Below are 70,528 nucleotides of genomic sequence, written 5' to 3'. Positions count from 1 at the left end.
TCGTGATCTTTATGGAAGCTACAATACAAATTTTTATTCCTTACATTAGGGTCCCCTTTCATCCGGGGTGGCCACTTCGCATACGGGGCATCCTTGATTGCCATAAGGATCACGGTCCACTTTGCGTTCAAGGGCATGTAGTCTGTCCTCTCTGCTAGTGGAGATCGGAAAGGCTGACCTGACCTTGCCCCCTTGCTAGGTCTTTCTTCTTCTTGCTGTCCCCTTGGGCCGAGGGCTCGACCTCCCTTTTTCTTTTTTCAGGGACCTGCTCACCCTTCTGGTTGATTTCCTCCTCCGTCCCTATAAACTGGTCCACGAGCTTGAGGAATTTGGTTACCGTCTTGGGCCGATTGACAACCACGTGCCACTTGAAGTCTTTGTGCGTGATGCCTCTCTTGGCCACGGTAAGCCGAACTGCAGGGTCCAGGTCGGGTATCTGTAAACAAGCGTCGTTGAACCGCTTGATGTAACTTCGGATAGATTCCCCTTCCCTCTGGACTATGCCAAGGAGGCTCTCCTGGGTCCTCGGACACCGCTTGCTGGGGATGAAGTGAGAAGTGAAGATTTGCACGAATTGCGCCCAGCTTCTTATCGATCCAGGCATGAGGTTCTTGTACCATGTACGGGCCACTCCTTTGAAAGTGGTGGAGAAAGCCACGCACACGCAGGACTCACTGGCCCTTGCCAAGTGCATCTGTGATTGGAAGGCGTCAACATGGTCATTCGGGTCAAACGATCCGTCATATTTGTCCAAGGGAGGCAGTTTGAAGTCCTTGGGCATTGGGACGACCAAGAGTTCTGGAGACAGAGGGGATGGTACAGAGAGGAGTGGAGTAGCTTTTATTTCACCTGAGCTTACCTCTTCCTTACCCTTGAGCTTGGGAAGGTTGTGTGTTGCAGTTCGGCGAGCTCAGCGATGTCTCCGCTGCTTTTTTGCAGGCTCCACATTAGTGCTGCTGGCCTCAGTATTGTCGGGCACAATTTTCGCAGGGAGGGGGACGAACTGCTGGTGATGGCTGCGGATATAGGGGTCTTGCCTGGAGTCTACAGCCAAGACCTCAAACCGGTTCTCCACAAGCGGGGCCACGAACTCAGAAAGTTGCGGTGATGCGGGCCTGGTAGGCTGGGACCCTCCCGACCTGACTGCGCGCAGCGAGGCAGGGGTAACTGGCCTTTCCTTCCTCCCGTGGGATGAGACTTGACTCTTGAGAGGATTCTAGGTCTGAGAGGTCTCTCCCCGGTGAGGAGGACGCTCGTTCTGGCGGCGAGGCCTAACTTGTTGAGCGGCCGGATGTCAAGGAGAAAGCGGCTGCTGGGTCTGAGGCAGCGGAGGAAACTGTTGCTAGTAGTGATGCTGAGAAACTTGGTGCAATACTTGTTGCTGATATAGTTGGAACTGCTGGACCTGTTGCATCTGAGCTTGCATGGCTCGCATGCATTGCACTAGGTCTTCAAGCAGGTTTTGGGCTTTCACGGGGGGAACAAGGGAGGGTTCGGTGAAGGTTGTTCCAACCGTAAAAGGGAGTGGAGCATTCACGAGCACCATTGTCTGAGGCATGTTTAGAACTATCCAATACACACCGCTAGGACCTGGAGTTGCTCCCCGACGGTGTTCATTTCTGCACTACGTGCTGCGTTGCTGGAAGAAGCCATGAGAACTAAAGTTTATAAAGTTTTGGTTGAAGGCTTTTTTGAAGCGTTCCCACAGACGACGCCAAATGATGTAGCGCGATCTGGTCACTCCTAGCGGGAAGGGGCCTCGGTCCTATCTGGCAACAGACAACACCTGAGAATGAGAAGATGAAGGATTCCCGGGGAGCTCGCTCGGCAGGAACACTTTGATGCTTAAGTTAGAACTCTGAGAGAGAAGCTTCGAGAGTAATGATGAGCTAAGAGTGGGGATGCACACTACTCGATTACCAAAATTCAATTACCTTTTTCTTGGGGGTCAGAGCCCTTATATATTAATGCGCTGCAAATCGGGTGTAACCACCTTTGGTTCTCTGCTACAGCCGTTATTTGTCAGACTGATTTGATTGGCGTAGGTATCCGTCACAGGGTACGGTCTTGTCACCTGAGAGACGTTATGCAGAACTGGCGTGCACAACGCCACCTGACGTGAGACGTGGGCACAGTCCTCTGGAGTGGCAGGTGCTGCACTGTCGGACAAGAGACGTGGGAGCAGACTGAAAAGCACGGTCTTGTCGGATAAGACGTTACCCAAAGACTCCAGGTTACTCAATATCGAGCTCCTTTGTAGCGAGCTCCCTTGTAACGAACTCCTTCGTAGCGAGCTCCAATAGAGAACTGCCTTGCAACAAGCCATTATGTAGCGGGCTGTAGTGAGCAGTCTTGGGGCGAGCTATTCTACTGGGTTTTCAGTGAGCTCATTACGCCGAGTTGTGGCCAAACTGTCATACTGAGCTGTCACTTACGTCGAGTCATATCCATGTGTCCCTTAGTTAGGAGGTCGGGTCAATTCACCCTCCATCAGGTGTTATCCAGAAAATTGGACAATGTGAATATCCTTGCGACAAGTCTTGCCACAATCGTGTTTTCACGGATTAATGTTGATCTATAGCATGTAGTCGAGAGTTGCTATATACTGGTTGATCAGTAACTTTGTCATCACCACAAATGAATCAAGCTCTATTATGATGCTGGTGAAATAGTTATTAACATAATAAGTGGAGACCACAATACTAATTAACTCGGGGGCTTGGTGGTCTAGAGATCATGGAACCTGTTTTTTTTTTTATGATAATTACAGTCTTACTTTCTTGGCTGTGAACTTTTAAGGGTGCTCTAATTAGGCAACTTGTGGAATTATGTATAGAATCTCAATGTATAGATGTTTGCAAATAATTCTTTTTTATGAATAAAATACTTCACCTTTCAAAAAAAAAGTTGGTCTTATTGTTTTCATGGTATGCAATATTGTTGAGATTTGGCAATTTTTTTTCTAAACCTCTCATTTTGCTAGAATCAAGGTTTAAACTTTCGCAACGTATCAAGCTTAATACATTACATTCTAGCAAAGGCCCGATACATGGAACACATGGAAAACTTGTATTTTGTTCCTTTTCATCTATATGTAGTTGTTATAGACCCCCTAAAGTAGGAAGGTTTGAACCCTACCATATCTATGCATATCCAAAGCATATTTTGATACATGTTTCTTAAAATTGCTTTTCTGATACTTTGGACCTTGGTTAAGAGGTGATATGAAATTTTTCGGTGCTGTTTGGCAAGTCTTTTTTCAAAGATCTTATAGAAGCTCTGGCGGCCAAAAGATGATGTGAACTTTTGCATAAAGATATTGGTAGCCCACAAACCATTTGGTGGAGGCTTGTCTTTCCAGGCGTCTTTCCACATGAAGACAAGGCGGAAAAGAAAACCCCGAAAAGCTCCATTTGGAGCTTCCTGAAAATAACTCGAAATAGGTTCCCCACATCTTTTTTGGAGTTGTGTCCTCAGTTTCTTTTAAACCGTGTCCTAGATGATTCTGTTGGGCCTTCTTCTAGAGGAAAGGAACCTCACCTGGACCTACTTGCCAATCTAGAAATTGACCATTCTCTAGATCTTCCCACCTACGATAGACCTGAAACTTTGTTGATATCAGTGGAAGAGTGTATCATCCCTATTGATTTGTCAACTTTCAAAGCACCTGTTAGGGATTTAGAAGATAATGATTCGATGAGTTTTTTATTCCTTATTATTTCTATGTTCCTTTCTTTACTATGGGCGGAGGTGGCTGGCCCTTATCAGCCCCACTCCGATCAATGTTAGTTTTAAGTTGGAATTTTCGTGGGGCTGGACGTCCCAAGGCAGTTCACAGACTCAAGGATTTTGTCCATCAGTTCAACCCAGATTTTTTCTTCTTATGTAAGACAAAAATCCCTAACAACATGATGAACATGCAATTTATCTATAATTTATGAGGTCTTTGCATGGATTCTTATGCCGGTTTTATTCAATTTTGCCTTAATTTAATTTAATGACAAGAAAGATTTTAGGGGTAATCAATTCAAGAAAAAGAAGACAAAATGTAAGAAAAGAAGGCAAAAAAGTATCAAATTCAGCCCAGCTCAGCCATGGAAGCAAGAGAGCATAATTCGGCCCAAGTAGTGTTAGTTAATTCCTTGGGAAAACTTAAGGAAAGAAGCCTAGCAAAGAGAAAATTTTGGCCCAGCAAGAGGAGGCCCATTCTCAGCCCAAAGAACAACCTAGAGTATAGCTAACATGTGCTAAGAATGAGCTTAATTGCAGCCCAAATAGCAGCCCGAAAGAGCTAGGGGCGGCAACCCTTAGAAGGCTCTTAAAAGAGCACTCTAGAAAGTTTCTAGAGGCTTCAAGAAGGGGCAAGAGCCCCCTTGAAAATCTATATAATGAGGCCTCTAGAGGGGGGAGAGGTGTTTATTTGCTTGAGTTCAAGGCTCTCCCATCCCTTGGGGTTCGAACACCTTGAAGAGAAGGAGAGAGAAGAAGAGCTAGGCGCAAGAAGGAGAAGGAGAAGGGCTAAAAGAGTTCAAGCTAGCAAGAAGAGAAGAAGGCGAATTTGAATTTGGGGAATTTTGATTCAGAGATCTTATGTAATAATTCCTTTTAGTTTCATCTTTCTTTGGTTCGAATTCAACTTCTTTTTATGTAAATTTTTCTCTCTCCCTCTTCCTTTCTTTCTTGTTGAAATTAAGGCTATAAAATTTCAGATTAAGTAATCAATTTCTTCCTCATTCGAATGGATCTGATTTGTTCTTGATGCTTCTTGAATAGAGGGTGATTCTAAATCAGATTAGCCAATTTATCTTTCAAAACTCAAATCTGAAATCTTAGATCTGAGATTTGTAAGATCAGAATTGCTTGAAAGAGAATTCAGATCTTCAATTTTCAGGTTGGTCAATTTGATCTAATGCTTGGAATTCTTAGAGTGCTTGAGAAAGATTCTAGGAATTCAGATCTACTATTCCAGAAATGAATTGCATGCAAGGTTAGAGATAATTTGCACAATTCAGTTGGTGATCAATTCAGATTTGAATTGATGCCTTAGATGTGTTTGAAGAAATGCATGCATGAATGGTTATATTCTTGCTAGAGATAGAAGAACCGTCACTCTTGCATAGGATGAACATGCGCTTGAGAGAGGCTGTTCATGACTTTGGGGTTATAGCAAACCAAGGCTTAATCATGACCTATTCGAATGATTCAAGTTGATTGATTGCTGAATCATGAAATTTGGTTATATTACTTACTCTTCTAACTTGAATTGAAGGCATTTGAGCCAATATTTTAGATAGATTTTAGCTTAGGATTTTAGTTTTTGAATAAAGTTATACTCTTTTAACTTTAAATTTTCCTTATGAAATCATATCGTGATTTTAATTTGATAAGATTGTCAGTCATCCTCTTTGGGTTATATCTTTTCCGAGGTGCTCTCTCTCTCTCCCCCCCTCCCCATTATTAACCAGTAGGAGATCTCTATGAGGCGGGCTTATCTTTGCCAATGCCATTAACTAGTAATTAACTAGTAGGAAATCTCCATTGGACTCATACTTGGACTGTGATTCTATCTTTTCTCTCTGCTTGTATTCAGAACGAATCTTTATTTAATGAAATTGCCTAAACAGTTTTCAAAAAAAAAAAAAAAAAAAACAAGTATAACTAGAATCAGTTTAGAGGTTGTTAGACGAATACACGAGAATGTCCACTTGGACAAGTTAGTTATGTCATGCTATGATGGGTCTTCCTCTCACATCGCCTGATGCGAGTTTTCCTCTAGCAAATGCTAGTCTTCTTCCCACTTCTGTGGGTTTCTTTCCTCTAGCCAATGTGTCAGGGTAGGTTTCCGATGGGGATTGTGGAGTCTTTTGTGAGTGTCTTTCCTTTCAGTTGGTGGATGTATTTTTCCATTGGGTTGTCATCAATGCACGGATTGGGTACAGCGGTTCAGTCTTTGTTCTGAGCAGTGGTTCTTCCTCTGAGGTGATTTCGTTCAAGTTATAGGCTAAAGGGCAAAGTAAAGGCCATGAACGTTGGTTCATGCCTGGAGATGAAAAAAAACACTTTGCTGGAATAAACATCTAAGATATATATATTATCAGATTGAATCATATTTTATCTGATTAAATAATTAGATAATCTTTGAATTAGATAATATTTGAATTCAGATTTGAACTAGACAAGAATACGATTCATACTTGGCCAGAGTATGAATCACACTTGGTCTAGATTTCAAATGGGCGGAGGCGGAGCAAAGTACCCCATGTATTGTAGCAAGAGAAGCAAATCTGTAACTTATCAAAAAACAAAAAGAGACCATGGCTTAGAATATAGCAAACAATCTTTCAGGTAAGCCTTGTGCCTTTACATTATGCAATGGCAATATTGACAAATATATATTATGTATCTAAATTTTTTATTTATTCAAACAAAAAAAAAATACAATTTACAGCCCCGTATACATTGATAAGTATCTGTACATAAATCCCCAAGGTACTTAGTTTAAAAGGACCCAAAAAAGTTCTTAACAGCCATGCAAGAAAGTAAGGCTGGAATTTAAAACAAAAAAAAAAATGATCCGGACCACCAATCCTTAATTGAGTTTAGAATTGTGGTCTCTACTTATTCTAGTAATAACAAATTGAATAACTGACTTGATTCGCAGATCTGTGGTGATGATGATAGGTCACTAATAAAACCAAACCAGTATATAGGAAGTTTCGACTATATACTGCAGCTGCAGATGAACATTAATATTAATCGGTGAAAACACGGTTGTGGCAAGACTTGTCGCAAGGATATTCACATTGTTCAATCTTTTGGACGGTGCCCCTGTCAAAATACCAATCTCCCACTGCCTTGGAAATGCTCTGAAATTAAAACACAAAATGGGCATAATGAAAAGTTAATGAGAGTTCAATTCTATATAGAAAATATATATAATGGAATAAAAAAAAAAAGAATTGAAGAAAAGATGTAATAAAAATCAGGAATGAATTGATGAAAGAGAGATCTTGATGACCAACCATATTATCAAGAACAGGGGAGTCTTCCCTCAACCAAGTCTCCTGCATTCCTGATTGGCAATGGGAATAACAAGAATTTATGAACAATCCCTTTGTGGGAGAGCCCTCTACTCCTTTAATTGCATTTAGAAACTCCTTCCTAAAACCTGTGTGTCAAGTCACATGCACCCTCTCAGTTGCATCAATATATAATACAACAACCAACCCAAGTCCCAAAGGCAGTGTAGAATTTGAGTTTCTTGTTTTGTGATCAGCTTTTACAAATACCACCCACATAACTATAACCATGATTCCCATAATAGGTAGCTTATCTTGATTAATTGGAGGACCATATTTATACATGATAGTAGTCAAATTAGAAAAGAAGTACACAAGGAGGGGTTAAAGTGACCTTGTATGGCTTGAAGTTGAGTGTCTGAACACTTTGTTATATCAAGCTTGCAGTCATGCCAAGTCCCATGGGGATCAGCAATACCAGGTGCCAAAATGTTCTTTACCTATAATAAAAAATAAGCAGTAGAGATGAACACTTATATACCCACACTATATAAATTTACATCCCAATAATCAAGTGAAATGGGATTGATTAAAACCAGGAAATTGGCATGGGAATTGGGAAGCATATCAAACAATGATATATCAGATAATATTGAATGTAGTACATGTAATTAGGTAGACAACTGGGCCGGCCGGGATGGAGAACCTCACCTGATAAGAATCATAGGCTGCATTCAATATAAAGAGTGGTGTGGTGACCTGTGGTGCCACATTTTGGGGAAAAAAGCACTGTAGTTTTGTTCAGATGTATTAGAAAAATTGAAACTCGATGTAGCTAGTGAATATAAAGTTGGGAAAATAAGACATACTAATTAATAAAAATGAACAAGTGCAGTAAGAACAATTATAATTAAGTATATACTTACCAAAGTTGAATCGCCTTTGGAAGTGCAGGATGCAGGCAAGTTCTTCGCTGATTGCTATGAAAGAATAACAAGCATGCAGTAAGAATATACAAGTAAACATTAAAAGAGGAGGAACCCCATATATAGTTGATGGGCAATTATATATGTGTGGCATTTCATCAGTTAAACATTTGTTTCTTATCTTTCTTCTCTTGACTAGCTAGTAAAAATGTAAAATTAATATGGAATGAATGGTAGGTATATAGTCAATATAACAAGCAACGACATTGACAAGTGCAAAGTAATTAACCAATATATGTTAATTAATTAAGAATTTAAGATAAAGGAGAAGAAGAATACATGGGTTGTCACCACATCACTAAAGAATTCCTTTATGTATTCTGTCCCAGCAATTGTCTTCCTGTTATGAGGCATGCATGCATGCATGATCATTAATTAGTGTTAGTCTTATATATGCATATGGGTTTAATGAATTAATGGTAGTTTGTGGAATTAATGAGGTAATTAATTAGCTAGAGGGGTTAGTTAGGGTGAGCTGCTTACGCATTAATAAAAAATCCAGCATCAGCCATGCATTTTACTTTGGTACTCTGAGGTAGGAGTTCACGGAACTTATCGCAATGGAGAATGACAGATAAACCACCAGCCGAACAACCCGAAAGAAGAGCCTGTAAGCAGCAATAATATCTTCAACTTCAAGTCATTTTAATGGTACATACTGATGATGATGATGATGATGATGATAGGAAATGAAAGATGATCGATATGTATATATGGTGGATTTCAATCCAAATCAAATAAAAATTGTCATACATTTTGGGCATTTTTCATCCCTTTCTCTAGCAGGTCATCTACAACAGCATTAAAAATTCTTTGTCCTCTGTAGTAAAGGTTGGTTGCCTGGTCAGGTAAATAATTAACAAACTCATCATCAATTGATAATTGATCAATTCATATTTCTTTTTCTCATGAAATTAATGTCATAAATAAATGCAATCAATCAGAATCCAAGGATTGAAGGACCCAGTACTGGATCTACTGCCTCCACGTCTCCAGTGAATGATGATCCATCACAATATCGAACCTTGACCTTGTTCCAGTTAAAGAAATCTGGATTGTGAATAAATACAGAGACCAGAACAATACTCAGTGTGTTGGAGTTGGGATAGCAAATCACAAGAGATATTGAAAATTAATGAAGCAGAATGCGTGCATGGGATTAATAAATTGGAAATCCTGCCTGGGTTAAACTTTTCCTTGTCGCTCAGAAATCCAGAGAATGAAAGCTGCTTCACCATTTCTTTAGAAGAGCCTAGACGAGTGTTCTTGCGGGCTAGACAAGTTGTTGCATTGTTACACCATGCTCCTCCCTAACAATTAGGTAATTAAGAAAAGCATATTTTAAAAGTAAATAAATTCAAATCCATTAAAGCAATTAGTATCTATGTACGTGAATTAAACAGATGGTTTAATTCTGATCTAGTACACTACGTACTACGTATGTGTGTGTGTACACGCACAATGACACAAATTCTTGATCATCAGGTGGTTTACAAATTAAAGTTAAGTGCGTAATTAAGTCTCCTAAAAATGTACTAATAATAAATTAATTATACCTCCAACAAAATCAGCCAATTGTTAACCCCAGATCCAAATCCTGGAGCCATGTGATATGCTGGTGGGCTCCCATCTAAGCAAACTGCATGGCATTTGTAAAATAATTATTAATTCATTAATACGTTACGTACATACCAAATCCAGAATATTAATAATTTAATTTTTGTAATAATAAAATAATCTAATTACCAGCTCCCTTTGCTACAGCATTATCCACATAAGTAATGCCTACGAAGTATCCATTCGCTCCAACTATGACCAGCGTCCAGATCAGAAGAAATAGGGATACGCCTGAGTTTTTATAAACCATTCTGTGCAGGGAATTGAAAATTAATACTATAAATTAGAGTGTCTACAAATTCAAATTTTAGCTTGGAAGCAATCTAATCGATCATAGGTTCTCCATGCATTTTCAATCTATCTGAAAATCATGTCTAATATACATGGATGTTAATAAAGAGGTTCATTAATTTCCCTCAACCTTCATAGTTAGTTTCTGCCCCCATTATGAGTTGAGTTGCATAAAATTAAAACCCAATTCCATTCAACCCCCCAAACCCTCTGTATATATAATTTATAATTTGGCAGTCAACATGGAAACTCTTCTAACAAAACCAAAACCATATATTTAGATACATTTAAACTCTTTTGGATGACCAAACAGCTCATACATTCTAACAATTCTTTTTATTTATTTCTTTATTTTTCCCATGCATCCAGTAACTAATGAAATAAACCATGCATATACAAGCTTGCTTATCAAATATATCTCCATGATCAATGTATTTCATTTCCTCCAAAGAACCACTAAGGTCCGATGACCCATCTTATAAAGAAATTCAATTCCACCACTTTTTTTTTTTTTTTTTTACCACAGTCAAGAGATTATCTTACAACAAAGTTATTAGGCAATATATCTCAACAAAGACATCGAAACTGCATGAAAAAAGAAGAAACATAAAACAAAACATTATTTTACCTGAAATCACAGAATGGAGATGCTCAAGAAGCAAATTAAGCAACTGTCAATGAGGGAGAGAGGAAGAGAATCTGTGAAAAATGTTTAAGTGCTTTGTTTAATGTTTCCTTGTAGCTCTGATCGGAGAAACTTCTGTTCCTTTTATAATGAGGAAATCCTCCTTTCATGGTGAATAACAAAGGTATGCCTCTGATATTTTTGAAACTTTTGAATGAATATGTGGTCATTGATTGGCTTCATCATGAACTAGCCCGGATCTCCTACATGTGTGCCTTGTACACTAACCAATAAAATTCATCAAAATTCACAAGGTTGGGGGTTGTCTGGTTAATTGGTCAAATTCCCAAACGTGAGAGTGGATGAGGATGATGCTAGAAGAGCTTTGACTTTGACCAATTAAAAGTGCTGGAGATTCGGACTGCTCATGAAGCCTAGGTCTAAATGGCCAATTATGATTGATGAGATCATTTAATTTTAGGCTATGTTTGGTCCCGTGGGCAATTATTAATAAAACACCACCACATCAATGCCATTTATGTGTTGGCGTTTATTGTGCATGAAACCACTGTTTGATTTTAACACTTATCAAATAAACACTAAAAAACATAAATGTTTGGGTTTATGTGCATAAAGCATTTTGGGAAAACGTCAAATTCTTGTTTCCCCCAACGCCCCAACGTTTCTTGAAATGAAATACTTATGTGACATACTTTATGGGGTGTTAGTCTGAGGTCGAAAGTAAGAAACATTTAAAGTAATGACCAACTAAACAACAAAAGCAATAAATGTTTAAAGTAAAAAACATTTAAAATAAAGTCCTCCAAATAAACGTTTAAAGCAATAAACACCTCATCTATAAATGCCCACGGAACCAAACACATACTTAGATTTGAAGACTTCACATATACATCGTTATTTTTATTTTTATTATACAATATGCAAAAATGGCATTTCATGTTTTAAGAACATAAAAGAATAAGGAATTGTATTTTATAAAAGTAAAAGAATAAAAAACTTCAAACCAATGAAGAAATAAATAAATGGTTGAAAATATAAAAAATAGAATTCAAATAATTTTACAACATAAATCTATTTAATAATCGATATACTTTTCCAAGCTATACTGAGTTGTAGTGTTCATGAACTAATTTCACGTGGTTGTGAAAACTATATCAACAGAAAACTATAGTATTTGTTGATCATTCCCTTTTGATAGCCACGCTATGGCTACCCTCCAAATTCCCTTTCTTGGAGGAGGACTACATCTTGAACAACCATCATTGGAAAGTTGTACTTGATGAAGAAAGCTCAGGAGTAGTGGGAGATGACCAACAATTTCTAGATAATAATATACAGCTTAAAAGATCTACCCTGGTTTCTAGACCTCCAATTCGTTATGATTATGATTAAGAAAGTTACTTGATAGAAGATACAAACAGTGAGGAAGATCTCGTGACTTATACGGAAGTTATGTTGGACATAAACTCCTTGAAGTGGGTAGATGTCATGAAAGTCAAGATGGACTCGATGAAAACCAACAAAGTCTGAACTCTCGTTGACCCTCTCCCTAAGGTGAAAGCAATCGGTTGCAAGATCTACAAGAGGAAGAAGGGCCTTGATGGAAAAGTTGAGACCTTCTCGCCCAAGGCCATGCTTCTAAAAGCTGGAACATCCGATTTGACTCAACAGTCAAACAGTTTCATTTTGAACAAAATTCAAATGAACCCTATGTTTACAGAAAGATAGTAGGAGATAAGGTTACATTTTTTTATTTTGTAGGTAGGTGACATACTATACATCGGGAATGATGTAGGAAGGTTGACTACGGTGAAGATATGGCTTTTGTAGCAATTCTCCATGAAGGATCTTGGAGAATTCTCTTACGTCTTGGGACTTCGAATCTATAAAGATATAATAATCGATATCTATTTTCCAAGCTACACTGAGTTGTAGTATTCATGAACTAATTTCACGTGGTTGTGAAAACTATATCAACAAATAACTATAGTATTTGTTGATCATTCCCTTTCCAAAAGAATGTTACCTAAGACCCCTAAAGAATGTTACCTAAAGAGATTGACTATATCCAAATTACTCTTTTGATAGCCACATCATGGCTACCCATCAATCTCTAAGATCCAAGGCATATGGAGTTTTAGGTTGAAACACTAAACCCATACCATTTTCCAGTTATGCCTTGGATCTTAGAGATTGATGGGTAGCCATGATGTGGCTATCAAAAGAGTAATTTGGATATAGTCAATCTCTTTAGGTAACATTCTTTAGGGGTCTTAGGTAACATTCTTTTGGAAAGGGAATGATCAACAAATACTATAGTTATTTGTTGATATAGTTTTCACAACCACGTGAAATTAGTTCATGAATACTACAACTCAGTGTAGCTTGGAAAATAGATATCGATTATTATATCTTTATAGATTCGAAGTCCCAAGACGTAAGAGAATTCTCCAAGATCCTTCATGGAGAATTGCTACAAAAGCCATATCTTCACCGTAGTCAACCTTCCTACATCATTCCCGATGTATAGTATGTCACCTACCTACAAAATAAAAAAATGTAACCTTATCTCCTACTATCTTTCTGTAAACATAGGGTTCATTTGAATTTTGTTCAAAATGAAACTGTTTGACTGTTGAGTCAAATCGGATGTTCCAGCTTTTAGAAGCATGGCCTTGGGCGAGAAGGTCTCAACTTTTCCATCAAGGCCCTTCTTCCTCTTGTAGATCTTGCAACCGATTGCTTTCACCTTAGGGAGAGGGTCAACGAGAGTTCAGACTTTGTTGGTTTTCATCGAGTCCATCTTGACTTTCATGACATCTACCCACTTCAAGGAGTTTATGTCCAACATAACTTCCGTATAAGTCACGAGATCTTCCTCACTGTTTGTATCTTCTATCAAGTAACTTTCTTAATCATAATCATAACGAATTGGAGGTCTAGAAACCAGGGTAGATCTTTTAAGCTGTATATTATTATCTAGAAATTGTTGGTCATCTCCCACTACTCCTGAGCTTTCTTCATCAAGTACAACTTTCCAATGATGGTTGTTCAAGATGTAGTCCTCCTCCAAGAAAGGGAATTTGGAGGGTAGCCATAGCGTGGCTATCAAAAGGGAATGATCAACAAATACTATAGTTTTCTGTTGATATAGTTTTCACAACCACGTGAAATTAGTTCATGAACACTACAACTCAGTATAGCTTGGAAAAGTATATCGATTATTAAATAGATTTATGTTGTAAAATTATTTGAATTCTATTTTTTATATTTTCAACCATTTATTTATTTCTTCATTGGTTTGAAGTTTTTTATTCTTTTACTTTTATAAAATACAATTCCTTATTCTTTTATGTTCTTAAAACATGAAATGCCATTTTTGCATATTGTATAATAAAAATAAAAATAACGATGTATATGTGAAGTCTTCAAATCTAAGTATGTGTTTGGTTCCGTGGGCATTTATAGATGAGGTGTTTATTGCTTTAAACGTTTATTTGGAGGACTTTATTTTAAATGTTTTTTACTTTAAACATTTATTGCTTTTGTTGTTTAGTTGGTCATTACTTTAAATGTTTCTTACTTTCGACCTCAGACTAACACCCCATAAAGTATGTCACATAAGTATTTCATTTCAAGAAACGTTGGGGCGTTGGGGGAAACAAGAATTTGACGTTTTCCCAAAATGCTTTATGCACATAAACCCAAACATTTATGTTTTTTAGTGTTTATTTGATAAGTGTTAAAATCAAACAGTGGTTTCATGCACAATAAACGCCAACACATAAATGGCATTGATGTGGTGGTGTTTTATTAATAATTGCCCACGGGACCAAACATAGCCTAAAATTAAATGATCTCATCAATCATAATTGGCCATTTAGACCTAGGCTTCATGAGCAGTCCGAATCTCCAGCACTTTTAATTGGTCAAAGTCAAAGCTCTTCTAGCATCATCCTCATCCACTCTCACGTTTGGGAATTTGACCAATTAACCAGACAACCCCCAACCTTGTGAATTTTGATGAATTTTATTGGTTAGTGTACAAGGCACACATGTAGGAGATCCGGGCTAGTTCATGATGAAGCCAATCAATGACCACATATTCATTCAAAAGTTTCAAAAATATCAGAGGCATACCTTTGTTATTCACCATGAAAGGAGGATTTCCTCATTATAAAAGGAACAGAAGTTTCTCCGATCAGAGCTACAAGGAAACATTAAACAAAGCACTTAAACATTTTTCACAGATTCTCTTCCTCTCTCCCTCATTGACAGTTGCTTAATTTGCTTCTTGAGCATCTCCATTCTGTGATTTCAGGTAAAATAATGTTTTGTTTTATGTTTCTTCTTTTTTCATGCAGTTTCGATGTCTTTGTTGAGATATATTGCCTAATAACTTTGTTGTAAGATAATCTCTTGACTGTGGTAAAAAAAAAAAAAAAAAAGTGGTGGAATTGAATTTCTTTATAAGATGGGTCATCGGACCTTAGTGGTTCTTTGGAGGAAATGAAATACATTGATCATGGAGATATATTTGATAAGCAAGCTTGTATATGCATGGTTTATTTCATTAGTTACTGGATGCATGGGAAAAATAAAGAAATAAATAAAAAGAATTGTTAGAATGTATGAGCTGTTTGGTCATCCAAAAGAGTTTAAATGTATCTAAATATATGGTTTTGGTTTTGTTAGAAGAGTTTCCATGTTGACTGCCAAATTATAAATTATATATACAGAGGGTTTGGGGGGTTGAATGGAATTGGGTTTTAATTTTATGCAACTCAACTCATAATGGGGGCAGAAACTAACTATGAAGGTTGAGGGAAATTAATGAACCTCTTTATTAACATCCATGTATATTAGACATGATTTTCAGATAGATTGAAAATGCATGGAGAACCTATGATCGATTAGATTGCTTCCAAGCTAAAATTTGAATTTGTAGACACTCTAATTTATAGTATTAATTTTCAATTCCCTGCACAGAATGGTTTATAAAAACTCAGGCGTATCCCTATTTCTTCTGATCTGGACGCTGGTCATAGTTGGAGCGAATGGATACTTCGTAGGCATTACTTATGTGGATAATGCTGTAGCAAAGGGAGCTGGTAATTAGATTATTTTATTATTACAAAAATTAAATTATTAATATTCTGGATTTGGTATGTACGTAACGTATTAATGAATTAATAATTATTTTACAAATGCCATGCAGTTTGCTTAGATGGGAGCCCACCAGCATATCACATGGCTCCAGGATTTGGATCTGGGGTTAACAATTGGCTGATTTTGTTGGAGGTATAATTAATTTATTATTAGTACATTTTTAGGAGACTTAATTACGCACTTAACTTTAATTTGTAAACCACCTGATGATCAAGAATTTGTGTCATTGTGCGTGTACACACACACATACGTAGTACGTAGTGTACTAGATCAGAATTAAACCATCTGTTTAATTCACGTACATAGATACTAATTGCTTTAATGGATTTGAATTTATTTACTTTTAAAATATGCTTTTCTTAATTACCTAATTGTTAGGGAGGAGCATGGTGTAACAATGCAACAACTTGTCTAGCCCGCAAGAACACTCGTCTAGGCTCTTCTAAAGAAATGGTGAAGCAGCTTTCATTCTCTGGATTTCTGAGCGACAAGGAAAAGTTTAACCCAGGCAGGATTTCCAATTTATTAATCCCATGCACGCATTCTGCTTCATTAATTTTCAATATCTCTTGTGATTTGCTATCCCAACTCCAACACACTGAGTATTGTTCTGGTCTCTGTATTTATTCACAATCCAGATTTCTTTAACTGGAACAAGGTCAAGGTTCGATATTGTGATGGATCATCATTCACTGGAGACGTGGAGGCAGTAGATCCAGTACTGGGTCCTTCAATCCTTGGATTCTGATTGATTGCATTTATTTATGACATTAATTTCATGAGAAAAAGAAATATGAATTGATCAATTATCAATTGATGATGAGTTTGTTAATTATTTACCTGACCAGGCAACCAACCTTTACTACAGAGGACAAAGAATTTTTAATGCTGTTGTAGATGACCTGCTAGAGAAAGGGATGAAAAATGCCCAAAATGTATGACAATTTTTATTTGATTTGGATTGAAATCCACCATATATACATATCGATCATCTTTCATTTCCTATCATCATCATCATCATCATCATCAGTATGTACCATTAAAATGACTTGAAGTTGAAGATATTATTGCTGCTTACAGGCTCTTCTTTCGGGTTGTTCGGCTGGTGGTTTATCTGTCATTCTCCATTGCGATAAGTTCCGTGAACTCCTACCTCAGAGTACCAAAGTAAAATGCATGGCTGATGCTGGATTTTTTATTAATGCGTAAGCAGCTCACCCTAACTAACCCCTCTAGCTAATTAATTACCTCATTAATTCCACAAACTACCATTAATTCATTAAACCCATATGCATATATAAGACTAACACTAATTAATGATCATGCATGCATGCATGCCTCATAACAGGAAGACAATTGCTGGGACAGAATACATAAAGGAATTCTTTAGTGATGTGGTGACAACCCATGTATTCTTCTTCTCCTTTATCTTAAATTCTTAATTAATTAACATATATTGGTTAATTACTTTGCACTTGTCAATGTCGTTGCTTGTTATATTGACTATATACCTACCATTCATTCCATATTAATTTTACATTTTTACTAGCTAGTCAAGAGAAGAAAGATAAGAAACAAATGTTTAACTGATGAAATGCCACACATATATAATTGCCCATCAACTATATATGGGGTTCCTCCTCTTTTAATGTTTACTTGTATATTCTTACTGCATGCTTGTTATTCTTTCATAGCAATCAGCGAAGAACTTGCCTGCATCCTGCACTTCCAAAGGCGATCCAACTTTGGTAAGTATATACTTAATTATAATTGTTCTTACTGCACTTGTTCATTTTTATTAATTAGTATGTCTTATTTTCCCAACTTTATATTCACTAGCTACATCGAGTTTCAATTTTTCTAATACATCTGAACAAAACTACAGTGCTTTTTTCCCCAAAATGTGGCACCACAGGTCACCACACCACTCTTTATATTGAATGCAGCCTATGATTCTTATCAGGTGAGGTTCTCCATCCCGGCCGGCCCAGTTGTCTACCTAATTACATGTACTACATTCAATATTATCTGATATATCATTGTTTGATATGCTTCCCAATTCCCATGCCAATTTCCTGGTTTTAATCAATCCCATTTCACTTGATTATTGGGATGTAAATTTATATAGTGTGGGTATATAAGTGTTCATCTCTACTGCTTATTTTTTATTATAGGTAAAGAACATTTTGGCACCTGGTATTGCTGATCCCCATGGGACTTGGCATGACTGCAAGCTTGATATAACAAAGTGTTCAGACACTCAACTTCAAGCCATACAAGGTCACTTTAACCCCTCCTTGTGTACTTCTTTTCTAATTTGACTACTATCATGTATAAATATGGTCCTCCAATTAATCAAGATAAGCTACCTATTATGGGAATCATGGTTATAGTTATGTGGGTGGTATTTGTAAAAGCTGATCACAAAACAAGAAACTCAAATTCTACACTGCCTTTGGGACTTGGGTTGGTTGTTGTATTATATATTGATGCAACTGAGAGGGTGCATGTGACTTGACACACAGGTTTTAGGAAGGAGTTTCTAAATGCAATTAAAGGAGTAGAGGGCTCTCCCACAAAGGGATTGTTCATAAATTCTTGTTATTCCCATTGCCAATCAGGAATGCAGGAGACTTGGTTGAGGGAAGACTCCCCTGTTCTTGATAATATGGTTGGTCATCAAGATCTCTCTTTCATCAATTCATTCCTGATTTTTATTACATCTTTTCTTCAATTCTTTTTTTTTTTATTCCATTATATATATTTTCTATATAGAATTGAACTCTCATTAACTTTTCATTATGCCCATTTTGTGTTTTAATTTCAGAGCATTTCCAAGGCAGTGGGAGATTGGTATTTTGACAGGGGCACCGTCCAAAAGATTGAACAATGTGAATATCCTTGCGACAAGTCTTGCCACAACCGTGTTTTCACCGATTAATATTAATGTTCATCTGCAGCTGCAGTATATAGTCGAAACTTCCTATATACTGGTTTGGTTTTATTAGTGACCTATCATCATCACCACAGATCTGCGAATCAAGTCAGTTATTCAATTTGTTATTACTAGAATAAGTAGAGACCACAATTCTAAACTCAATTAAGGATTGGTGGTCCGGATCATTTTTTTTTTTGTTTTAAATTCCAGCCTTACTTTCTTGCATGGCTGTTAAGAACTTTTTTGGGTCCTTTTAAACTAAGTACCTTGGGGATTTATGTACAGATACTTATCAATGTATACGGGGCTGTAAATTGTATTTTTTTTTTGTTTGAATAAATAAAAAATTTAGATACATAATATATATTTGTCAATATTGCCATTGCATAATGTAAAGGCACAAGGCTTACCTGAAAGATTGTTTGCTATATTCTAAGCCATGGTCTCTTTTTGTTTTTTGATAAGTTACAGATTTGCTTCTCTTGCTACAATACATGGGGTACTTTGCTCCGCCTCCGCCCATTTGAAATCTAGACCAAGTGTGATTCATACTCTGGCCAAGTATGAATCGTATTCTTGTCTAGTTCAAATCTGAATTCAAATATTATCTAATTCAAAGATTATCTAATTATTTAATCAGATAAAATATGATTCAATCTGATAATATATATATCTTAGATGTTTATTCCAGCAAAGTGTTTTTTTTCATCTCCAGGCATGAACCAACGTTCATGGCCTTTACTTTGCCCTTTAGCCTATAACTTGAACGAAATCACCTCAGAGGAAGAACCACTGCTCAGAACAAAGACTGAACCGCTGTACCCAATCCGTGCATTGATGACAACCCAATGGAAAAATACATCCACCAACTGAAAGGAAAGACACTCACAAAAGACTCCACAATCCCCATCGGAAACCTACCCTGACACATTGGCTAGAGGAAAGAAACCCACAGAAGTGGGAAGAAGACTAGCATTTGCTAGAGGAAAACTCGCATCAGGCGATGTGAGAGGAAGACCCATCATAGCATGACATAACTAACTTGTCCAAGTGGACATTCTCGTGTATTCGTCTAACAACCTCTAAACTGATTCTAGTTATACTTGTTTTTTTTTTTTTTTTTTTGAAAACTGTTTAGGCAATTTCATTAAATAAAGATTCGTTCTGAATACAAGCAGAGAGAAAAGATAGAATCACAGTCCAAGTATGAGTCCAATGGAGATTTCCTACTAGTTAATTACTAGTTAATGGCATTGGCAAAGATAAGCCCGCCTCATAGAGATCTCCTACTGGTTAATAATGGGGAGGGGGGGAGAGAGAGAGAGCACCTCGGAAAAGATATAACCCAAAGAGGATGACTGACAATCTTATCAAATTAAAATCACGATATGATTTCATAAGGAAAATTTAAAGTTAAAAGAGTATAACTTTATTCAAAAACTAAAATCCTAAGCTAAAATCTATCTAAAATATTGGCTCAAATGCCTTCAATTCAAGTTAGAAGAGTAAGTAATATAACCAAATTTCATGATTCAGCAATCAATCAACTTGAATCATTCGAATAGGTCATGATTAAGCCTTGGTTTGCTATAACCCCAAAGTCATGAACAGCCTCTCTCAAGCGCATGTTCATCCTATGCAAGAGTGACGGTTCTTCTATCTCTAGCAAGAATATAACCATTCATGCATGCATTTCTTCAAACACATCTAAGGCATCAATTCAAATCTGAATTGATCACCAACTGAATTGTGCAAATTATCTCTAACCTTGCATGCAATTCATTTCTGGAATAGTAGATCTGAATTCCTAGAATCTTTCTCAAGCACTCTAAGAATTCCAAGCATTAGATCAAATTGACCAACCTGAAAATTGAAGATCTGAATTCTCTTTCAAGCAATTCTGATCTTACAAATCTCAGATCTAAGATTTCAGATTTGAGTTTTGAAAGATAAATTGGCTAATCTGATTTAGAATCACCCTCTATTCAAGAAGCATCAAGAACAAATCAGATCCATTCGAATGAGGAAGAAATTGATTACTTAATCTGAAATTTTATAGCCTTAATTTCAACAAGAAAGAAAGGAAGAGGGAGAGAGAAAAATTTACATAAAAAGAAGTTGAATTCGAACCAAAGAAAGATGAAACTAAAAGGAATTATTACATAAGATCTCTGAATCAAAATTCCCCAAATTCAAATTCGCCTTCTTCTCTTCTTGCTAGCTTGAACTCTTTTAGCCCTTCTCCTTCTCCTTCTTGCGCCTAGCTCTTCTTCTCTCTCCTTCTCTTCAAGGTGTTCGAACCCCAAGGGATGGGAGAGCCTTGAACTCAAGCAAATAAACACCTCTCCCCCCTCTAGAGGCCTCATTATATAGATTTTCAAGGGGGCTCTTGCCCCTTCTTGAAGCCTCTAGAAACTTTCTAGAGTGCTCTTTTAAGAGCCTTCTAAGGGTTGCCGCCCCTAGCTCTTTCGGGCTGCTATTTGGGCTGCAATTAAGCTCATTCTTAGCACATGTTAGCTATACTCTAGGTTGTTCTTTGGGCTGAGAATGGGCCTCCTCTTGCTGGGCCAAAATTTTCTCTTTGCTAGGCTTCTTTCCTTAAGTTTTCCCAAGGAATTAACTAACACTACTTGGGCCGAATTATGCTCTCTTGCTTCCATGGCTGAGCTGGGCTGAATTTGATACTTTTTTGCCTTCTTTTCTTACATTTTGTCTTCTTTTTCTTGAATTGATTACCCCTAAAATCTTTCTTGTCATTAAATTAAATTAAGGCAAAATTGAATAAAACCGGCATAAGAATCCATGCAAAGACCTCATAAATTATAGATAAATTGCATGTTCATCATGTTGTTAGGGATTTTTGTCTTACATAAGAAGAAAAAATCTGGGTTGAACTGATGGACAAAATCCTTGAGTCTGTGAACTGCCTTGGGACGTCCAGCCCCACGAAAATTCCAACTTAAAACTAACATTGATCGGAGTGGGGCTGATAAGGGCCAGCCACCTCCGCCCATAGTAAAGAAAGGAACATAGAAATAATAAGGAATAAAAAACTCATCGAATCATTATCTTCTAAATCCCTAACAGGTGCTTTGAAAGTTGACAAATCAATAGGGATGATACACTCTTCCACTGATATCAACAAAGTTTCAGGTCTATCGTAGGTGGGAAGATCTAGAGAATGGTCAATTTCTAGATTGGCAAGTAGGTCCAGGTGAGGTCCCTTTCCTCTAGAAGAAGGCCCAACAGAATCATCTAGGACACGGTTTAAAAGAAACTGAGGACACAACTCCAAAAAAGATGTGGGGAACCTATTTCGAGTTATTTTCAGGAAGCTCCAAATGGAGCTTTTCGGGGTTTTCTTTTCCGCCTTGTCTTCATGTGGAAAGACGCCTGGAAAGACAAGCCTCCACCAAATGGTTTGTGGGCTACCAATATCTTTATGCAAAAGTTCACATCATCTTTTGGCCGCCAGAGCTTCTATAAGATCTTTGAAAAAAGACTTGCCAAACAGCACCGAAAAATTTCATATCACCTCTTAACCAAGGTCCAAAGTATCAGAAAAGCAATTTTAAGAAACATGTATCAAAATATGCTTTGGATATGCATAGATATGGTAGGGTTCAAACCTTCCTACTTTAGGGGGTCTATAACAACTACATATAGATGAAAAGGAACAAAATACAAGTTTTCCATGTGTTCCATGTATCGGGCCTTTGCTAGAATGTAATGTATTAAGCTTGATACGTTGCGAAAGTTTAAACCTTGATTCTAGCAAAATGAGAGGTTTAGAAAAAAAATTGCCAAATCTCAACAATATTGCATACCATGAAAACAATAAGACCAACTTTTTTTTTGAAAGGTGAAGTATTTTATTCATAAAAAAGAATTATTTGCAAACCTCTATACATTGAGATTCTATACATAATTCCACAAGTTGCCTAATTAGAGCACCCTTAAAAGTTCACAGCCAAGAAAGTAAGACTGTAATTATCATAAAAAAAAAACAGGTTCCATGATCTCTAGACCACCGAGCCCCCGAGTTAATTAGTATTGTGGTCTCCACTTATTATGTTAATAACTATTTCATCAGCATCATAATAGAGCTTGATTCATTTGTGGTGATGACAAAGTTACTGATCAACCAGTATATAGCAACTCTCCAGTTACAGAGACCGCTCCGACAAGGAGCAGTGGCGGTTCTATCCCAGCAGAGGGGATGACACCCGAACTGGCAGAAGCACATAAGTAATCATACCCGACCTGACAGAAGCCTCGGAGTGAGTGCGCGAAGTGGTTATAAAAGGCTCCCTACCCCCCGAGAACAAGGTATGTGAACTTTGCGCCATCTGGTTTTATCTTGCCTTTGAGAGAATACTAACTTGAGCTTCGGAGCAATCTCATTGGGTTCCCTCCGAAGTTTCCTCATCTTCTCCGTTTCAGGTTCCCTGTAGCTCTGTTTAGAGGCAAGGTCGTTGACAGCTAGGACTGGCCGGATTGCACACCATCAATTGGCGCCGTCTGTGGGAAACGTTTCTAAAAGCCTCCCTCTAAAACTCTCATAACCTCTTCTTTTTCCAAAAAACCCCAACACTCGTGGCTTCTTCCAGCAATGCCGGACGTGGCTCAGAGATGAACACCACCGGGGAACAACTCCAAGTCCCCGTGGTGTGCACCGGACAGTTCACCATCCCCCTTCCGATGGATGGGGTCCCCAGCTTGAGTGTGCCACAAACAGTGGCGCCCGTAAACCTTCCTACCATGAGCATCCCCCCCCTTCCACTCCCTATCGAAACAACTTTTGCTGAACCAACTGTTGTCCCCCTGGCGACCCGCCAGAACCAGTTTGACGACCTGATGCAATGCATGCGGGCAATGCAAGCCCAAATGCAACAATTCCAGCAGCATCAACTCCAGCAGCACCAAGTACTGCACCACCTCTCTCAACATCACTATCAGCAGTAGTTCCCCCAACTGCCCCTAAACCAGTCACTGCTTCCACCTCGGCACCCTGCTCCGAAGCCGGTTAAGGCTTCCCCTCAGGGTGGACGCCCTCACCGAGGAGAAGCCTCCCAACTCCAGAACCCCCCTAACAGCCAGGTCTCATCCCCAGGCCGAAGGGAAAGAAGAATCACCCCCGCCTCGCAGCTCGCAGGCAGGTCGGGAACCTCGCCTGCAAAGTCGGCACCTCGGTGCTCCAAGCCTGAGTTCCCGCTCACAGAAAACCGATTCAGCGCCCTAGCAGTAAACTACCAACATTCCGGGCCCATCGAGCTCGGCAACACAGAGGCCAGCAGCGCCAGTACCAGGCCCACTCAACAACGAAGGCGCCAGTACCAGAGACTTCAAGCTCCCACCTTTGGACAAGTATGATGGGTCTTTTGACCCCAACGACCACGTCGATGCTTTCCAGTCTCAAATGCACCTCACTAGGGCCAGTGAATCATGCATGTGCGTGGCCTTCACCACCACCTTTAGGGGGGTAGCCCGCACTTGGTACAGGAACCTGGCCCCCGGGTCGATAAAATGCTGGGCCCAGTTCGTGCAGGTCTTCACCGCACACTTTGTCACCAGCAAGCGGTGCCCCAGAACCGAGGAAAGCATCTTCGGAGTAGTCCAGAGAGAAGGAGAATCCATCTGGGGCTACATCAAGCGGTTCAATGAAGCGTGCTTGCAGATACCGCGATTAGACCCCGCGGTGCAGCTCGCGGCGGCCAAGAGAGGAGTAACGCACAAGGAGTTCAAATGGCACATGGTGGCCAGTCAGCCCGCGACCGTGGCTGAATTCCTCAAGCTCGCAGACAAGTTCATGAGAACAGAGGAAAAGATCAACCAAAAGACCGAAGGCGGGGTCGAGAAAAGGAAAAGAGAAGGCGAGCCCTCCAACCTAGGTGACAGAAGAAACCTGGCCTGGGAGGCGAGGCCAAGCCAGCCGTCCCGAACTCCCTTAGCAGTTCGGACGGATTACACACCGTTAAACACGAGGTGGACCGAGATCTTGGTGACGATCAAAGACGCCCCATACGTGAAGTGGCCACCTCGCCTAAAGGGGAATCCGAACGAGAGATAAAAATTTGTACTGTAGTTTTCATAAAGATCACAGTCATAGTACCGAATAGTGTAATAATCTCCGGGACGAGATAGAGGGACTCATCCGTCGCGGATACTTGAGAAATTTTGTACAGCACAATAATAATAATAACAATAAGGCAGGTCGGCAAGGGGAGCACAGAAAGGATGCCCCCGAGTCAAGCAGCAGGCCAGCCGAACCGTTGCAGCGACAGCCTCCGAAAGAGAGGCCAGTTCGGGGAACCATCCATGTGATAGTGGCAGGTTCGGTGGTAGTAGGGTGTGCTTCGACAGCGGCCCGGACGTCAGTTCGCGAAGCAGCCCGAGAAGAACAGAACCCTCCAAAGAGGACGAAGACTGAAGAACCGATCTTCTTCACGGAAGACGATGCGCGAGGGGTCCACTACCCCCACGATGACGCACTTGTCATAAAACTAAGGATCAGCAACTTCGAGGTCAGGTGCGTACTTGTGGATTCGGGCAGCTCGGCAGACATCCTCTTCAAGTCAGCATTTGACCAGCTACAGTTGCAAAGAAGCGAGCTGAAGCCCGCGAACACTCCTCTGGTGGGCTTCAGCGGAGAGGAAGTCAGGCCCCTCGAGAAAATAACAGTACCTGTGGAAGTCGACACATGGCCTTGTGCGGTTAGACTCAACCACGATTTCCTGGTGGTCGCGACCTCCTCCCCATACAATGCCATAATAGGGCGACCAATTACACATATCCTGCGGGCAGTGGTCTCCACCTACTATTTGGCAATGAAGTTCCCTACAGACTTCGGTGTGGGGGTAGCGCGGGGCGACCAGCTTGAGTCCCGCAAGTGTTATGTTGCCGCCCTGAAGGGAAAAAACAAGGCGGCCGACGATCTTGAACTGGAGCGGCCTACGGAGCAAGGCGAGGAACGAGCTTCGCTCACAGAGGAAACGGTCGTGATCCCGACCTCGGCCACGGACCCAGCTCGCACACTACAGATCGGTGCTTCCGTCAAGGAACCTCTACGAACCGAACTGGTGAGTTTTTTACTTCAAAATTTAGATATTTTTGCTTGGTCAGCGGCCAATATGCCCGGTATTGACCCCAGCCTTATAACCCACAAACTTAATACTGACCCTGTAGTCAGACCCATTAGACAGAAGAAACGCAACTTAACCCCAAAACGCTAGAGGGTGGTCGACGAGGAGGTCGAAAAGCTCCTCGCAGCAGACTTCATAAGGGAAGTTCATTACCCGAGTTGGGTAGCCAACCCAGTGCTAGTGAAAAAGGCAAACGACAAGTGGCGCATGTGCGTCGACTACACCGACCTGAACCGAGCTTGCCCGAAAGATTGCTTCCCCCTCCCCAGAATTGACCGCCTAGTGGACGCGACCTCGAGACACGAGTTGCTAAGCTTCTTGGACGCCTACTCAGGCTACAACCAAATCAGGATGGACCAGTCCGACGAAGAAAAAACCAGCTTCATAACCGAGTTCGGCTTGTACTGCTACAAGGTCATGCCCTTCGGATTAAAAAATGTTGGGGCGACCTTCCAAAGACTTGTAAATAGGCTGTTTCAGCCCTTAATAGGCACGAAAATAGAATGTTATGTAGACGACATGGTCGTCAAGACGCAGTTTTCACAGGAATTAATACAAGACTTAGATTTTGTCTTCCAAATTCTGCGTCAATTTAGCATGAAACTGAACCCAAACAAGTGTGTCTTCGGTGTCACCTCGGGTAAGTTCCTAGGGTACATTGTCAACCGGCGCGGTATTGAAGCCAACCCGGACAAAGTAAAGGCCATCCTAGATATGAGACCACCCAGAAAAGTAAAAGAGGTTCAGAGGCTAAACGGCCGCATAGCCACTCTGAGCCGCTTCATGTCCAAATCGGCAGACCGCTGCCTGCCTTTCTTTAAAGCAATCAAAGGCAAAGGGTTCGAGTGGACCCAAGACTGCCAGCTCGCGTTCGACGAGCTAAAAAATTACCTCGCTAGTGTGCCGATCTTAGCCCGGCCCGAGGAGGGCGAAGTCTTGGAACTGTACCTCTCGGCAAGCGACGAGGTGGTCAGTTCGGTACTAATAAAAGAAGTAGATCGGGTCCAACAACCCATCTATTATGTTAGTAAAATTTTGCAGGGAGCCGAGACAAGGTACCCGCAGATAGAAAAGCTAGCATACGCACTGATAGTAGCAGCTCGGAAACTCCACCCGTACTTTCAGGCTCACACTGTCATCGTCTTGACTGACAAACCTCTGAGGCAAGTCTTACTCAAGCCCGAGATTTCCGGTCGGCTGACGAAATGGGCCATCGAACTCAGCGAGTACGACCACTAGTACAAGCCACGAACTGTTATTAAGGCCCAAGCCTTAGTAGATTTTATCGCTGAATGCACGTTCAACCTCGAAGTCCCCAGGCCAGTCGAGCCCGAGATCCCCAGTTCGGGTGAGCACGGAGCTCCCAAGCCAACAGAGTCTGAACCCTGTGAAGTAGCAGCCAGTGTGGCATCTCTCCTGGTTAGGACAAACGCGAACTGGGATGAGGAGCCTTGGATCCTTCACGTAGATGGCTCCTCGAACCAATAGGGCAGTGGGGCTGGAATAGTACTACGCGGCCCAGGTGGCACGAAACTGGAATACGCACTACGCTTTGCGTTCGCGGCATCCAACAACGAGGCAGAGTATGAGGCACTGATAGCCGGACTGAACCTAGCGCAAAGAGTAAGGGCAAAGCACATAGTTATCTGCAGTGATTCCCATCTTGTAGTCAACCAAGTTACGAGCGAATACGAAGCGCGCGAGCTGACTATGATCGCCTACTTAGCAAAAGTAAAGGAGGCTTTGCTCAACTTCCAGTCACACTTCATCAGGCAAATACTAAGGTCAGAGAACACTGAGGTCGACGCCCTGTCCCGGTTAGCCAGCACGAGTCACAACACCATGAGAACCGTGTACATAGAGAACTTACCTCGGCCTAGCATTCTCAGTGGGGCAGAGGAGGTCGCTCCCGTCCTTGAAGCAGAGCCGAGCTGGATCGACCCACTCGCGAGCTTTTTGCTAGATGGAATCCTCCCTGCGGACTGCAATGCAGCCAAGAGGGTGCAGCGCCAAGCAGCCCAATACGTCATAATAGACGAACGGTTGTACCGACGGTCCTACATGCTGCCCTACATGCGCTGCTTGCGACCTACCGAAGTCGAGCTCGTAATCTGCGACACTCATGAAGGTCTGTGCGGTGGACACTTGGGAGGCAGAGCCCTCGCTCAAAAGGAACTTCGACAAGGGTACTACTGGCCAACGATGAAGGCAGAAGCCGTCGAGCTCGTCAGAAAATGCGACAAGTGTCAGAAGCATGCCAATATCCACCATCAGCCTGCTGCCAACCTCAAGTACCTCACCAGTCCATGGCCCTTTGCGCAATGGGGCATCGACCTCCTGGGGCCATTCCCGCCAACAACAGATGGGAGAAAGTTCATAGTGGTGGCAGTAGATTACTTCAAAAAATGGATAGAAGCTGAACCTCTAGCAACAGTTACAGCCCGAAACATACAGAACTTCTTTTGGAATAACATAGTATGTCGCTTCGGGCTACCTCGGGCACTCAAGTTCCAAGAATGGTGCCCAGATATGGGAATTCGTCAGAACTTCACATCGGTCGCACACCCGCAAGCAAACGGTCAAACAAAAGTAATGAACAGAACCATCCTCTACGGACTGAAAGCACGACTAGACCGAGCTAAAGGGTTGTGGGCGGACAAGCTACCAAGTGTTTTATGGGCTCACCGAACTACAGAAAAAACCGCCATGGGAGAGACCCCCTTTAACCTCACCTACGGCACTGAAGCGGTAATCCCGGCGGAAATCGAAATACCTACACTGCGACTAGAAGCATATGACGATCAGACAAACGGAGACGAGTTACATACAAACCTCGACCTACTGGATGAGGTAAGAGACCTCGCGCACATCCGGAAAGCAGCCTACCAGCAAAAAGTAACTCGGTACTACAATGCCAGAGTAAAGAAGCGGAGCTTCCGTGTCGGCGACCTGGTTCTCCGTAAGATCATGGTGCCCGAACCCGGCGTGGGCAAACTTGGACCAAATTGGGAAGGGCCCTACAGAGTAAAGAAAGCGCTCGGGGGGGTATACGAGCTCGAAACCTTAGAGGGCAAACAAGTACCCCGAGCGTGGAACATCGTCAACTTAAGGCGATACTACCTATAGACCACCAAGCGAAGTGGACAAAATCGCTACCAGAGCCTAGGGCTAGGATGTCAAGCTAACGAAGGAACCTCGGCATAGGCAAGCAAAGAAAAGTGTCAACCAAAGGCTCAGGTGAAACGGAGACAACAAACTAATAGGGACATCAGCATCTCAGACACTAAGTATTAAACATCAAAACAGACCGTGCGAGTGCAGTAACCCGAGCAAGAAACAGATCGGGCATATGATCAGTTCGGCAAATACAGTCAATTCGAGAGAAAGAACAACCAACACTTAATCAAAAGAAAGTCATTCCATTTCAAAATAAGTGTACATTTCAAAAATATATATATATATATATATATATATATATATATATATATCGAGCTCGCAGGCCCGGAGGTACTTATTCTTCATCAGAAGGCACTTCAACAACACCCGAAAGTCCTGCCTCGCCCTCGGAGTCCGGCTCACCATCAGCAGTGTCGGCCATCTCCTGAGTAATGCGCGAAGTGGATATCGCACTAATATCAAGCTCGGGGTATATATTCCGGATCATCCACCGACTTAGTTTAAAGCCCTTTCTGTACGAATCCACCATCAGGTCATCAAAGCGCGGCGAGGCGATGTATTCATCAACGACCTTCTTCTTAGCGTCCTCAATGCCTTGGGAAAAGATCTGTGTTCTCTCCCTAATGTCCTCTTGAAGGTATTCAACCTGATGCTGCAAATCCAGCCTCAGGTCCGCCATATGCTTCACAACAACTCCCATGGCCTCGGCATCTCTCTGAGACCTCGCCTGCCTGGTCAGTGTAGCGCGAGCAGCCGCCTTAGCAGCTCGGGAAGTCGCCTCGGCAGCACGGAAAGCCTCTTCGGCAGCTCGCGCCTGCCTCGAGCTCCTCTCCACCTGGGCCGCCAAGGCATGGATAGAAGAGTTCACCTACCAAAAGGAAAGAACAAGTGATTAAAAGAACAACAGCGAGAGGGATAAAAGCAAAGAAGCCCGACAAGAAATCTGACTTACCACCATGGCATGAGTGGCAGCACGACAGGCCACCTGGTTCAAAGGAAGATCGGTCCACGCCACGACCTCCTTAGGGAAAGTGGCCTCCCTACTCTTCTGAAGAGTGTAGTTCGGCGACAACACGCTCCTGAATTCCCCTTGGGCTCCCGAGCCTGAGGGCCCAGCTCGCGTATAAGCAGACCTAGAGTAAGCGGGAGCCCCGTGTAAGTAGTCTCGGCATAAGGGGCCCCTGCCGTTTCTTGCATTGGAGGAGCCATCTCGGGCTCCCTGGGCAGATCCTCTGACGGGTAGTCTGGTACCTCGGGCTCCGCATCTCGGGGCAGCTCGGCACGAGTTCGTTTGACGACTCGCTTCCTCCTCTTCATACCTTGAAACAGGTGCCCACCACGAGTCCTTTCTGAGTCCATCACACCTGCAAAAAGAGTTTGGCATCAGAAAAAACAAAAGAACAGAGCAAAACAAAAACCTTTGAGTAAGGAACCTACCCGAACTCAGGCCGGCCGCAATGAGCTTGGCCTCCATCAAATACTGATGGCATTTTAGCCCAAGTCGTGCCCATTGCCGGAGGCCCTTCACCGTCTCTTTATCAAGTGTGACACCGGAGTCAGGGGCGGCCATCCCCCACCCGGTTTGAAATGGCCACCCCAATACACTTCGCACCCCGAAGTAGTCCCGCTTCCACGCCGGGACCTTGTTGAGAAGTTCATGTAAGAGCTTAAAACCCAGGCGAGGAGACAGGTAATACGCCCGCCTACGCCCGGGAAGGGGACCCGCTTGCTTCTTAAGCATTAAAATGAAAGAGAAGATCTCCAAGTCTAAAGGAAAGCCCTGTTCGCAAAATAGGGAGATTGTCCCCACCAGGTTACGAATGGAGTTCGAGTGAAACTGGCCGACAATAATGCCGAAGTGGTTCATGACCTCGACAAGGAGGGGGTGGAAAGGCAGTCGCAGCCCTGTAGTGAACTGCTCCCGAAATATCACGATCTCATTAGGACCGTGTTCCCAAGGAAAGCTACCCGAAGGTATGAAGTAGGCGTACTCCCCAGGCAAGTTGTAATAGGTAATAAGGGATTGGAGCCCCTCAGGCGTCATGGTCGAGGGACCAAACTTGTCTAACGTCCGACCTCGACGAGAGGTGGACGCCAAACTACCCGAGGCGACTCGGCCTATGGGTTCGAACTCTTCCTCGAGCTCTACCTCCGGTTCGCTAGGACCATCAGGGGATGCAACTCGATTCGTAGAACCTGCATCTGACCCACTTGAAGAACCGTCTGAGCTATCCGAGCTAGACATCGAGGAGGGAAGATGGATTCCAGGAAAGTACTCACTCGGAAAAAGGCTTGAACGGACTACGAGAACTTGAACACGAGCAAAAAACCTTGAATGCGAACTAAAAGCTTGGACGCGAGCTGAAACTTGGACGCGAGCTCAAGAAGCAAAGCGCAAAAGTGACAAAAGCAACTGGGGTCCCCCACTATTTATACCCGCAGTAACCAAGAATCAACAGTTCATATCAAAGCCAATCCGACGACCCGCAGCCGCAATGACCGCACGTCTCCTGAGACCAAGACGTGACTGGCCACACGTCTCTCGAAACTAACCGCACGTCTCCTCATATTAAAGGCGGCAACGGCACGTTTTCAAATTTGAAAAGACACCCGCTGTCGCATCTCCCAGCGGCGCGCTTTTTGAATTTTGAAATTAGGCGCGCTATCACGTCTCCCAGCGGCGCGCTTTTTGAATTTTGAAATAAGGCGCACGCTGTCACGTTAGTCAGCATTTGAAGGAAGATCGACACGTCTCCCGTCTTTTGGGCGCTCGAGAAACCCAAAAGAATCCTGGCAACGCACCTCGCGCTATCACTCAACCGATTCGAAGTACAGGACAAATCCACCCGCCACCTCGCGAACTCCCTGCGCCAGGGCCAGACCCTTAGCACGAGGAGTGGGGGGCAATTGATGAAGGAAGATTTGGCCCAACCTCGTAATCACTCAACACGTGGCAAAGGCAACAGCTCGGCATAACAGCTCGCCAAAGCACGAGCTCCAAAGGGAGGAACCAACGGTCCGAACTCTCTGCAAGGAGCCCGAACTCCCAGTACGGAGCCCGAGCTCTCCCTTGGGCCCCAAGCCTTATGAACACAAAGGGCAACAACCCGAACTAGCCTGCCCCATGGCAGTTCGGGCCACACCTCTCTCCGAACTCAAGACTTCGCCTCGCACACCACTCCAGCACTTTGCCCCCAAGACACCGAACTGAACAAACCGTACCTGACACCGAAGGAGTCCGTATCCAGGGGCGGCGCACCTGACTGACTTGGGATTTGACGCTTGACAGCCGCATTCCAACGGCCAACGGCCACCTGCCACTGCCACCTGCCCCCGCCATCTCCAGTTACAGAGACGGCTTCGACAAGGAGCAGTGGCGGTTCTGTCCCAGCAAAGGGGATGACACCCGAACTGGCAGAAGCACAGAAGTAATCATACCCGACCTGGCAGAAGCCTCGGAGTGAGTGCGTGAAGTGGTTATAAAAGGCTCCTTACCCCCCAAGAACAAGGTATGTGAACTTTGCGCTATCTGGTTTTATCTTGCCTTTGGGAGAATACTAACTTGAGCTTCGGAGCAATCTCACCGGGTTCCCCCCGGAGTTTCCTCATCTTCTCCGTTTCAGGTTCCCTGTAGCTCTGTTCAGAGGCAAGGTCGTTGACAGATAGGACCGGTCGGATTGCGCACCATCAAAGACCAACATCTCTCTCTATTCTAAGACATGGTCTCTTTTTGTTTTTTGATAAGTTACAGATTTGCTTCTCTTGCTACAATACATGGGGAACTTTGCTCCACCTCCGCCCATTTGAAATCTAGACCAAGTGTGATTCATACTCTGGCCAAGTATGAATCGTATTCTTGTCTAGTTCAAATCTGAATCCGGTCCATTTAAGAAGGTTTTGGTCCTTTCGGATATCCATTCTGAAATAAACCATTCAAATTCAAATATTATCTAATTATTTAATCAGATAAAATATGATTCAATCTGATAATATATATATAACTTTTTATATCCTTAGATGTTTATTCCAGCAAAGTGTTTTTTTTTAATCTCCTGGCATGAACCAACGTTCATGGCCTTTACTTTGCCCTTTAGCCTATAACTTGAACGAAATCACCTCAGAGGAAGAACCACTGCTCAGAACAAAGACCGAACCGCTGTACCCAATCCGTGCATTGATGACAACCCAATGGAAAAATACATCCACCGACTGAAAGGAAAGACACTCACAAAAGACTCCACAATCCCCATCGGAAACCTACCCTGACACATTTGCTAGAGGAAAGAAACCCACAGAAGTGGGAGGAAGACTAGCATTTGCTAGAGGAAAACTCGCATCAGGCGATGTGAGAGGAAGACCCATCATAGCATGACATAACTAACTTGACCAAGTGGACCTTCTCGTGTATTCGTTTAACAACCTCTAAACTGATTCTAGTTATACTCTGTTTTTTTTTTTTTTTTGAAAACTGTTTAGGCAATTTCATTAAATAAAGATTCGTTCTGAATACAAGCAGACAGAAAAGATGGAATCACAGTCCAAGTATGAGTCCAATGGAGATTTCCTACTAGTTAATTACTAGTTAATGGCATTGGCAAAGATAAGCCCGCCTCATGGAGATCTCCTACTGGTTAATGGGGAGGGGGGGAGAGAGAGAGAGCACCTCGGAAAAGATATAACCCAAAGAGGATGACCGACAATCTTATCAAATTAAAATCACGATATGATTTCATAAGGAAAATTTAAAGTCAGTGCTCCTGCAATATATTTACTGTAACAGTCCTACCCTCTCTTTGATGGAACTATCATAAGTCTTTAGATAAGAAGAATGACAGAAAAAAAGTGGCTAAGTACCTTCCAGAACAGATAGACAGTCTCCAGATTAGCAGCACAAACTCATCGTAGGCATCAATTATGTAGAAAAGCAGCGAACCATCAGAATCTACTATAAAATCTGTCTTATCTTCGGAAGCAGGAACAGAATTTGGCAGTCCTTCACACTTCACAGGCAGTGTTCCCATTTTCCCCTTTCCAATATAGCCCGCCATCTGGTAGTGGCGCTTAATGATGAATCTTATTTACTTCAATCTTAGCTCATATGTGATCCTCCCTAAGCAACCACGTCTTCTCTAGTTGAAGAATCATGGACTGTGGAAATGAATCCGCACGATCTCACAATTCAAAATTCCCCCATCCGATTCCCTGGGTGCCACCTTTCCCGGAACTAGATTCTGATTTTCTTGGAAACGCATTTCAGAATCACCATTTGCAACCGTAGTGAATTCACATTTAACAACTAAATCAGTACCAACAATGCGTTGATTCCCGCTCTTAATTGAATGAATGGGCACAAAACTCCTCGCAATGAACATTGAGAAAGATACGGTGCTTCCCCATAAGACCCGCGGCTGCGGAGATTGCTGAAGGCTTTTTGGTAGGTGGTTTCTTCTTGCATTTTTCACAGTTCTCCTTCTGATTCATCGGACGAAGGACGAAAGCAAGCTTGACCAACCCTCATCCTCCCCTTCGTTGCCGTATCCGATACCATCATCATGTACGATGAATCCGCGAGCTTCTTCTCATTGTCTGGCAACGAGAGAGGAGTGGCCCTCTTCGGCGACGGTATCGTAGATTGGATCTTCCATCTTTATCTGATACCCACCTTTTAGAAACGCCGACCACTGCTACGGATGGCAGGAAAACACTTGAGTTTTCGCGCCAATGAGGTTCTGACCGAACCATAATATTTGCAGGCCAGAGTAGTCATCCTGGTCCGACCAGATAAGTCTTGCCACCTGGCCACCGGCCACCCCTATAAAGCGAGCCACTCCTACACCGTTGGGTCGATTCGCATTAGACTGGGTTTTCACGGTCTAGCGGTTGGTTCACTCTCAACGCGATTATTTTCTTCTTCTTTACCAGGGTTTGTTCTTCGACAAAGGAGAGAAGAAGACCGGTGAACGAAACCTCTGTTGAGGCTTGAGCTTGGATGACTGAGTTTGGGAGCAACAAGCGTCGCAGTCACGCAGGTATGCATTTTTCCTCTCTCTCTCTCTCTCTCTCTCCTCCTTCCCCTCTTATATTTCTTTCTTCAATGGCGTTGTATTGTTCTTCTTAGCTTAGGGACTCCACCTCTTTTTCTTTGTTTCCTTCGCTGGAACTAAAATATATGGTTTCTTCTTAGGATTTTGAATGTTTTTAGTCGTGAGTCTTCAATTTTGAACTAAACCTGCTAGGAACCTGAACAATGCTGTTTTTATTTTTGGCAGACGTGAATAGACTATAGAGATGTATGGGAATACTTTGGATATATTAAGATATACATAGATACGCTTGAAAATATTATAAATATTTTAATAAATTATTAAAATACATCAATAATATTAAATATAAGATTTTAATGAGGTGTATATATATTAAATTAATATATTTTAATATTTTTATAAATAAATATATTATAACTAATTCTAATTTCATTAAAAATCCTATGCTTAACTATAAATTATAAATTATAATTCTTTAAGTTTTAATAATTTATGGGATGAGAAAAACCCAACTCTCCTATCCAATCATAAAACATGCATTGGCACAACTTCTATGTGAAAATATAATTAATAATTATTTATTATTTATTTCCAAAAAATATAAAAAATAAATAAACATTATATAATATATTCAAAAATAGATATTAAAGAAGAAATTTCAATTGCTTTGTGGATATGATAGATCATCCATAGAAATATAATATATTCAATTATTGTGATCAAACGATAAAATATAATTAATTATTATTTATTTTTTTAATTCTAATAACAAAAAAAAATATTAAAGAAGAAATTTCAATTGCTCTTTGGATATGATAGATAAATCTATAGATCTAAAACATATTTAGTCTTTATAGGCAGTGAAAAAATTACATTTTTTTTTGTTAATTTATAGTTTCCCCAAATATCTTCATGAAATTTCCATAAATCTACTGATAACACAACAAAAAATTGTGATTTTGAATATAAGAAATTTAGATCAACATAAATTTAAACATTCAAGAAAAGAAAGAAATCACAAGATATTATAAAAGATTGAAAAAAATTACCTATTTTGCCATATTTTTTTTCAAAATTTGAAAAATCTTTAAAAAAATTAACAATTCACACTTGTTTCTTGCAAATCTAGCACTCTAGGAATGAAGTTTGGAGTTTTAGAGTCATTTAGGGTGAAAGAAGTTTTATTTCAGGGAAAAAAATATTTCTTTTCCCCTTTAATTCTTTTTAGTTTTTTGTCATATCTTTTCCGTCTATATGCTACTGATACGCCCCGATATGCCCCAATACGCCCCTGATGTCGGTCCGATATGCATGAAAAAAAAATGAAACGTCCGATTTCCAAGCATATCCTATATCAGTTTTTCAAAGATACGATCGGGCGTATCATATTGAAATTTTAAACCTTGTATGCAGGATATCGAACCTCAATAATTGTATGTGTAGTCTCTCTCTCTCTTTCTCTCTCTTTCTCTGCTTTTATCACTCCAAAAGTCATCATCAACATTTAAGTTGTGCCATTAAAGAAACGCTCGGAGGTATCTCTAGGCTTATATAAGTGATTTGAGAAATTCACACTTTAAATATCAACTTTAAGAAACATATAAAATCGGAGTAGAGAAAAAAAAAGCATCTATTATTGCATTCAAATGCCTTATTTATAGCTACTGAGTATACAACAGTTGTAAATTGCATCTCAACTCAATAATCGATTCAATTAAATAATTACACGTATAAATGGGAGCCACCAATTTAGGTGCATTGTGTTAATTGAGATGCAGTGGTTGATCATTAGTGTTATGGAGAAGCTACGTAGTTAAGAGTAACTTCATATAATTGAGTAGTACTTTTTTTTTTTTTTTGATAAGTGTAAGGTATATTAGCAAAAGGAAAGAGAAATACAGTCTTCAACCCTGAGTATCCCTTGAAGATATTTACAGCTAACAAAAAAAAAAAAAGGAGACAAGTTTTGGCTATTTGGGATACTCATGGGCTGCAAAGTTAAACTTCCTATTTATATACAAAAACATAACAGAGTTTAGGCTCCTTAATAACAGTTCTGAATTCAAAAACAGCCAATGGCGCCATGGATATTCCTTCCGATCTTTCAAGGAGCTTATCAGTGATTGCGAGTCAACACATATACAAACTTCTTCAAATCTCCAGCTTTGAAGTTCTTTTAAAGCCTGCAAAACACCAAATAGCTCAGCCTGAAGAACTGAATTAACTGAAGAAATGCGACCTCCAACGATTTTTAAACAGGATAAATTTTTGGAGACAATAATGATTCCAAATGTATATAGGGAGCTCAAAATCCTTTCTGCTTCTGTAAATATAAGATAAACTGTTTGTTGAGACAAACAGAGAGTTAAATGATTATTCAAAGGAGGATTTAAAGAAGGTGGAGATTCATCATTCAAATTTATAGAAAGATGAAACAGTTGATTCACAGTTTTAGAAACTGAGGAAGGAGCAATAGAAATTATTTTGAAAAAGTTGTTCATTTCTAGCATGTCAAATAAAGTACCAAGAAATAGTTAGCCAACTGAGAATTTGCAAGAAAAGAACATGGTCGTTGATTAGATTATGCAATCTTCTAATGCCTGATGCCCAAGAATTTTGGAGCATATTATGGACATGGAGATTCCTTGGATTTGTGAATAAAATTGCTTAGGAAAATTGGCAATGAAGAAATAAGTGAGATAAAGATTCCTCCTCAATTTACAAAATACACACTTTTTCTAAGCATCATCAAGTCTTAACAATTCTTTTATTGGGATGAAATTATTTAAGACACGCCATAAAAACATTTGAAACCAAAGCACAGATTACTTCCACACATTTGCAAGGCAAAGTTTCAGATCTGGATTGACATTGGGCAAGGAAGCTTGCAATTCTTTTTTATAGTTGGTTTGACTTAATACTTTCCAAAACTATGATGGACCCAAATCCAAGAGATAGTATTAAGGGAATGGTAGATAGGGGTTTCAAGGATTCTGGAGGCTTCAGTTATAGAAAAAGAGGACTGAATAAGTTCAGTGTTCCAATTCCCTGCTTGCATAAGATTAGTGATATTTGCATTGCTGAGTTGGCGGGGTACAAGCTGAGAGATCCAAAACAATTGACCCTCAGATTGAATCCAAAGACTCTGAGATAGAGGGAAAGAGGAGTTTTCATTTACCAATTGACCACATTTAGAGGCCAACTCAATTAACTGGGGACCAAAAGCTTTCCAGAATATGGAACCCAAAGAAAGGATGGAATAGGGGAATGACATAGTGTTTTTGAGATACTTTGCTTTCCAACTTTGTGACCATAATTTATCTTTTTCATTAAGTAATCTCCAAGCCACTTTCTTCAGTAAACTTTGATTAACTATTTTGAGTCATTTAAAGCCAAGTCTTCCGTGAGATTTAGGTAAAGAGGGGGTGTTCCAGGAACACCATCCATAAGGATGTTTATTATTATTTGAGACACCCCACCAAAAACTTCATATGGTTTTTTCAATGCTATCAATGGTTTTCTGGGGAAACTTAATTAAAGACATTGCATGTAGGGGGACTGACTAAAGGACTGAATGAATAAGGACAACCTTCCTTGCTTGGTTGATGGCAGAAGCTTTCCATCTTCTTAATTTTGCTTGAAGATTTTCCAAAATATAGTTCAGGTTGGTATGTTTATTTTTAGACCCGAAAAGAGGGAGGCCTAGATATTTAGAGTGTCGATTCAAGGGCTTAATTTTTATTTTCCTACTGATCATACGTTGAAGTCTAGGATGAATATTTTTACTACAGTATATTCCAGATTTTTGAAAATTGATGACTTGACCAGAGGCATTCTAAAATGTTTTTAGAAGTTGACCAAGATTATCAAGTTCATCCCTATGGGCACTTAGAAAGAGCATTACATCATCGGCAAAAAAAAAGATGAGAGATTTTGGGTGTAGAGGAAGAAATGAGGATTCCTTGGATTTTCCCTTCTTGTTCAGCTTTATACAGAAGTCTTGAAAGAGCTTCCATGGCTATAATAAATAGGTAAGGAGAGAGAGGATCTCCTTGATGAAGGCCCCAGGAAGGAATAAAAATGACCCTCGGAAGTACCATTTACAAGAATGGAATAGGAAACACTGGAAATACATTATTTGATGAGATCACACAAAGTGTTAGAGAAGCCTAGGAGAGACAACTTTGAGGAGAAGTCAATCATAGGCTTTAGACATATCTAGTTTGATAGCCAAATAACTTGTTCCTTTTTTTTTTTCAAAAAATGAAACATTTCCAGAGTTAAGATAGAGTTATCTGACATTTGACGCCCTAGGACAAAATCAACTTGGTTGGGAGCTATACACTTATCCAGGATGGAGCGAAGCCGATGAGTTATTAGCTTAGCTATTATTTTATAAATTATGTTACAGAAACTAATAGGTCTGTAGTCTTGTACTTTTGCACAATCGACCTTTTTAGGGATGAGACAAATGAACGTGTGATTCAGTCGCTTGAGAAGTTTTTTATTTTGAAAGAATTCTTGAACTACTGAAATTATATTCAGTCCCATTAGCTCCCATAATTGTTTAAAAACCAGGGCAGGCATCCCATCTGGTCCTTGGGATTTGAGGTTTCCTATTGAAAAAAAAGCTGATTTGACTTCTTCAAGAGTGGAAGGGTGGAGGAGCATTAAATTTTCTTGATCAATAAGAACAGGGGAAATAGCCTAGGAAAGCTCTTCCAAATCATTTAGATGTTGAGAAGTATAGAAGGATTTGAAGTAATCTATGGAGGTATTTGTGATGTCTGCATGAGAATTTTGCTAGATATTCTGATCATTTTTTATTCCCTCAATATAATTTCTCTTCTTTCTAGAAAGAGTACTTTTATGAAAGAAGTTGGTATTTTTGTCCCCTGGTTGCAACCAAGTCTGTCATTAATTTTGTCTCCAATAGCTATCCAATTGGCAATTTGTTCCCTCATACTCCAAATAAAGCTAATCCAGATTCTGGTAGGAATTCTTTTGTTCTGCATTTAAGATTTGATCCTCCAAATTTTGTAATTTTTCTTTTGGCTCCATAAAAATGCTTTTCTTCCAATGAATTAAATCTTTCTTCAAGGCATCTAATTTTTTAGAAAGCTTAAAGGTTGCATAACCAAAAGTGGTGGTTTTCCAAGATTCTTTAATGAGTTGGTGGCAGGATTTATCTAAAGTCCTGATACAACCAGAAATTCCTTTTGGTCTGTCATTCATTGTCAAGGAAGTGTGGTGTAAACCTATACCTCCAAGGGTTGGGAGCTTTTATTGGGAAGTTTTCCTTGAAAGAATCAATATAAGTGACCTACTTCAAAGAAAAAGACCCAATAGTTGTTTATCTCCACACTGGTGTGCTTTATGCAAGGCTGCTGGTGAGTCTGGGTACCACTTAATATCTTGTGTTTTGGCAAAAAATATTTGGGATTGGTTTGCTTCTTTATTTGGGTACAGGTGGACAACTCCAAATAGTCACCAAACTTGTTTTCCTCTTCACCTATTGAATGTTCAACGAAAATATCAAGAATTATGTGGAGATGCGTGAGAGTTGCTGTTTGTTGGACACTATGGGAGGAAAGAAATGGAAGAATCTTCTTGGAAAAGGAGAGAGGCTTGGAAACTTAGGTAGAGTTGACTCATATAAGAGTAATACACTGGCTGAAGACAATGAAGGAGTTTACAGATTTTTCAACAAATGATATGCTAAGAAAGTGGAAAGAAGTTGCTAGCTCAGTTACAAGGAAGAAGACTTTGAATCTCATGTGGAACCCTCCACCTCATGGTTTTATCAAACTAAATTTTGATGGCAATAGCATGGGGAATCCAGGGCCTTCAGGTATTGGGGGGGGGGGGGGGGGGGGGGGGGGAGGGTCCTAAGGGATGAGAGAGGTAATGTAATAGCTATGTTCTCATGTCCAATTGGAGCGGGAGACTCCTTGAGGGCTGAGGTGTTAGCAGTGTTGGAAGGGGTACAAAGGGCCAAAGAAATTCAAGTCAAGAAACTGCTTATAGAAGGAGATTCTGCGATTGTTGTGGATTGGTTGAAAGAAGACACTTCCAAGATGTGGAGCTACAGCAATGAGGAAAGAAAATTCAAGTGGCCGATTAAGGATATGGAAGTCCTATGTACTTGGGTTAGAAGAAATGCTAACTCCTTTGCTGATGGATTGGCTAGGCAAGGAGTTTTTAGAAATTCTGGGTTTTGGGCTCAATTGTGAGGGTCTGAGTGTTTAAATCAGTTGTACTTCTTTTCTGGGGAGTTAAGTATCTTTAGCTCCCCTTCCCTGTAACTTTTTTCCGAAGCCTGTTTAGGCAATTTCATTAAATAAAGATTCGTTCTGGATACAAGCAGAGAGAAGAGATGGTTCACAATCCAAGAATGAGTCCAATGGAGATTTCCTACTAGTTAATGGCATTGGCAAAGAGAAGCCCGCCGCTTGGAGATTTCCTACTGGTTAATGGGAGGGGGGAGAGAGAGAGAGCACCTCGGAAAAGATATAACCCAAAGAGGATGACTGACAATCTTATCAAATTAAAATCATGATATGATTTCATAAGGAAAATGTAAAGTCAGTGCTCCTGCAATATATTTACTGTAACAGTCTTACCCTCTCTTTGATGAAACTATCATAAGTCTTTAGATAAGAAGAATGACAGAAAAAAAAGTGGCTAAGTACCTTCCAGAAGAGATAGACAGTCTCCAAATTAGCAGCACAAACTCCTCGTAGGCATCAATTATGTAGGAAAAGCAGCGAACCATCAGAATCTACTAATAAAATCTGTCTTATCTTCGGAAGCAGGAACAGAATTTGGCCCTCCTTCACACTTCACAGGTAGTGTTCCCTTTTTCCCCTTTCCATATAGCCTGCTATCTGGTAGTGGCGCTTAATGATGAATCTTATTTACTTCAATCTTAACTCATATATGATGCTCCCTAAGCAACCATGTTTTCTCTAGTTGAAGAATCATGGACTGTGGAAATGAATCCGCACCGATCTCACAATTCAAAATTCCCCCATCCGATTCCCTGGGTGCCACCTTTCCCGGAACTAGATTCTGATTTTCTTGGAAACGCATTTCAGAATCACCATTTGCGACCGTAGTGAATTCACATTTGACAACTAAATCAGTACCAACAATGCGTTGATTCTCGCTCTTAATTGGATGAATGGGCACAAAACTCCTCGCAATGAACATTGAGAAAGATACGGTGCTTCCCCATAAGACCCGCGGCTAAGGAGATTGCTGAAGGCTTTTTGGTAGGTGGTTTCTTCTTATCCATCTTTTCTTCTTGCATTTTTCACAGTTCTCCTTCTGATTCATCGGACGAAGGACGAAAGCAAGCTTGAGACCAACCCTCATCCTCCCCTTCGTTGCCGTATCCGAGACCATCATCATCTACGATGAATCCGCGAGCTTCTTCTCATTGTCTGGCAACGAGAGCGGAGTAGCCCTCTTCGGCGACGGTATCGTAGATTGGATCTTCCATCTTTATCTGATACCCACCTTTTAGAAACGCCGACCATTGCTACGGATTGCAGGAAAACACTTGAGTTTTCGCGTCAATGAGGTTCTGACCGAACCATAATATTTGCAGGCCAGAGTAGTCATCCTGGTCCGACCAGATAAGTCTTGCCACCTGGTCACCGGCCACCCCTATAAAACGAGCCACTTCCACACCGTTGGGTCGATTCGCATTAGACTGGGTTTTCACGGTCTAGCGGTTGGTTCACTCTCTCAACGAGATTATTTTCTTCTTCTTTACTAGGGTTTGTCCTTTTACAAAGGAGAGAAGAACAGTGAACGAAACCTCTGTTGAGGCTTGAGCTTGGATGACCGAGTTTGAAAGCAACAAGCGACGCAGTCACGCAGGTATGCTTTTTCCCTCTCTCTCCTCCTTCCCCTCTTATATTTCTTTCTTCAATGGCATTAAATTGTTTCCCTTAGGGGTTCCACCTCTTTTTCTTTGTTTCCTTCGCTGGAACTAAAATATATGGTTTCTTCTTAGGATTTTGAATGTTTTAGTCATGAGTCTTCAATTTTGAACTAAACCTGCTAGGAACCTGAATAATGCTGACTTTATTTTTGGCAGACGTGAATTGAGCTCTTGGATGCATATTAGTTGTTGAACATTAGCTAGAAATGGCGTCAGCAGGTCAAGCGCTGCCACTGAAGAGACAGAGTTCATCAGTGATGAGAGAGTCAGACCGACTTATTGTTACACCACTGGGGGCTGGGAATGAAGTGGGTCGGTCTTGTGTTTATATGTCTTACAAAGGAAAAACTGTCTTGGTATGACAAATCTACTCTTTTGTTTCAAGAGTGTGTTATACCTTTTTGATTTTGTTGCCATGTTTGTAAACCTAATTTCTTCTTCTTTCTCACTTTTTTTCTTGGTAGTTCGACTGTGGAATCCATCCTGCTTACTCGGGCATGGCTGCTTTGCCCTACTTTGATGAGATTGACCCTTCAACAATTGATGTGCTTCTTGTTACACAGTAAGTAGTTATGTTTCGTTTCTTTTTTGGATGATTGTTAGGTCTTCTTTTTTTCCATTTTGAGGTGGGTAATGTCGGATCTGGTGGTTCTCTGGTGTTCCGTGTTCCTTTTTTTGGGTGGATCTTTGGTGTTGTGCATTCTTGGATATCCAAGATTGGTCTCCTGGGTTGTGGGTAAGGGGGGGGGGGGGCTTTATCCCCCCTTGCTTCTCCCTTTTCATATTACCACTTCTATACCTTTTTCTTTCTCTGCCATCAAGACACAAAATGATATACTGGCAAAGAATCTGTACAATACATGTGATCGTGAAATTAAACTGGAAAATATTAGAGGATTTTATGAAAAAATAATATCACAAGTTTTACGGTATGCAATTAGCCTATTGTGGGAAGGTTTTTTTTTTTTATATGAAAACCAGATGGAATGAATGGAATGAATTTCTGCAATCATAAACATAAGACAAAGGTAGGTTACTTGAACAGGGGGTTAGTAATTTGCAATCTAGGAAGCTTCTATTATCTATACCATCCACAATCTATGGCCCGTTTAAGAAGTGAAAATTGATTAGTTTTTCCAACGTTGGAGTAATTATAGATTGCAATGGCCATGTCAAATCCATATTTTCAGGATCAATAGGCATGGGAAACTCTACAAGAGTGAAGTTGCTAGCAATCCTACTAGGAATTAGATTTGGAGTTCAGTTAAATATCACAAAATTGATGGTGGAAGGTAACTTAATTTTTAGTGGAAATGTGGAATGGATGAAAACTGACAGAATGAGAACTTGGCACTAGAGAAGAACCCTAAGGGAGATCAAAGATATGACAAGGAAACTATATATAACATACTCCTGGATTCATAGATCAGTAAAGGGGGAATGAACAAAAACTAGCTATTCTGGGGGTTTTCTGATGTTTATACATACAGGGCAAAGGGGATGCCTGCATTCCTAATTCTGAGTAAAAAGTATTAGTAATAGACCTAGATTGCAAAAGAGGAGAAATTGGTTATAGAAGTGGACTCCAAGGTGGTGGTGGGTTGGCTAAAAGACCCAGATTCAGTGGTTTGGTGTTACAGAAATGAAATGAAGAAGTTCAAATGCCTAACACAACAGATGATTTTAACCATACAATGGGTGGGACAGGTGGCCAATGCACTGGCTGATTCTCTAGCTAAGCAAGGGGTAACGAGGGATCAGATGTACTGGGCCCGTTTGTAAATCTGTTGTATTTCTTTGTTAAAGAGTGAGGCTGCACCTCGTACCTCCCACTGGGATGCTTGTAACAGATGTTATCCTTTGCTTCTAATGAAAATTAATGAATTTATTTATCAAAACAAGTCTTGAAAAGTGACATTTAGTTTCAAAAACTAGATACAAATGCATTATATACAGATATAAGCATACGTTATGGGATACCAGTACCCATATCTGTTTCCAGGATTTTAGGAAACAGAGAGTCATATCCCCATTTCCCTATCTATGTTCATATCCATATCCATATCCATATCCATACCTGGGCATCATATAGTCATACATACTTAAATCATATTGATTTTTCTGGCAATTTTTGTTTTGAAAAACAAAGGCATACATGTTGGCTACTTGGCTAACACCCCCTAGATCTTTTGTTTCCTTCCCCAAAGACACTTGTTAGAGTGGAGTCTTAAAAATACAAGTATTTGAGCTAGTTGGAGAATGCAGTGGGAGATATATCTTCTGGAGGTGGACTGACTGCCTTTGCTCATATAGGCAGTTAGGCACTTGTGCCCCTTCCAATCATGCAAACATAATATTTCTTTGTTCATATATAGTGCTGGCAATTTTGACCCACCCATTTGAGTAGTGGATCAATATGGGCCAAGTCACCCATTTGGGTCATAGAAAAAGGGTCAGGGTGGGTTGGGCCAAGGATACCCATAGGGTCAGATGCCTCTTACTCATCGTCATTTACAGAGATGCTTCTCGTTGAATACACCAAATTGCAGTTGCAAAGAAGAGAGAAAAGCTGCTAGCAGCTATTGCTGTAGCGACCACTGAAGTTGATTTCGGCACATCTTTTTGTTTTCCTTCTCCTTCTCCCTCTTCTTCTTATTCTCCTCATCGCCAGAAAAAAAAAAAAAATTCATGGAGGTTAGGCAAGATTTGGAGGTTTAGGGTTTGAAACCGGAGGAAATGATGCTGAGCAGTGTAACTACAGCTATGGGAATGGGACAGATTTGAGTTGGAGAAGAAAGCACCGCAGCTTGAACAGTCACTTCAGGAAATGATGCACACTTGGGTTTCTCTTGACAAAAAATGCCCAGAAAACAATCAATAACACGCCATCTCAAGATTGGAATCCATTTAATCCACTGAAGCAGAACTCAAAATGGTTTTGGCTTTTGGAGGCATTCTCAATCTAAGCCTTAATTTGATCTGAACTGCTTACGGCTTGAAATTCCTATTACTTTTTTATAATAGGAATTACTTTTTGAGATGATGCGTTGATTGATTGTATTCTGTTAATGGGGTTGAATTTTTTGTTGAAAATTATTATTCTTGATTGTCTTTTGAAAATTACTCTCAACTTTGTGTTTTTTCTGCAATTTTTGTTTATTTGGTGGAAATATATAATTTTTTATTTTTCTAACTTTTTATCTTTTTCTTTGTTTTTCTGCAATTTTTCTTTTTTATTTGAGATATATACTTTTTTGAAAATTTTATCATTTTATGTTTTTTTTTTTCAATTCTGGTTTTTTGGCTGATATATATATATATATATTGAAAAAAAAGTTATCATTTTTTGTGTGTTTGTTTTTTGAAATTTCTACCTTTCTTTGCTAAAATGTATAATTTTTAATTTTTGATCAATTTATGTGTTTCCTACATTTTTCTGTGTTTTGAAAAAAAAATGTTAGAGTACGGTGCATAAATGGGTCAAAGTGGGTGGATTAGGGTGGGTGAGGGTCAGGGTGGGTCTTGACCCACTAATGAGCAATTAATGTGGGTTGTAGTGGGTTAGTGGGAAAATATGGGTCAATTGACACCCAACCCACCCATTCGGCACCCCTAATTCTTTCTCCTTTGGTATTTATCAAAAAAAAAAAAAATCTTTCTCCTTTGGTTGCAAGTTGCATGATCATCTCATCATTTATTATTAATTTTTAAATACAATATTTCTTTTCTTTTTTTAAACACTGAAAAAACTTTGAATTCCTGTCTTCTACTTTGATCCATTTGCATCTAAATTTTTGTCCCCAACTAAATTCATCCATTTTCATGATTAAATCCAACTCTCTTTGTGCTAGCTTCTTTGGTCCCTTTGTCATTTATCTTAGAGCTCCACATTTGTCCAATCTTCAGTTCAGTTTTCTTGTACCAATGACCCAAAAGATTCTTTGTTCTAGACATTCAACTCTCTTCTCAAGAGATGAAACCTCATCCCAAACCTGTATCCCTTCTATTTGGCATTCATTTGTTCCTCCTCCCACCATGATTTGACACTTCAAATGGAAAAATAAATGTGCTAACCATATATTTTCAAAGTGAAAAGGGAGGAGATCCACCACCAAGATTTTCCTGATCTTACAAGGTGCGACGGTGATCTATAATAGGCTCGGGAAAATCTTGACAAGATAACCCACCTAGTGTTCTTCCCAATCTACTGAAAAACGAACTCAGCTTTGAAAAAAATCAGTTCTATTTGAAAATTATCCTACAAAAGGAGAATTTCTTTAAGTCCAAAATTATTGCTGATATGATAATATACCCAAACTGGCTATGTAAAGAAAGACTCACTGCTCATTCCATGTCATACAATGTTTGTCATTGTAACTTAAACCAACTATGTTATGTTACAATGACATTTCATTATCTCTAAAAGATTTTTGGTAACATGCATACATGATCATGTGAACCTTTAATCAAACTCCTCTGGCTTTTGTATTAAAACTCTACCACATTTAAAGATCAAATATTGTAAATGCATTTCCTCTCTAAAAGATTTCATTATCTCTAAAAGATTTTTGTTATGTTACAATAACCAACTATGTAATGTTACAATGACATTTCATTATCTCTAAAAGATTTTTGGTAACATGCATACATGGTCATGTAAACCTTTGATCAAACTCCTCTGGCTCTTGTATTAAAACTCTGTATCACATTTAAAGATCAAATATTGTAAATGCATTTCCTCTCTAAAAGATTTCATTATCTCTAAAAGATTTTTGGTAATATGCATACATGGTCATGTAAACCTTTAATCAAACTCCTCTGGCTCTTGTATTAAAACTCTGTATCACATTTAAAGATCAAATATTGTAAATTCATTTCTTCTCTCTATGATGCTTCTAGCCTTCTAGGAACTATTTTATACATGTTATTTGTAATGTTATTATGTTATACTTCTATAAGTGAATCAAGCTGCTAGAATACACACAAACAAATAAACACTGGCATATGTGTCTATGTTACAACATAACCAATAAATTCTAGTTGTTTGACTTTAAACCCTGTTGGCTCACTATATATTGATGATGTTCTTGTGCAGCTTCCACTTGGATCATGCTGCATCTCTTCCATATTTTCTGGAGAAGGTATGTAACTTTTTCTGATAATATTTCTTGTAGTCCTCCTTGTTCAATGGTCTAAGAGTGTATATCTGCTTCCTAGACCACCTTCAAAGGCCGTGTTTTTATGACACATGCAACAAAGGCCATCTACAGGCTTCTCTTGTCTGATTATGTGAAAGTCAGCAAGGTCTCAGTTGAAGATATGTTGTATGATGAACAAGACATTCTTCGCTCCATGGACAAAATTGAGGTCTGTTTGCATTTATAATTAAAATATGTATTTTCCTGTTCTCATCTATCTCTTCTTCTTTTTTTAGCAGTTATGTTGTAGTTGCCTTGCTTATACGGAAATGACTTGGCTATTCATTTGAAAATAGAACAGAATTCAGTTGGTTTCACTTGTCTCACCCGATCATGATATTAAATACCAATCAGTTACCCCTATTTTCAAACCATATTCCTTTCTTTCATGTGTGGAATGATTCTTTGGGAGCAATAGTTAAATTCCTACTAAATAAGAATGGTGAACCATTGGGACTCAAAAACACCTAAAGAGATTTGTCTGATATTTTCTTAGTTTACTTTTTACCAATTTGTGTCTGAAATCTACAGTGTTCAGTAAAATTATATATCTATTTTTATTCTTAATATTGACAGTGTGGATTAGCATGCCTTTAATAATAAACAGTTCTTATTTGATTTATTGGATGGTGATCTGTATCTTATAGAAAAAAAGGTTTTGTAATCCAGTTAAGTCATCTTATAAGCCTTATCCCAATTGTATGGGGCCAAGTACATGAATATTGCTTTTTCATTAACTCAAGATCCAAAGGGTTTTGCAAGTCTTAAATGCCAGCTGCCGACCTGACACAACCTTCGTCCTTTATCCGGGCTTGGGTCCTGCAATTTAAGATAAGCTCACTGGCAGAGTTTTTGTAATCCAGTTCAAGTACAGAAGCTTAATAGAAGATTCTGCCTATTTCTGCCACATGGAGCAGTCCTGTGGTTAATCTAGCCCATCCATGAGATAGGGGGCTCTCTAGATGCGTCTTATGTCCACTTATTCATTACCAGCCTTGTACCCCACATTGTATTGGAATAAAAAAGAGTTCTCTCAAACACATTGCAATGTATTTTGGTTCAAAATTTGGCCCATCATAAGTGTGAAAAAAGGAAGACAAATGGATGTTTTGGCCCCAAAAACAAGTTGATAATATGGAAAAAGCCATGCGCATATATGTATACAAGGAACACATACTGCAATTTTGCTTTTCGAACTTTTAGAAATTCTTTAGGATGCAACAAACTGCAAATCCTGTTGTTGGGTTGGGTGCAACATATGCCCAGATACTTCTATCATTTTGTCAAAGTGGCGGCAGTTTGCTTTCAGTCGAAACTAGTAGGTTAGTATGGAATATTAGACATCACAAGTTATTTGGAAATTACCAATTAAAAAAAAAAGAAAGGTTATCTATAAAGTAGTCTGAAATTAGTGCAAGCTGGTTATTTGATTTGGTAAGTTTTACACATCCATGCATGAATCATGTAACTTGTCTTTTTATCAGTTTTGTAGCTGTGGTCTTGCCTTTCCTACTATGTTTATGTGATGTGTATCAACATCTTATTTTATGCAGGGTGAAAACCTTTCTTTAATTGTATTTTGTTTTTGAAGATATGTTGCACCATAAACCATTCTGTGACTGCTGGACATTTAAAGTTCATTTTATGATTGAAACAGCAAGCAATCAAACTTTTTAATGTACTTGATGGGTAGCTTTTGTAAATATCAGGAGTCCACCTTTTCTAGTTCTCGACTTCTGGGCATATCTGCTCATGCACATAGAAATCTAATAGCTCCTTCATGTAGGTTATTGATTTCCACCAGACACTAGAAGTGAATGGAATCCGCTTCTGGTGCTACACTGCTGGTCATGTTCTTGGTGCTGCCATGTTCGTGGTTGACATTGCAGGAGTGAAGGTTCTTTACACAGGAGACTATTCACGGGAAGAAGACCGCCATCTCCGTGCTGCAGAGATCCCACCGTTCATTCCTGATATATGCATAATTGAATCCACATATGGTGTCCAGCTCCATCAGCCTCGAAATGTCAGGGAAAAACGCTTCACTGATGTCATCCACTCAACCATTTCTCAGGGAGGGCGTGTTCTAATTCCAGCATTTGCTCTTGGAAGGGCCCAGGAACTACTCCTTATTCTTGATGAGTATTGGTCAAATCATCCTGAGCTTCATAACATCCCCATCTACTATGCATCCCCCCTTGCAAAGAGGTGCATGGCTGTATACCAGACTTACATCAATTCCATGAATGATAGAATCCGGGCCCAGTTTACCAACTCAAATCCCTTTGATTTTAAGCACATTTCTCCATTGAAAAGCATTGAGAATTTCGATGATGTAGGTCCGTCAGTAGTGATGGCAAGCCCAAGTGGACTGCAAAGTGGATTATCACGGCAGCTATTTGACAAGTGGTGCTCAGATAAGAAGAATGCATGTGTTATACCTGGATATGTTGTTGAAGGGACATTGGCCAAGACCATCATCAATGAGCCCAAGGAAGTCACCCTCATGAATGGCCTTACTGCCCCTCTTAACATTCAGGTCCATTACATTTCATTCTCAGCTCATGCTGACTATGGGCAGACAAGTACATTCTTGAAAGAACTCAGGCCTCCTAACATAATCCTAGTTCATGGAGAAGCCAATGAGATGGCAAGGCTTAAACAGAAGCTTATCACAGAGTTTGCAGATAAGAACACCAAAATCATCTCCCCAAAGAACTGCCAATCTGTTGAACTGTATTTCAACTCAGAGAAGATGGCCAAAACAATTGGGCGACTGGCTGAGAAGACCCCAGAAGTTGGTGAAACTGTCAGTGGCATACTGGTAAAGAAAGGTTTCACTTATCAGATTATGGCACCTGAAGATCTTCATGTCTTCTCACAGCTATCTACTGCCAACATCACACAGAGGATATCTGTCCCTTATTCTGGTGCATTTGGTGTGATAAAACACAGGCTCAAGCAGATATATGAAAGTGTAGAGTCTCTACCAGAAGAAGAATCTGAGGGCCCCTCATTGCTAGTGCATGAACGGGTGACGGTGAAACAAGAGTCTGAGAAGAATGTGTCATTGCAGTGGTCCTCAGACCCCATTAGTGACATGGTTTCAGACTCGATTATTGCTGTCATATTGAATATCAGCCGTGAAATTCCCAAGGTCACAGCAGTGACAGAGACTGCAAAAACGGAGGATGGCAAGACAACAGAGAAGATAATCTATGCCTTGTTAGCATCCATATTTGGAGAAGTCAAGGCTGGAGAAGAAGGAAAATTGTTAGTGACTGTTGATGGAAATGTGGCTCATCTGGATGTGAAGAATGGTGAAGTTGAGTGTGAAAACGAGGCCTTGAAGGAGAGAGTCCGGATTGCTTTCTGCCGGATCCAGAGTGCAGTAAGGCCCATCCCTCTTTCTGCTTGAAACTAATATTTGTCTTAACAGTTAGCATCAAGTCCTTTAATCCTGAAGTTAGGGAGCAACTATTGGTTTGCAATTAGCACAGATCCCTCTAATATGCTCCACAGATTTCGGTTATGTTTTTGCAGAAATTGGTCCAATTTGAAATGGACTTTGTATAATTTTCCTTGCTTTTCCGGCAAGCTGGGGAAAAGGATTGCTTTTCTGAGTTGTTTCATGAGAAAAGAAACACAGATTGTACAAGCACTCACTGATATACTTACAGTTTTTAAGTCTCTGGCACTTTTCTCCATACTACTTGTAGCAATGTGATCTTTTCCAGTACATTGGTTGGACAATTTATAACAAGGGAGAGATTGAAGATGATGTCACCCATAAAATTAGAGAAAAATTAGAGTAAGATGGACAAAATAGGGGATGCATCCAGAGTCTTGTATGATAGACGAATACCACTTGGATCGAAGGGAAATTTTATAAAACAATTATGAGGCCAGTTATGTTGTATAGAGCAGAAAGTTGGGCAGTCAAAAAAAATGTCCAAAAACAACTAGTGTGGCAGAAATGCATATGGTAAGATGAATGAGTGGAAAATTAGAAAAAATAGAGTCAAAAATTAAATTATTTGAAAGAACCTAAGAATAGCTCCAATACATAACAAAATGAGAGAAAGTAGACTAAGACTGTACATAGAAGACTATTAAACAAAAAAGGACTTGAGTTGAAATACTTAGAAATGATTCTGTAATCTAGCAATGGATAAAGAATTAAATAGAATGGAAAGGTAAAATAGGATTCATGCATATGGCTGGGATAAGGCTTGGATGATACAGTGGAAAATGACAATTTGAATAAATCTATTAGGCCAATTTTGTTTTTGTACAAGTGTTTGGGGTACCTTTAGAAGAAACACTCATGGGCCAATGCCTTTGAACATTTTCCACTCTGTTTAGGTGATCATGTTACTATTTTTAGATATCAAAACAAGCATTTCATAGTAAAAAGTCAATTAAATAAATAGGTTGTAAATTATAGGGGTGTTTTAGTAAAATGAAAATATGATAGGTTTAAGTAAATCTGTGAAATTGTAGAGAGTGCTCTAGTAAATGACTTTTAGCTATACTACTATGAAAACGTGTGAATGAGACTAGAACTTTTATTTGACTAAAATACCCTAACATTTGAATTTGATTCCTCTTTAATTGTAAGGACAGAAATGTAATTTGAACCACTTTTTTCATTCAAGTCCCTGTTGTTAAGTCGTATATTTAAGGTATTAAATCCTGTTAAGATTCATTGATCTTGTGCTTGACTAGAAGACCCCTATTTTTGAATTTGGTCCCTCTAATTTTGAGGGCACAGAATGTAATTTAAACTACTACATTTCTCCTTATTCAATTCCCTCTCTTTAAGTCTTTTATTTATAGTATTAACTTCCATTCGTTCTTTGAATCTTATGTTAATTAACCATATTAAATAAAAGAAAAATAAGTATGACAAAAAATATTGTTTTATTGATGACAGAAATAAAAATGCAAATTTAAAACCAACTCAAAAATAGAGTTGTTTTTCTTGTTTGTTGGCAAATCAACAATTCAATCTTTTGGGTCAAAATATGTCAACCCTTGACGCCATAGTTAAATAATAATAAAATTTTAAAAAAATGAAAATGTAAAAATGTATAAAAAATACAAAAAAGTATAAAATATTTGGACATGTAAGTGTGACAATATTTTTTGTAGAAATATAAAAAAAAAAATTGTACAAAAATTTGAAAACATATTATTTACTATCATGTGGAGAAATTAAACAAAGACTCATGCTAAAAACAAAATGCTTCATCAATGGCAGGATCACATTCTTCAAATCCATAATTCGATTGATGCCCCATTGTTTAGTGAGATCCATTAAATTCCTTAAAACACAATGTAAAATTTAGATAAAATCCAAAGGGATTTCCTATTGAAGGTAAAAGCAAAAGATTCAAAGTATCAATACATATCATTACGCATTATAGGTTTGAAGGGTTTTCAGGGCCACAAGTCACAATTAGATTCTGAGAATTAGGTCCTTTAAATCGGTTTAAATTAAGGTTCAAAATATCGATGCACCTGATATGCTGATAGTGGCATATCAAGCAGTATCGATAGATTTTTATTTTTTATTTTTTTAGTTTTTTCGAATCTGATTCAAAGGTGTTGGTTTAAGGTCCATCCACCCTTTGAACCGGTTCAGACCCCAAAACACCCCCTGTAGGGGCATAACGAGAAGCCCCTGATACAATGCATATCAGTCGATATGTATTGATACTTTGAACCTTGATTTAAATATTAAAAAAAAAAAAGTATGATACCATTCAGACTTGATGTGGGGGAGGCTTTAACCAATCAAAACTCCATGTGAAAGAGACCAGATTTCCTGTGAGAGCAATATCAAAACCTACCTGATTGGTTACCACTTCTATGATGCCAACTGGTTGGTTATAAGTTTTTTCTAGGATAGTAATCAAACCCTAAATATTCATCTTTAACATATTTATGCTTGAATTATCAAAGCTAAAAACTATAAAAAAAAAATGTATGGTTGAAAGCTTTGGATACACAACTTTTGTATGTCGAGAGTATATGCTTACAACATATTTGTGTTTGAATTATCAAAGAATATGGATGGTTAAAAGCTTTGGATACACAAATTTTATATATCCAGAGTATATGCTCACTACCATGTGTTCTTGTTGAGTAAAACTATAAAATTTTGCTGGTTCTGAAATCATGACGATTTCACTTTAATTTCGCTTACCAGAACCAGCAATGGCATACAAATGGCGAACAATGGTTGTGTTTGTGAACCAAAATAATTTAATAAACACAAACACAACTTCTGCGAAGCCGTATTAGGTGCATCTACCAAAACTGACATAATTTCTGGAAAACCAAATTCAAAAAATAAGTGCTATGGGTACGGCAAGCATTCTTATCAAATCGAGAGCGCATTAAGAAGGCCATTGCATAGCAGACAGCAAATGGTTAACGAAAGTTTGACACCCCTTTAGAAAAAACAGTGAATGTAAGCAATATTGAAAAGTCGAACTTGAGGATGGCAGAAGCGTATAATATGTAATGTATATATGTATACAAGTTATTTTATATTATATTGTATATTTTATATAAATATTATAATATGACATGTAAAATTTATATTATATATAATATTTTATATTATATATAATATTTTATATTATATAATGTATAAAATAAATTTATATACATGTTATGTTGTTTAATATAAAATATTATAAATATGTAATGTTTTATATATATTTAAGACATTGGCCCAGAATCAAACCCAGCCCGGCCCAGGCTCGTATAGACCTGGGCTAGGATTTATATTTCAGACCCGGAACTCTGGGCCGGGCCAGGCCTGAGCCTAAGCTATAGTCCTTATAATAAATGCAAAGCCCGTCCCGGCCTAGCCCATAATCACCCCTAATGGCAGAGGTAATCTCATAGACCATCATCATCCCCTGTCACAACCAGAGGTCGGTTAAGTGGTCAGAGATACTCAAAAGAAAAAAAAAGAAAAAAAAAAAAAAAAAGAGAAAAGACATCCAAAATTTAGTTCCAAATGTGATGTTGAATAGAACAAAAGCTATTCTAATCCTAAAGGACAATATTATAAAAGAAAGAAAAAAAAAGTTTGGGAGATCCGAAAAGAAAACTCAATAAAATCAACATGCATCCTCGCTAAAATGGGAAATTGAGATAAAACAAATACGGAAAATAAAATGTCAACTAAAAATTAAAACATTGTTGCACCTTCTAAACAGATAAAACTCCCAGCCAAAATGATACCAAGCAAAACGGGGCCGGGCATGTGGATTTTGATTTTCTGATTTGTGAGAAAGGGAAGGATATGGGATACATTCTCAAGAACTGTACTTTTTTTAAAACAAATCCAGATGAGTTTAACCCACATTTATTCGGATCTGAGAGAGAAAGATACTTGAATTATGGAGTAGTGAAGAAGAATGTTTAACTCAAATGTGGAACAAAAAATGGATAATTATGGGGAAAAGGATTGCATTTCTACTATGATATATCTAAAATAGAAATGGAATATAGTATTCCATGACAATTTATTATTAGTACCACCAGTAATAATGGAGAGAGCCAAAGACAGGTTAACTAAATATCTCAAAATAAATGAAGGGAATCAATCAGAACTTTACACAAGATAGTGGAAATTTATATGGTGGAACGATCCAGGGATGAATATGATTAAAATCAATTTTGATGCCTTTGATACAACAATGGTGGATGTACAATTGGCTTAAAGAAATGAAGAGAAACATATTTTGAAACCCAGGCTCTGTTTAGTTCTGTGGATGCTTATTGGAAAAACATCACCACATCAGTGCCACTTAGGCATTCACATTTATTGTAGCATTCACATTTATTGTGCATGAAACCACTGTTTGGTTTCAACGTTTATCAAATAAACATTAAAATACAGAAATGTTGGATTTATGTGCATAAGGCATTGGGAGAAATTTCAAATTCTGGTTTCTCCCAACACCCCATTGTTTATTGAAATAAAATGCTTTGCTAGATCATTGTAAGTTGAGGTGGAAGATAGCTTTATGGGGTGTTACTTGAAACGCCCATGGAACACCCAAACAAACAACAAAACAATAAATGTTTAAAGTAACTATTTTCAATTAAACGTTTATCTGAGAAACACCACATCTATAAACGCCCACAGAACTGAACACATATTAAGAAGACATCAATTGGCATAACCACCATCAACATAGCAGGGAATTGAGCTGCTTTATCGGAAAAAAAAATGGCAACAAATCCAAAGATAAAGAAAAGATAACCGAAGGTGTCTCAAGATTGATTCTAATACCATTTTAAACATGGCTAATCCATTACAGTGGTCAAGTATCAGCTGGACAGTCTGAAAAAGTGACCATGCCAACACTATACATGTACAAGCAGATTATACATATGCATCTCAAGTACCAAAATACAAGAGGTTATTATGAATCTCATAGTATATTTTGTCACATTTGGCTTCCAAAAAAAAAAAAAACAAGAAAAAGATTAAAAAAACCAGAGTGCTGTCACCTTATCTTTCCTGTACAACATTCTCATATTGGACCATCCAACAACACCAACATGTGGCTTGTATATATTTTGAGAAATCAAAATTTCACTAGAATTCTATCATTACAAATTTATTTTGCTCGTAGAAGCAATTTTACATAATTTTTAAATACTTGAAAACTTTAAACTTGAGACATTAACCTCATTAATCTAGCTCCTCTATGGGTCAATAAAAAAAAGTAAAGCAGAACATAGCAATTAAGGCTCAAATAGTCTTAGGTCTTACCATATGGACATTTGTTGCAGCCATTCCAGTGCCATGCATCATAATTGAGGCTACAAATACTCAAGCTACACAAGATTCATCCTCAACGAAAGAACAAAAATGTTGAATAGTATCCTTGTCATAGATTCTTCTTGAACCCTTATGTGACAAGATGCCAATCAAAGAGCACAAAACACAGTACCAGGCAACAAAAAAAAAGCCATCATGAGCCATCGTCTTATGCATCTACATGACTTGCATCAAAATAGCCAAATTGCAAAGTTTCCCTTAAGAAATCTACAACATTAGAAGGTTGTTTGCTTTAGCACTTTAAATTAATCCGGTTGTGTCTCTATTCATAAATCCATATTGAAACCCATGATCACATAATGCAAGAAAAAATAAATAAAATCGACCATAGCTACATAATCGTCAATCAAGAATCTACAACAGAAAACAATTCCGTATTCTATATATAGATGAAATACTTCAAAGTAGCCCACAAAATATTATTTCACGGAGTACAAAAGAGTACAGCCAGTGGCAGTACATTTCCACTAGAACCATGTTCAATACAAGTTCTGATTTACTAAACTCGGCCATCCCACAGACAATCCACCCCGGTTTTACCTCCTCTCAGGAGACTCTCCACCACTTTGGGTGGATTCAGACCTAGACTATTAGCACGCTCCCATCGATCCAATCTACTCATCCCAAGGCACGGTCCATACGCCATGTTCAGGTCGAATTGCCTCAGAACCTCCTCATCTTCACCAAACTCATCTAAAACTAAAAAAGACCAACACCAAGAAATACAAGTCAGCATTCGTCATGTCACATATCAATCCTGGAACCCTCCAGAACAATTAGATAACCTTACTGTTCAGAAAAAAAGTAACATATAAATGGGAGGACTAATTCATGGGTTTTATTTCCAAATCCCCAATCTTACAAAGGATGAAGAGTGACCAAAACCCTAATTTATTTTTCTCTTTCACCTTCATCAATCATTTGATTATAAACCCAAAATACAGGTGCAGATAGTAACAAATATAGAGGCATAGAGAGAAAGAGATAGAGAAAACAGAGAAAAGAAGACCTTTGAGATCGGGTGAACCATGAGCGATGAGGACTGTAGGTTGGGCAAGATCAGAACCCAAGCTGGAAGAAATGGCGGGTGATTTGTTGGTGGGTTTGGATTTGGGCTTCGAGGGAGATTTTCCGATGCCGCTCTTCTTCTGCTTGTAGTAGTTTTTCATGCTTCCCGTTGCCATTCTATCCTTTCTTCTTCTTCTTCTTCCGCTTCCGCTGCTGCTGAGAGATTTCAAATTTTGAAATTGCTGGGTGAGGAGAGGGGTGTCCCTACCTCTTTATATATGTGTCCTCTCCATCAGTTCGGAACTTCGGGTTTTGTGTCCGGTATTTTCTTCCACGTTTTACCCCTCTTAGTTTCTATATTCCTTGTTATGTCCTCATAAATTTAACAGATGGGTATGCAGATGGTGTAATTTGGGCGGGCCCAATTCAAGCCCGATCCGACCCAATCCGCAATTTTACACAGGCTGGGCTTATCAGTCCTCGGGCCAGACCTGGACCCAAAATTTCAGGCTATTAAATCTTTTGGGCTGGGCTCGGGCCTAGCCCTTACAAGCCAAGCCCAGAAGATTTTTCTACATACATATACATACATATACGATATCAATTTTTGGTGTGGGTTAATTAATCAATCCAAGCCCAACTCAAGTGCATCAAGTTTTAGTGCCGATTGGGCTAGGGCTGAATAATTCAGGCTTGACCTTGAGGCTCAGGCCGGATTTGGGCTTTAGGCCCAATTTTTAAGGTTGGGCTTGGGTTGAATTAAAACCCGGCTCAGTCTGCCCGACTTGCACCCCTAGTGGGACATACAGAGAAATTCAGACCCATAAATGGTGGGACTTCTGCATCAAAGTTCAAATAGAAGTAGAACTGTTGTTTGCTGATATTATTCACAAATTTAAAAAGCAGAAAGGAAAGCGAAGAGGGGATGCTTTAAAACTGGACATGGCCAAGGCTTTTGATCTTATGAGGTGAAAGTTTATAGTAGAAGTAAATTAGGAAAAGAATGGGTTCCCGGATCAGTGGTTTGTTTTTTATTAAACGAGGTTTTAGACAAGGAGGCCCTTTCTCTCCTTTTCCTCTTATAATTGGCATGCAACTTCTCTTGGCTCTAATTGAAGAAGAGGAGATTCAAGGACATGTTGAAGGCATCAAATTCACAATTAAAAAACAGTAAGCATGTTACTCATCTCCTTTTTGCTAATGACTGTCTAGGTTTTTTCTAAATTACATACCAATTCTCTCTTGAAGTTTGAACTTCTCTCAGGCCAACAGATAAACTACCACAAAATCTGGTGTCTTATTTAGTAAAAATACCCACAGAGTGCACCAAAAATTGCTTTGTAGCTAGGCTTCTAATTATGAAAATCATGAATTGCCATTTCAAATACTTGGGCTGATAAAAATGTAACAGTACTTCTTACAAAGAGTTGATTGAGGAGGTAGAGCATAGACTGGACACTTGGCAAGCCAAAACCCTCTCACCAAGTTAGGAGAACGACTTTCATCAAGGTTGTTGCTTAAAGATTCCCAAACTACATTGTGATGACAAATTTGCGACCCAAGCAAGTTCTTTCTCATTTGGACTGCAACTTCTCGTGGAAAGGATGTTAATGGCAGACGCGACGAATATAATTAATAAATCACTAGATCTTTGCAAAGCAAATTTTGAAACTTCTCAAAGGGATAGATTAGATTTCGACTCAACAACTACAGGCTAAATATTTAAAAAAAAAAAAAAAGTTGTAAGTTGAAATCCACAGATATATTCTTGGTGGTGAATGAAAATGGATTCTGATCGAAGCTGAAAAATGATGTAGAGGGTTGGCTGTTGGTGTTGGAAGCAGGTGGGTTGAGGCACTAGAATTGATGCTCTCCACGATCCATGGATACCATGGACGACAAACAATCGACCCTCTCTCTCAACAATCAATACTACTGTTGATGCCCGGTTTGACCGAGGGCAATAAAGTAATTTCACTCCCAAGCTTTGAAGGAAGGTCGAATGCTTTGAGGTTTCAGAGGAGATGAGCCAACGCCGAGGGCTGAAGGCCGAGGTGAATCGTTCCTTCGAATGCTATAGAAGTCGAGGGCTAGTACTGAGAAGGGTGATCAAGGGAAGACAAGATATTGTTCCCACAATAGTGAATCTATAAGGGAGAAGGTGTCAAAGGCCTCGGGTGATAACCCGAGGCTAGGATTCTGACGATCAAGTTAGTATGTGCACGAGGTAAGTAATGAGTCTGGAACCGAGGGGTCCAGACAAGGTCTCAGATAGGGCTAAGTCCTTAGAGGAGAGAGCACTAGAGATCACAAAGGTTTCGAATCCCTTACCTTGTGGGGGGTGCCTTGCATTTATAGTAGGAGCTGCCAAGGGGTAGTTGGGCTCGGATGGTCCTGATGCGAGCCATATGAGGGTCTGGCAAGATGTTCTGCCAGAGCCACACAGCACCCTGTGACTGGGTCCGCCTGGTCCGCATCAGGTAACCCTGAGCGTCCTCATGGTAAGCCTATGCGGGCGTTCTCCATTCGACACATGTCAGCCTTGAACAGGCCAGCCAAAATGTGCCTACATCACTTGCCCCTGCTCCCGAGGTCGAGGTGGGGGTTCGGAAAGGGCCTTGGCTTCAACCGAAGGGAGTGTCAATGTTGGTAGGTGCCATCAGGCTTGTTTAGTGAGGTGTACCCTACAGTGGCGTCGCCTTCGTCTTGCTTCTGCTTCGGTTTGATTTCAAATCGTGGAAGAGAGGTGAAGTTATGGATGCCTCGGCTTTGGGTAGGGAGCCCGAGGTGGAGGGGGTCTAGCTAAGCCGAGCATGTGCCTTATATTCACGCGGTGATGGTTTGGGGTTGTGCATGGTAGAGGATTCACTGGCTAGCGCACCGGAGTCGTGCACGATATGGGTCCGGTGTGAGGAGAGCCTTCCGTAGGGGGGACAGGCGCTCTGGGCAAACCAGTCTAGGCGTTCATCGAGTCTGTGCACTCGAATCGGTGGGTTGCGGTGAACGGACCGGTTAGTTCGCTTGGCGTCGTTTCGACTTCCCGAGGTTGAGCGCCGATTCACTAGGCGTCGTCTCGTTTCCCCGAGGCTAGGCACGCGCTGGTTTATTAGGTGTTGTTTTGTTTCCCCGAGGCTGGGTTTTGAGTGTCACACCGCAGATGGTCAGTGGAGGCGAAGGCCTTACGATCATTGGATCCAGCAGGATTTAAGTTGTTCATTTTTCTATAAATAGGGGCTTGGCGATTTTTCTCCGTCATTTGTCTCTAGGCGCCCTTGCTATCGAGTGAACTCTACTCCCAAACCTTCAATCCTTTGACACACCTCGTCTTCACTCTTCTCTCTTTCATTTTTTAGGTAACTCTCAAACCATGTCTTTCTTAGATTCTGGCCCTGAGTGCTATGAACTTCTGGATTGTTCGGAATGGATCTCTCTTTGGACTCCTTCCCCCTATCTCCCTTAGGTCCATTGGCCGTCATCCCCCTTCAGCAAGAGGTGATGGTGCTGAGGGAGAGGGTAGCCTCTGGGGGTGTCGAGGTGATGACCCTCCCTGTGAGAGTACCACATCCATGACACCAAGGGAGGCAGAGGGGTCCCCCAAGCCGAGGGGGAGCAGATCCCAGAAACCGTCCAAAGCGCTGCCCAAAGGGTGGTGATGGCAGATATCTCGCGTTTGGAGTTCGACAGCACTCTGGACGTGAACCAAGTGTAGGCCCTAGCTAGGAGGTTTCACATACCTTAGTCTTACCAGCTTAGAGTTCCTGACCTCGGTGGCCGGCTATGGACCCCTAAGGATGGGGAAATTTGTATATACCAACATTTTTTAGAGTTTGGCATTAGGTTCCCTCTTCACCTTTTGATCTCTGAGCTACTAGAGTGCTATGGCATCACGATCAGCCAACTCATCCCCAATTTCGTTAGGACCCTCGTAGCCATGCTAGTGTGGGTTCGGCTTCGGGACATGGAGTTGACCCCAAAGATATTATGTGCCATGTATTTGTTGAGGAAGCATTCTTCCGAGGCTAAGATGTACTACCTACAGCCACGGAGGGGGAGACCGATTGATAACCCCACGTTTGTCCACAACTAGATGGGCAAAATTTTCTTCATCTCCTACCCTAATGGTTAGTAGTTCAGGTCGAAGTGGGGAGTGGCCTGTACGACGATTAAGAAGTGTCCACCTTTGCTTCAGGACAAGGAGGCCACTGTTGTAGCGCACCTGATCATGTTGGGGACGGTCAAGGCCAAGCCCTTGGTGGAGGAGGAGATCCCCCTAGTGTTTGCAGGGCTCAGCCCTACCCCCCTCGGTAAGAGAGTTTTTGTAGCTTTTTACACATTCCCCTTGTCTTCATATGGTGTACTAACTCATGGTCTTTCTTTTGTAGAGGTACCAATGGACGCCAAAAAGTTGCTACTCGAGAGTGCCCACACTAAGCAAAAGACCTAGGCGGGGAAGAAGGCAAGAGGGTAGACGTCGAGGAGGCCTGCCGAGAATGAGCTCGTGAGGGACGAGCGGGCATCAGCCCCCACCAAGGGGGTTACTCAGCAACAAATCCTTGCTAAGGGGGAAACTCAACAAGTCCCTACCAAGGGGAAGAGGTTGGTAGGTGGCTGATAACTCTGTATTTTGATGCCTTAAGGGCATCATTTCAGGGGTATTTTAGGCCTTAGAATAGTCAAAATGTGTCATTTTCCCAGTTAAATTCAATATTGTGATCTCTGAGGGTCCCTGTGCAAATCTTGGGGAAAACTAGGGAAGTTTCAGGGCTGAAATGCAGTTTTTTGGGAAGCTAGTGTGAATTCTAGCTAAGAGATGAGGTGTTTCTGTGAAAAACTGAGCACAGGAGGGCACTTCCTATCTGCCAAACCAAGATAGGTGCCCCTGTTACTGTATTATCATACTCCCCTCTCCTTAGCAAACCCTAGGGCGCCTCCCCACACATTCTTTTCACCTCTAACAAACCCTAGCCGCCTTAGGCTATCAAATCTCCACCCTCCACTCTCTCCTAACCTCTAATCTCAACCATCCAAGCCTTAGCAACCCCTCATACCCTTAGATCTCTCCCTCTACAACATCCTAGCCTTACACCTCACTCCTTAAACCTCAACCAATCACCTTAGGGCGCCACATCACACTAACCAATCACATTTCTCCATTTTGGATGCCCAAATCATAGCCCTACATAATATTGGACGCCCTCTCCTTCTCTTCTCAGCCTTAGGATCACCTTAGAACAATCCTAACCCTCCATTCTCAACCCTAGGGCACCCATATCTCTACAAAAACCCAGTTTCCGCCCCTCTCATTCTCTCTAATCCCAGTTTTGTCCACCCTTCTCTATTAAAAGGACCCCAAGGGCCCTAGAGAAGGGGTTGGTCAATTCACCCATTTCACAAGGCTAAGGTTTCTTGAGGAGTTCAAGGGTTGTAGAAGGGAAGGACGCCTAGATTTTGTTAGGAGGGGTTCCTACAAGTAGTCTAGCCAAACTGCAACTACCGCCACTGGATTTGATCAACCATCCCTTTCGTTTTCTTTATTTTCTTTTATATTATTTTTATTCTAGCAATCTTTTAGATTTAATTTCGATTGGATTCTACCCCCAAGTTAGACAGAAGGTTGTTCTTAAGAAGTTCAAGGATAGAGGAAGAGGAAAATGCCCATGCAAGAGGAGGGATTCCTGCTTGCAGTTCATCTAGCCACTACTATCGCCTCTGGATCCGGATCCCAACTAGTTTCCCATATTTTTAGATTTACTTTTTACTCGTATTTTTATTTTCCGTTCTTTAATTTCTAATTTTTATTTTATTTATGCAATTTATTATCAAATTTAGTTTTTGTCTTCCTTTCTGCAGACCTGAAATTCAGTTAGGTAAGATGGAAGGACCAGCTCAAGGAGTTCGAGGGTCAAAGGATAGATCCGAAGACTACTACCTCTAACTGAGTTGCAGATTTTTTATTTAGTTTTTTATTTCTATTATTTGTTTATTTTTCTGCAATTTTTACTTTCATCATTGTTAGAATTTTATTTTAATGGATTCTAGTTCAGTTAATTAAATTTTGTGTTGCTATAATATCAAATATTGTTATTTTGTCTGGATTGAAGTACATAACAATTTTTCCCTCGCTTCCTTGTGGATACGACCATTTTCTCACCACTAACTGCGTTTTGTAGTTATTTTGAGAATCAGAAAATTTATAAATATTGAAACTGGTGTTTCGAAGTGGTTAACAACACACTTTCGGACACACCAGTGGCCCTTGCATTCTTGAGGCCGAAGGGCATCACTTTGTAATAGTAAGTTCCATGCTCGGTGATGAACGAGGTCTTCTCCTCGTCTTTTGGGTGCATCTTTATTTGGTTGTATCTGGAGAAGGCATCCATGAATCTGAGTAGCTTGTACCCTACAGTGGCATCGACGAGGTGGTCTATCATTGACAAAGGAAAACTGTCCTTAGGACAGGCTTGGTTAAGGTCTGTGAAGTCGATACAGATCCACCATTTCCCATTAGCTTTCTTTACCAAAATCACATTTGACAACCAGTTAGGGTAGTATACCTCTCGGATGAAGCCGGTGTCGAGTAGCTTTCCAACTTCCTCTCCTATGGCCTTTCAATGCTCTGGTGCAAAGTTCCTCTTCTTTTGCCGAACTAGCCTAGGGCTTGGGTCCACGCTCAGCTTGTGAGTGATGATTGAGGGGTCAATTCCGGGCATGTCAGTGGTGGACCAAGCAAAGACGTCGGCATTGGTTTTGAGGAAACTTACCAGTTCGGATAGGCTCTCTGAGGAAAGGTTGGACTCAACACAGACTATCTTCTCGGGCTTGGGCTCGTCTAGAGGAAATGAGACGAGGTCCTCGGCTGCTTGGCCTCGGCTCGCTGGTTCCTCTTTGAGGTTGAAGCCCTCTAGAGGTAGTGCTTCCTCGTTCTTGCCCTTTAGTGCTGCCACATAGCACTGGCGGGCTGCTTGTTGGTTCCCACGAACAACTCCGATGCCATGCTCGATGGGAAACTTGAAGGCGAGGTGATATGAGGAGGTGGCTACCCTGAGTGCGTAAAGGGTTGGTCTCCCCATGATTGCATTGTAGGGCGAGTCGATCCTTACGACCAGGAACTCGTTCATCCTCATCACCTACTAAGGCTCGGTCCCTACCATGACAGGTAGGGTAATTTTTCCTTCCAGTCTAACCACGTTACCGGAGAAGCTGACCAGTGGGATGTTGGTTGGTTGGAGGCGTAGAAGAGGATGTCATCCGAGGAGCTAGTGTTGATGAGGATCCTCTTAACTACGAAGTTTGCAATGATGGTCGAGATCACCAAAGCGTCATCATGGGGGACTGTGACCCCCTTCAAGTCCTTGTCCGTGAAGGAGAGGGTTTCCTGCTGCTTCGATTTCTTGGGGGCAGGCCTGTGGATGCTCAACTGCTTGGCGTAGGCCTTGTGGGATGAGGCCGGGGCGCCACCCGAGGCCGTGCCCCCAGCGATGACGTCAATGACGCCAACTATCTACTGGTGCTATTGCTGGGAGGATAAGGCACCGGGCTCGCCACCCACGAACTACTTAAGGTGCCCTTGTTGGATGAGGGACTCTATCTCATTCTTCAAATCATAATAGTCCTCTATGTCGTGGTCGGTGTCGTGGTGGTGCTTGCAATATTTTTTGGGATTTCCCCTTTTGGGGTTCCTCTTCATCTTCTCAGGCCACTTCATGAACTTTTTTTCCCCGATCTACATCAGTATCTGCCTCCAAGTGGAGTTGAGTGGCATGCATTGTTGTAGGATGGGGCCGAGGCCGGTGGTTTCTTGTGGTCCTTTCTGTTGTTGTTGTGATGGTGGTTGCCTCCACCCTTCCTCTTCTTCTTAGGGAGCCCATTGTGGCACTTGGTCTCCCTCTCTTGGTGGTCCTCGTCCTAAGCCTCTTCGGCCGCAATGTATTATTAGGCCTTCTTAAGGAATTCTAGCTTCGTCTTCGGCGGGGTCTTGGCGACCGAGCACTTTAGGGTCGAATTAGGAAGGAGGCCATTGATGGCAGCATGCATGGAGACCATGGGGTCAAGGTCATGGACCTCAAGCTCTTCCTTCTTGAAGTGGTCGATGTAGGACCACAAACTCTCTCCCTGCTTCTGCTTGATAGACATTAGCGAGACGATACTCTTCTAGCATTGCCGTCTGCTGATGAAGTAAGCAAGGAATAGGTTGGCGAACTGCTCCCACAAGCTGATTGACCGAGGTGGGAGGCTTGAGAACCAATGACGAGCGGCTCTCTTGAAGGTGGCCTGGAAAGTCCTGCACGTCTAGGCGTCGAAATACCCATAAAGTATCATGAGCGCTCTGAAACTCTCCAGGTGGTCATCGGGGTCCGAGGTCCCGTCATACATCTCCAGTGTGGGATCTTTGAAGTGTTGGGGGAGAGGCTCAGATATGATGTCCGGGGTGAAGGCATCCATCCTCCCTATCAGATTACTCTGGTCGGCCTAGGCGTTAGCTTGACTCTTTCGAACTTGGCGGAGCTCATCTTTAATGGCCCTGAGCTCGACTTGCAGTTTCATAATCCGAGGGCCGGCTAGGGCTTTCCACTCGTGTCTATCCTCACAGACATGGTGAGGGTCGACACGAACTCCGGAATGCTTTGAGGCAGGATCGTGCACCTCCCGTTTGGCGCGACGTTCGTTTAGGACGCCACGAAGGTCTGAGACCGGCACAGGAGAGGCGTGGTGTCAGCCCTTGGCCCTTGAGTGGGCGCTACGATGGCCAAGGTGCCCTCCCTCGTCCCGAGGGTTCTCCCTCCAGTGGTAGTGGTGTTGCTCAGAAGGTTGGCAGCTGTCTTCGGACTGCATCAGCTCCTCCTCCCTTCCGCTAGGAGGTCTCTCATTCCTACATGGTGGGCTGGCGAGTCGGCTACTGCTAGACTCGGTGGGCTCGATCCATTGGGGGTTGGCTAGGTCGAGTGCTGTGGGCTCGACGTGCTCAAGTCAGCCCTGGTGATCTGATACCTCGATGGGGGTAACCTCGGGAGGGACCTCCTGCCTGGGGGTAGGTTTGTTCCATGCATTGCATGAGGTATTCCAGGTGGTTGAGGACGGCTTGAAACTGTTCATACGTGACCAGGTTCTAGGGGTTCTTGGCTCTTTGTACCATGGTGTTTGAAGCTTTAGGAGAACTTGAGTTTGTAGTATTTTGGGGGATCGTCTTAGCAATGTTTCCCACAGACGGTGCCAATTGTTGATGCCCGGTTTGGTCGAGGGTAACAAAGTAATTTCACTCCCAAACTTCGAAGGAAGGCCGTAGGCTTTAAGGATCTAGAGGAGATGAGTCGAGGCCAAGGACTAGAGGCCGAGGCGAATCGCTCCTTCGGATACTGTAGAAGCCGAGGGCTAATACTGAGAAGGGTTTCCGAGGGAGGACGAGATGTTGTTCCCATAGTAGTGAATCTGCAAGGGAGAAGGTGTCAGAGGCCTGGGGTGATAACCCGAGGTGGGGACCCCGACAACCATGTTAGTATGTGCACGAGGTAAGTAATGAGTCTGGAACCAAGGGGTCCAGACGAGGTCTCAGATAGCACTAAGTCCTTAGAGGAGAGAGCACTAGAGATCACAAAGGTTTCGAATCCCTTACCTTGTGAGGGGGTGCCTTGAATTTATACCTGGAGCTGCCAAGCGGTAGTTGGGCTCAGATGGTCCAGATTTGAGCCATACGAGGGCCTGGCAAGATGTTCTACTAGAGCCACACAACACCCTGTGACTGGGTCTGCCTGGTCCGCATTAGGTAACCCTGAGCATTCTCATGGTAAGCCTATGTGGGCGTCCTCCATTCGACACATGTCAGCCTTGTACAAGCCAGCCGAATGCGCCTACATCAACTACTTTTTCCTATCATGCTCAGGCTTCCAACTTATTGGTATGTGGTCTTATGCTTCAAAATGGGTGTTGGACTTGTGACCAAAGAAACCAAGTGTCTATTTTTGAAAGTTGGACATGCTTCCAACTTTTTCCTATCATGCTCAAAGAAATGCAATGGTATCAAAGAAACCAAGAGTGCAAACATATCAAGATCTACTTACAAGGATCCTTGCTATCCTATCAAGTATATTGGATGAACGAAATGCAGTTATATTTCGGGGTGCTCATGGTTCGATTCAGTGCGATTTAGAGAAAATCTCAGACCAAATTAATAAATTACGGTTTGAAAAATTCTCAAAGCAAATCAAACCATTTTGACACAGAAATCAACCCGTTTTATTACTGTTTGGTGTGGTTTCTAATACAAGTTGGGCTTAACCCAAATAGAAAGCCCAAATTACACCCCTAAAAATTAAAAATTTAAATATTTTATTTTTTATTTTATTATAAAATAAAAAGTTTGTTATATATTTATAATTTTATACATTCGGCTTATATATATACATTATTTACTTATAAAACCAAACGGAACCGCAAGCCGCAATTTAGGAAAATATGAAACCAAACCAAACTAAACCACAAATTCGGTTTGGTTCTTTCAATTTGCGGTTTGAACCAAACAATGAATACCCCTCATTATATTTAAAGGAAACTCTTGACATTTTTGTTAGAGACGACCAATATTATCCTCTAAACACTCAACTGCTGGCAAACTTTCAGCTATTATCTTTTTGATGCAAAGGCAGTTCTTGAAAGCATTTGAGTAACCAACAGAAAATTCAGTTGGAAAGATGATCAACAGTGTGGCTAACCTCCTATATATTATTTATTTGGATCCTTCTTGTATTAGGGGGTGTATGATGTATCCTTGATGTTTTAGGGGTTCCACCTCTTGAAAAAACAAAAAAAAAGAAACAAAAATTATGAAATCATTTCTTTCTCACTTGTGCTTTGAAAGAACATTTGGGTCTTTTTTTTTTCACAAAAATGCATAGGGTGCAAAACAAGTTGACACATGAAATTTATTTTGTTACGCATGATAAAACAATATGGCAAAACCAAACACTTATGTATGCTCTTAACCTCAAAAGCTTGTTTAAAAAACAATATCTACCAAACTACAAAATCACATAGTGAAAGCACGATTGACACAAAAACAGAAGCTTATCTCAAGCACCATAGTTTCTGTGATCGACTATCAAGTATCTTATTGTCTAATTAAATATATGGAATATAACTAAGAAAATAATACTAATTGCTTGAAATGATTGCTAGCGGAAAATCTTAATATTCCATTAGGACTTGAGAGTCTTCACCTAAAAAAAAAAAAAAAAAAAAAAAATTAGGCCTTAGGAGACAAGGTTCAAAAGATAGGAGATACAAGATTTCAAGTTGAGGCGTTGGAATTAGGATTAGGATTTAGGAATGAACTTTTCTTATCTTTTTACCAATTCTTTTGCTTGGAAACTACTTTAAAAACCATATATATGTTTGAAAAATATGGGGGTAAATACCAAACCCCTCCCCCACAAATAATTTGGGGTGTCTAGTATTTTTTTATACATAAGGTGTATCTCGATATGTCTTTTAAATTTGTCTTTTTGATACATTTAGCATTGCCAATACTTTGAACCTTGTTTTCTAACAGTTACTTCTGATTATTATTAACTGCTAACACTTACAACCATTATGATTATACATTGTTCATTTGTTTTTAGCTACAAGCTATCGTACAACAATGAGTTGATCCCATTGATCATCAAACCTTAATTTTGTTGCATTTTGTATTGAATCTTCAAGAAGGCTTAGCTTCAGATTTGAGAAAGATTTTAAGATTGTTCCAAACTAGATGTTTTAAGCTATACCCAATTCACCTGCTTCTTAGACCATCAATCCCAACCGGTGAAGCATTAACTGCTTTGAGTCCCTGCTGGCTTGACAGCTCTGGTGGTCAAGTTAGTACCGAGTTGTGTGTGTGTGTGTGTGTGAGAGAGAGAGAGAGAGAGAGAGAGAAAGGAGCTAGTGGCAGAGATTTAGAGCAGAGTGTGAGTGTAAGAGCAAGAGTTTGAGTGTGTATAGTTGCCTCTAAGGGGGCATTCTTTTTTTGGATTTTGAGAGGGGGGAAAGTTGGTCAATGGGATTTTGGTTCCCATTGACCAAGAACCCCATGTTCTTTTTTCAGATTTATGTGGGGACTAGGGAAAGTTTATTTTCCTGGGTACCACTTACCCAGGTAAGTGATACCCATCCCCTAGGTGGGTAAATAATTTTCCCACCTAGGGGTGAAGTTGCCAACACTTGAATGGGACAAAAATGCCCTTTTTAATTATGGATATTATGGCTAAAATGGTCATTGCCTTATTTTCATGATAAATAAAAGAACATGGGTAAATGCATTTACCCGGGTAAGTGTTTTCTAGGAAAAACTTACCTAATTAACTACATTTACCCGGATAAATAACTTACTGAAAAGCAAATGAAGTCTAAATAGATTACAGAGTCGGTTAAAAGCGCATCTGAAATATTCGAAGGTAGCAAGCCTCAATCACCCAATACTTGGGGGGTATTCCCGC

At 40.4% G+C, this 70,528-nt stretch overlaps 5 protein-coding genes and 1 long non-coding RNA gene across 8 annotated transcripts; 2 read left to right on the top strand and 4 right to left on the bottom strand.

The window, feature by feature from the left end:
- Positions 1-6,395: 6,395 nt before the first annotated feature.
- Positions 6,396-10,681, bottom strand: LOC148802925 (pectin acetylesterase 8-like). Its single transcript, XM_088894114.1, has 13 exons — positions 10,542-10,681; positions 9,752-9,873; positions 9,562-9,644; positions 9,186-9,315; positions 8,976-9,055; positions 8,759-8,845; positions 8,489-8,613; positions 8,285-8,345; positions 7,946-7,999; positions 7,731-7,808; positions 7,414-7,519; positions 7,023-7,168; positions 6,396-6,866 (listed from the first exon to the last, which is right to left on the bottom strand). Exons 2-13 carry the CDS (start codon positions 9,870-9,872, stop codon positions 6,753-6,755), a joined length of 1,185 nt encoding a protein of 394 aa, XP_088750240.1. The 5' UTR covers position 9,873; positions 10,542-10,681; the 3' UTR covers positions 6,396-6,752.
- Positions 10,682-14,740: 4,059 nt separating this feature from the next.
- LOC104591101 (pectin acetylesterase 8-like) lies at positions 14,741-19,026 on the top strand. The gene is made up of 13 exons (XM_088894111.1): positions 14,741-14,880; positions 15,549-15,670; positions 15,778-15,860; positions 16,107-16,236; positions 16,367-16,446; positions 16,577-16,663; positions 16,809-16,933; positions 17,077-17,137; positions 17,423-17,476; positions 17,614-17,691; positions 17,903-18,008; positions 18,254-18,399; positions 18,556-19,026. Exons 2-13 carry the CDS (start codon positions 15,550-15,552, stop codon positions 18,667-18,669), a joined length of 1,185 nt encoding a protein of 394 aa, XP_088750237.1. The 5' UTR covers positions 14,741-14,880; position 15,549; the 3' UTR covers positions 18,670-19,026.
- A 10,253-nt stretch (positions 19,027-29,279) lies between these two features.
- LOC148802924 (uncharacterized) lies at positions 29,280-34,033 on the bottom strand. The gene is made up of 3 exons (XM_088894112.1): positions 33,840-34,033; positions 29,938-30,349; positions 29,280-29,853 (listed from the first exon to the last, which is right to left on the bottom strand). Exons 1-3 carry the CDS (start codon positions 34,031-34,033, stop codon positions 29,320-29,322), a joined length of 1,140 nt encoding a protein of 379 aa, XP_088750238.1. The 3' UTR covers positions 29,280-29,319.
- CPSF73-I (cleavage and polyadenylation specificity factor 73-I) lies at positions 33,963-51,887 on the top strand. Of its 3 annotated transcripts, none has more exons than XM_088894110.1 (7): positions 33,963-35,014; positions 42,813-42,916; positions 43,137-43,336; positions 43,445-43,542; positions 48,076-48,121; positions 48,198-48,347; positions 49,965-51,887. In XM_088894110.1, exons 3-7 carry the CDS (start codon positions 43,187-43,189, stop codon positions 51,594-51,596), a joined length of 2,076 nt encoding a protein of 691 aa, XP_088750236.1. In that variant the 5' UTR covers positions 33,963-35,014; positions 42,813-42,916; positions 43,137-43,186; the 3' UTR covers positions 51,597-51,887. The 3 variants fall into 3 exon arrangements, with proteins under 3 accessions (XP_088750236.1, XP_088750234.1, XP_088750233.1); XM_088894108.1 differs by lacking the exon at positions 33,963-35,014 and adding an exon at positions 42,166-42,303; XM_088894107.1 differs by lacking the exon at positions 33,963-35,014 and adding an exon at positions 42,175-42,303 and having other exon boundaries at positions 42,642-42,916.
- On the bottom strand, positions 36,843-41,859 carry LOC148802923 (uncharacterized). Its single transcript, XR_016080074.1, has 2 exons — positions 41,722-41,859; positions 36,843-37,212 (listed from the first exon to the last, which is right to left on the bottom strand). It is a non-coding gene; the product is annotated as an uncharacterized LOC148802923 (long non-coding RNA).
- A 5,521-nt stretch (positions 51,888-57,408) lies between the features above and the next one.
- On the bottom strand, positions 57,409-58,326 carry POLD4 (polymerase delta 4). The gene is made up of 2 exons (XM_010276890.3): positions 58,063-58,326; positions 57,409-57,752 (listed from the first exon to the last, which is right to left on the bottom strand). Exons 1-2 carry the CDS (start codon positions 58,235-58,237, stop codon positions 57,553-57,555), a joined length of 375 nt encoding a protein of 124 aa, XP_010275192.1. The 5' UTR covers positions 58,238-58,326; the 3' UTR covers positions 57,409-57,552.
- Between the last annotated feature and the right edge of the window lie 12,202 nt (positions 58,327-70,528).

This window comes from Nelumbo nucifera, chromosome 1, assembly GCF_055504915.1.
Source record: "Nelumbo nucifera cultivar China Antique chromosome 1, China Antique-T2T, whole genome shotgun sequence".
Lineage (NCBI taxonomy): Eukaryota > Viridiplantae > Streptophyta > Magnoliopsida > Proteales > Nelumbonaceae > Nelumbo > Nelumbo nucifera.
Note: the sequence above shows the minus strand (reverse complement) of the source record. Positions and strands in the feature narration are given on the sequence as shown.

Coding starts and splice junctions, on each gene's coding strand:
- LOC148802925 (XM_088894114.1), bottom strand. CDS start 9,872: ATGGTTTATAAAAACTCAGGCGTATCCCTATTTCTTCTGATCTGGACG. Junction 9,316..9,561: donor ATTGGCTGATTTTGTTGGAG/GTATAATTAATT, acceptor CCTAATTGTTAG/GGAGGAGCATGGTGTAACAA. Junction 8,614..8,758: donor GGATGAAAAATGCCCAAAAT/GTATGACAATTT, acceptor TGCTGCTTACAG/GCTCTTCTTTCGGGTTGTTC.
- LOC104591101 (XM_088894111.1), top strand. CDS start 15,550: ATGGTTTATAAAAACTCAGGCGTATCCCTATTTCTTCTGATCTGGACG. Junction 15,671..15,777: donor TGCTGTAGCAAAGGGAGCTG/GTAATTAGATTA, acceptor AATGCCATGCAG/TTTGCTTAGATGGGAGCCCA. Junction 16,447..16,576: donor ACGTGGAGGCAGTAGATCCA/GTACTGGGTCCT, acceptor TTACCTGACCAG/GCAACCAACCTTTACTACAG.
- LOC148802924 (XM_088894112.1), bottom strand. CDS start 34,033: ATGGCGGGCTATATTGGAAAGGGGAAAATGGGAACACTGCCTGTGAAG. Junction 30,350..33,839: donor CTGTCTATCTGTTCTGGAAG/GTACTTAGCCAC, acceptor CTCTTTTTGCAG/GTGTGATGGACTCAGAAAGG. Junction 29,854..29,937: donor CTGCCACTCATGCCATGGTG/GTAAGTCAGATT, acceptor TCCTTTTGGTAG/GTGAACTCTTCTATCCATGC.
- CPSF73-I (XM_088894110.1), top strand. CDS start 43,187: ATGGCGTCAGCAGGTCAAGCGCTGCCACTGAAGAGACAGAGTTCATCA. Junction 43,337..43,444: donor ACAAAGGAAAAACTGTCTTG/GTATGACAAATC, acceptor TTTTCTTGGTAG/TTCGACTGTGGAATCCATCC. Junction 48,348..49,964: donor GCTCCATGGACAAAATTGAG/GTCTGTTTGCAT, acceptor TCCTTCATGTAG/GTTATTGATTTCCACCAGAC.
- POLD4 (XM_010276890.3), bottom strand. CDS start 58,237: ATGGCAACGGGAAGCATGAAAAACTACTACAAGCAGAAGAAGAGCGGC. Junction 57,753..58,062: donor TGGTTCACCCGATCTCAAAG/GTCTTCTTTTCT, acceptor GGTCTTTTTTAG/TTTTAGATGAGTTTGGTGAA.